This window comes from Zingiber officinale, chromosome 5B (assembly GCF_018446385.1).
Source record: "Zingiber officinale cultivar Zhangliang chromosome 5B, Zo_v1.1, whole genome shotgun sequence".
NCBI classification, from domain to species: Eukaryota; Viridiplantae; Streptophyta; class Magnoliopsida; order Zingiberales; family Zingiberaceae; genus Zingiber; species Zingiber officinale.
Genome location: NC_055995.1, coordinates 7,974,952 through 8,047,040, shown reverse-complemented (window position 1 = coordinate 8,047,040; position 72,089 = coordinate 7,974,952). Strand labels below are relative to the sequence as shown.

General features: G+C 36.4%; 4 protein-coding genes across 10 annotated transcripts; 1 reads left to right on the top strand and 3 right to left on the bottom strand.

The window, feature by feature from the left end:
* Window positions 1-22,201: 22,201 nt before the first annotated feature.
* Window positions 22,202-24,316, top strand: LOC121984067 (ninja-family protein 2-like). 2 transcript variants are annotated; one of them, XM_042536839.1, is made up of 3 exons: window positions 22,202-22,706; window positions 22,782-23,430; window positions 23,730-24,316. In XM_042536839.1, the coding sequence occupies exons 2-3, from the start codon at window positions 22,815-22,817 to the stop codon at window positions 24,143-24,145; spliced, it is 1,032 nt and encodes a 343-aa protein (XP_042392773.1). In that variant the 5' UTR covers window positions 22,202-22,706; window positions 22,782-22,814; the 3' UTR covers window positions 24,146-24,316. The 2 variants fall into 2 exon arrangements, with proteins under 2 accessions (XP_042392773.1, XP_042392772.1); XM_042536838.1 differs by having other exon boundaries at window positions 22,202-23,430.
* A 508-nt stretch (window positions 24,317-24,824) lies between these two features.
* Window positions 24,825-41,532, bottom strand: LOC121984066 (probable inactive purple acid phosphatase 27). 3 transcript variants are annotated; one of them, XM_042536837.1, is made up of 13 exons: window positions 41,378-41,532; window positions 40,799-40,982; window positions 39,341-39,432; window positions 39,047-39,113; window positions 38,812-38,934; window positions 38,325-38,417; window positions 37,330-37,459; window positions 35,346-35,427; window positions 35,071-35,203; window positions 26,694-26,899; window positions 26,492-26,617; window positions 25,617-25,926; window positions 24,825-25,499 (listed from the first exon to the last, which is right to left on the bottom strand). In XM_042536837.1, exons 2-13 carry the CDS (start codon window positions 40,967-40,969, stop codon window positions 25,194-25,196), a joined length of 1,839 nt encoding a protein of 612 aa, XP_042392771.1. In that variant the 5' UTR covers window positions 40,970-40,982; window positions 41,378-41,532; the 3' UTR covers window positions 24,825-25,193. The 3 variants fall into 3 exon arrangements, with proteins under 3 accessions (XP_042392771.1, XP_042392770.1, XP_042392769.1); XM_042536836.1 differs by having other exon boundaries at window positions 41,342-41,499; XM_042536835.1 differs by lacking the exon at window positions 41,378-41,532 and adding an exon at window positions 41,063-41,226.
* Window positions 41,533-41,995: 463 nt separating this feature from the next.
* LOC121984065 (alpha-1,4 glucan phosphorylase L isozyme, chloroplastic/amyloplastic-like) lies at window positions 41,996-48,296 on the bottom strand. 2 transcript variants are annotated; one of them, XM_042536832.1, is made up of 15 exons: window positions 47,950-48,296; window positions 47,546-47,787; window positions 47,359-47,460; window positions 46,973-47,149; window positions 46,566-46,841; window positions 45,610-45,881; window positions 44,868-44,985; window positions 44,360-44,785; window positions 44,074-44,226; window positions 43,678-43,806; window positions 43,353-43,589; window positions 43,125-43,201; window positions 42,662-42,848; window positions 42,382-42,582; window positions 41,996-42,286 (listed from the first exon to the last, which is right to left on the bottom strand). In XM_042536832.1, exons 1-15 carry the CDS (start codon window positions 48,164-48,166, stop codon window positions 42,170-42,172), a joined length of 2,931 nt encoding a protein of 976 aa, XP_042392766.1. In that variant the 5' UTR covers window positions 48,167-48,296; the 3' UTR covers window positions 41,996-42,169. The 2 variants fall into 2 exon arrangements, with proteins under 2 accessions (XP_042392766.1, XP_042392767.1); XM_042536833.1 differs by having other exon boundaries at window positions 47,546-47,784.
* Window positions 48,297-49,631: 1,335 nt separating this feature from the next.
* LOC121984063 (heparanase-like protein 2) lies at window positions 49,632-52,521 on the bottom strand. Of its 3 annotated transcripts, none has more exons than XM_042536830.1 (10): window positions 52,198-52,521; window positions 51,807-52,015; window positions 51,688-51,724; window positions 51,407-51,590; window positions 51,170-51,318; window positions 50,844-51,077; window positions 50,587-50,776; window positions 50,377-50,502; window positions 50,212-50,311; window positions 49,632-50,138 (listed from the first exon to the last, which is right to left on the bottom strand). In XM_042536830.1, exons 2-10 carry the CDS (start codon window positions 52,011-52,013, stop codon window positions 49,752-49,754), a joined length of 1,614 nt encoding a protein of 537 aa, XP_042392764.1. In that variant the 5' UTR covers window positions 52,014-52,015; window positions 52,198-52,521; the 3' UTR covers window positions 49,632-49,751. The 3 variants fall into 3 exon arrangements, with proteins under 3 accessions (XP_042392764.1, XP_042392763.1, XP_042392765.1); XM_042536829.1 differs by having other exon boundaries at window positions 51,807-52,021; window positions 52,248-52,514; XM_042536831.1 differs by having other exon boundaries at window positions 51,807-52,021; window positions 52,198-52,390.
* Between the last annotated feature and the right edge of the window lie 19,568 nt (window positions 52,522-72,089).

Here is a 72,089-nt window from a genome sequence, read left to right as displayed (position 1 = left end):
ACATTTTTGGCTTCTTCTTATTATGAGTGTGTTAGTCTTCCTGTGTTTAAGATGTCGGATGTCCATTAATTAATTGAGTTATTGACAACTCATTTTAATTAATGTCTTAGTCCAAGAGTAGTACCACTCAACCTTATCGTCATGTTGGACTAGGTCCACTTGTAGGGTTTAACATGACAATCCTTATGAGCTCCTCTTGGGGACATTATCAACCTAGATTACTAGGACACAGTTTCCTTCTATAATCACCAACACACACTATAAGTAATATCATTTCCCAACTTATCGGGCATTTTGATTTATCGAGCTAAATCTCACTCTTTGATAAGCCAAAGAAATAAATACTAAATATATGTGCTTGTTATTATATTAGGATTAAGAGCACATACTTCCATAATAACTAAGGTCTAGTTCTTTTATTAAGTCAGTACAAAAATAACTTGCCTTAAATGGTCCTGCTCAGTACACTCAGAGTGTACTAGTGTAATTTTATAATTAAGATAAACTAATATCAAATTACACTACGACTATTCCAATGATTTGTTCTTATCCATCTTAGTCGTGAGCTACTGTTTATAATTTATAAAAAACTGATAACATGATCTTCTGTGTGTCACACCACATACCATATTATCTACAATATAAATTAATTGAACAACTACACTTAGCATATAAATGTAGACATTTTTTACCAATGTGATTCTTTATTTCAAAATAAATGTTTACAAAAGCTTGGCTTTCAGTATACACTCTAACAGTACCTTCTTATCATAGGGTTTCATATAGCTATGGAACCAACCCTAGGTCTAACGGTCAAGTCAAGGATACAAGGGAAGTTATCCCTAGGAGTATCTTTGCAACGACAAAAGTGACTAAGACTTCTAAGAAATCTAACAAAGTCACTAAGAAGGTCACAAGGGAAGCAATCCCTAGAGTTGACCTAGAGAAGATGATCAAGGCTTCTAAGAAGCCTAACAAGGTCATTAGGAAGGTAACTAGGGAAGTTATCCCTAGTGAGTACCTAGTGTTGGTTGATCCTAGGAATATCATACTGATTCCATTGTACAAAAATTTTGTACAAGTGTCGAACCTTTCCTAGCAACCTATTGTGTTCTTTAAAAATTAAATTCGGAATCGCAAACGAAACTTAACATTATTGATTACAAATTTAACTTATCTGTTCTTAGTGGTTTAGACTTGGATCGCAAACGATGCTTAACATTATTGATCCAAATCCGCCTATGTTACAAATTTAATTAAATATTAATTTCAGAAATCGGCTTTCAGGTTAAACATGGCAAGGTACTATGCCTTCTTGGATATGGGAGCAACCACCACTTCCTAGACAAAGTCTTTCAATGATATCTAATATTTAATTTCCTTATATAACCCTAGGTTTAACCAAAAAGAATAATCGAATCACAAATTCAAAAAAAAAAAAAAAACACAAACTTGAATCACAAATTCGAAACCTAGAATTATATGCCTCTTGTGTTTAGTATTTTAAAAAACTATACAAAGAAAACTAGTATGATGCGGAAAACAATTACTAGTTATACCTTTCTTTGTAAGCAATAACCTCTTGATCTTCTACCGTATTCCTCTTTTTATCTCGGATGTCGTGTGGGTGATGATCTACCGAGACGATAACCATGCAAGCTACCTTCTTCTACTTGTGAGTTTCGACCACCATAAGAATTCCAAGAATAGATGAGGTTCGGCCACACCACCAAGCTCCAAGGGATGCTAGAAACAAAACCTCCTTCCTCTCCTTCTCTAAGCAAAATCCGGCCACCAATAAGCTCCTTGAGAGTTGATGTCACCGGCCGCCAATGAAGAATAAAAGGAGGAGAGGAAGAAGATGAGGAGGGTCGGCCACCAACCAAAGAAATAGAAGAGAGGAAAACTAGAACACAAGTTATGAGGTGAGGCACCTCTACCCTCTCTTTTATATTCCTTGGTCTTGGAAAATAAGGAAAGTTTTATAAAAACTTCCTTATTCTCTTTTCCAATGAAAGAAAATTTAAACAATTTCCTTTCCTTAATCAATGTGGTCGGCCACCTCTTATCCTCCAAGTAAGGAAAGTTTAAACATAAAATTAAAACTTCCTAATTTGTTTCTGGAAATTTTTAAAATAAAAATTTCTCTTAAAAAAATTCCCTTCATGGTTGGTCATAAAAGAAAACTTTTATAAATTAAAATCTCTCTATTAAAACATGTGGATGATTTACAAAAAGGAAAGTTTTCTCTAAAATTAAAATCTTCCTCTCAATCTACAAATAAGGAAAGATATCAAATCTTTTCTTAATCTTTTGTAGAAACTATAAAAGGAAAGATTTAATTTTAAAACTCTCTTTTAAATCATGAGGATGGTTAAAAAAGGAAAGTTTTATCAAAAATTAAAATCTTCCTTACAACTACAAATAAGGAAAGATATCAAACCTTTCACTTAATCTTTTGTAGAAAGTTATAAAAGGAAAATTTTAAATTTTAAACTCTCTTTTAAAACCATGGAATCCACATAAGAAAAATTTTAAAAAATAAAATCCTTTTAATTTTATTGTGGTCGGCCCACCTAGCTTGAGTTCAAGCTAGGGTCAACCACACTTCATCCCATCCAAGCCTTTATGTGGTCGGCCCTTGCTTGGGCTCCAAGCATGGCTTGCCCGGCCACCTAAGATGGGTAAGAAGGTGGGTATGGGTGGGTATAACACTTTATAAATAAGAGGCTATGATAAGGACCGAGAGGAGGAATTGGTTTTGGTCTCTCGATGAAATTAAGCTTCCCGTGTTCGCCCCGAACACCCAACTTAATTTCATCAATAATAATTCATACCACTAAAGAATTATTATTGAACTACCGCACCAATCCCAAATTAAATTTTGGGCTCCTTTCTCATTATGAGTGTATTAGTCTCCCTGTGTTTAAGATATAAATTGTCCACTAATTAAATGAGTTACTGACAAATCACTTAATTAATATCTAGCTCCAAGAGTAGTACCACTCAACTTCATTATCATGTCGAACTAAGTCCACCTGCAGGGTTTAACATGACAATCCTTTTGAGCTCCTCTTGGGGACATTGTCAACCTAGATTTCTAGGACACAGTTTCCTTCTATAATCAACAACACACACTATAAGTAATATCATTTCCCAACTTATCGGACCTTTTGATTTATCGAGCTAAATATCACCCTTTGATAAGTCAAAGAAATAAATACTAAATATATATGCTTGTTATTATATTAGGTTAAGAGCACACACTTCCATAATAACTAAGGTCTAGTTCTTTTATTAAGTCAGTATAAAAAGAACTTACCTTAAATGATCATACTCAATACACTCAGAGTATACTAGTGTAATTTTATAGTTAAGATAAACTAATACCAAATTACACTACGACTATTCCAATGGTTTGTTCCTATCTATCTTAGTCGTGAGCAACTGTTTATAATTTATAAAGAACCGATAACATGATCTTCTGTGTGTGACACCACACACCATGTTATCTACAATATAAATTAATTGAACAACTACACTTAGCATATAAATGTAGACATTTGACCAATTTGATTCTTTATTTCAAAATAAAATGTTTACAAAAAGCTAGGCTTTCAGTATACACTCTAAGCATCCAAGGAGCACCAATAGATTTTGGGTTCCAAGAAGTATTTTCTCTACCCCTTAGATGGGTTAGAGAGTGTCAACTCTAATTGGAAGGATAGTTAATCTAACCTTGATGAAGTTGACATTCGAAGAGTATTTTCAAGGTTTTTATTAACCTTTGAAAATGAAATAGATTATTTGTTTACTCTTTGGAAGAGTGAAATGTGCCAAGCTTTAAGGAATTGAATTTAATTTTGATTGGCACAAATAAGAAGAGCACAAGAAATGCCAAGTTGGGATTTTGACATTTTCTTAAGAAATTAAGGGAAAATTTAAGCCTTATTTTAAATTTGTTTACTCTTTGGAAGAGTAAAAAGTACCAAAACTTGAGGAATTGGAATTCAATTTAAATTGGCACAATTGGGAGATGTGTAAGAAATACCAAGTTGGGTTTTGGTATTTTCTTAGAAAGTTAAGGGCAAGTTAGGCCTTAATTTAAAAATGATTACTCTTTGAAAGAGTAAAGTGTGTCAAACTTTGATGAATTATGTGTAATTTTAATTGGCACAACAAATTAAGAGTAAAAGAAATGCCAAGTTTGGGCTTGGGCATTTTCTTATGAAAATATGGGCAATCTAGGATTATTCTTAGGTTTAGTTAAGGATTTAAGGACACTTAGATAGATAATCTAGGTATTTTATTTAAGCTAATTTCCATTCTTTATTTGCCCATCACATGCCATAACATCATTTTTGCATTCATGCCTTATTATGAAAACACAAAAATATTATGTCATGTCATACATACATCATGTAGTTATAGCGAATTTTCTTTTGAAAATCATTTATTTTGATGTATGTCATAGCACATCATGCATTATTTTTAATTCCTTGCAATTAAGGAAAATGACATTTACTAACAAGTAACATCCTAGGTGGATGTTCATAATTTCAAAATGTCTAGATAGATATACATGATCCCTAGTTTAGGGCAAAACCAAACTTTACATCTCACAAAGACCTATATGGTAACTTGTATATGTTTTAGTGCACATTATATACGAGTGAGATGTTAGGATGATGAACAAAACTCAAGATGGTGATTTAGTGCATTCTTTTGAGTTTTAGGTTCATCAAAACATATAGTTATGTATTTTCCAATCATTGGGAAAGCTAATGTACAAATCATGTGCATTAATCCCAAAGAATATGGTTGGATATTGGTTTTAAAAGTGATTTTAAAATGCTTTTAGAAAACCTTGGTGAAGACTATCTTTTGATAGTAATCATCATTGAAAAGTTAGACACAAACTAGAAGAAAACGCTAAAGTTTTTACAAGCTTTCAAGGTTGTGTCAATCTTTGAAAATAGAAAGTATTTTCATAAAAACCTATTTTCCTTGATAGTATATAACCTAAGTAATGTCTATACGAAATTTCACAATTTTTAGAATTTTATAGAATTTTTGGGGAGTTTTTGAAATTCATTGAAATTGCATTTCAGAATTTCAGGCATTCAATCGATCACTCGATCGATTGGAGTGCCTCAATCGATCGGGCAATCGATTGAGAAGGTTGTTCTCGTAAACAGAAACTCAGTGGATCGATCCACACCATTGAATCGTTCCGTTAATGGATTGAAGGGTTGATTTCGGTTGGGAAAGCTAAATTTCAGCATTTTAGACCATTTTGAGTCTAGGTAACCATTCCTAACCCCTCAAAACACATTTGTATACATTTAAGGGGGAGTTTTCATGATGAAAACAAGGATAGATTGGTTAAGGAAGACTAAGTAGAAGTTTAGGTTGAGGTTTGGTTTCATTATTGAATTTTTGAACCTTAAAACTTCTAATTTTGGGTTTCCTAAAGGTTTAAGGATTCCAAGTCATTGTTGGTGCAATGACAGAAGGTTGAAGCATGTCTTTAAGGGGAGTTACTCTTTAAGGACATAGAACTTATTTTTCGAAACCTTTGAAGGTGGTTAAACCTTCGTTTAGAAAAATAATGCTCAAGGTTGAGCATTGAAAAATAATGGAGAGTGGATATCTTCATTAAGGGGTTATAAATGTTCTAGAATGAGCATCATAATGTGGAATAATGCTCCAGGATGAGCATGTAATACAGTGAAGGGTATGAGACCTTCATGTTGAATTGGTTAACGCTCATGGGTGAACGTTGAAGATAATGAAAGGTATGAGACCTTCATTATAGTGTTGTGAACAATGAGTGAAGTTGTGAACCACGGTGAGTAACTCTTTAGGGGGAGAGTTCTTTTTGATGTGTGCCAATAGGGGAAGAATGTGTGGTTTAAGTTAGGCCTTCATTACCTTAAGAGGGAGTTTGCCCTCTAGGAAAGGGGGGAGAATGAAGGGAACCCTCATTCATACATTGGCATGAAGAAAGTTGAGGCTATAGGATTAGCCTAACTTAAAGGTATTGTCAAATATCAAAAAGAGGGAGATTGTTGGTGCAATATTTCCTAGGTCAAGGTTGACCTGGTTGACTAAGCTTGAGATGGCTCAAGCTTGAGTCTTGATATTTGAGTTTCGATGTTTGACAATACATGGAGATTGCAGGTGCAATCGTTCATTTGGGGAGATTGTTGATACAATTCTCCTCTGGTCAAGGTTGACCAGTTAGATGTAAAGAAGAGTCAAGTTCGTCAAAATTGACTGGATACTTGACTGGGAAGTCCTGGTGAGTGAAGCCAGGCAGTGGAAAAATCTTGGTGAGTGACGCCAAGTGAAAGACCTAGTGAGTGAAGCTAGGCAGAAGGAAAATCCAAGTGAGTGAAGCTAAGTGAAAGACCTAGTGAGTGAAGCTAGGAAGAGGAGAAGTCCTGGTGAGTGAAGCCAGGCGGAAGGAAAATCCTGGTGAGTGAAGTCAGGTGAAAGACCTAGTGAGTAAAGCTAGGTAGTATGAAAATCCTAGTGAGTGAAGTTAGGTGAAGGTCCTGGTGAGTGAAGCCAGGCACGTGGAAATTCAGGTGGGTCAAGGTTGACCGGACACCTGATATTGAAAAGTCCAAGTAGGTCAAAGGGTTGATCGGATACTTAGCATGAGGAGAAAAGTTCAAGTGGGTCAAAGGGATTGACCGGACACTTGGTGAGGAAGTCCTAGCAGGTCGAGGGTGACTGGATGCTAGGCATAATGTCCCAACAGGTCATGATTGACCGGATGTTGGTTTTAGAGACCTTGGACTTGATTTGGCGAGTCACAACTAAGTTCAATCGATCAACCGATAGATTGACTCATGCCCAATCGATGGGTTGATCGATTGGGTGAGTCCCGCGACAATTTCTCCTCCCAATCGATCGACTGATCAATTGAGAGACTAGAATCGCACGAGGGTGAGTGAATCGATCAGGTAATCGATTTAAGCGAGTTCCAGAGAGCATAGAGGCACTCTGGATTGATCAACCGATTGATCCAAAGCCTCCCCAATCGATTGAGCAATTCAATTGATTGGGATCCGACCGTTGGCGCTGGATAAAGCTTTTACGAGCATTTTCTTTAGCACTCCACCCGATTCTCTACAGCACTTCACAGCAACTTCTCCGAGCTCTCATCGCCAGTTCTTGAAGGTTCTTGGAGGTAAGTGCTGGTGCACGTCCAAGTCAAGAGGCGATCTACAACAAGAAGAAGAAATTAGGGTTAGAGTTTCTAGTGTAAATCTTATAAGATTTAAATTGTATTTGCTTCCCTTTCTTTCTTCTTGTACTGAGAGTGTTGTAAGGCTTCTCCGCCTTCGGTAGTTACTGTAAAGGAGTGTTTTTATAGTGGAGAGTACTCGTGTGTGTGGATCATTGGATTAGTCACCTCTTCTTGAGGTGGATACCAAGTAAATCCTTGTGTTAGTGTTATATTTTTGTTTCTTGTACATTCCGCTGCATATCATCACCAAGAAGCAAGCTACAAAAGCACGACGAGTTATTCACCCCCCCTCTAGCTACATTTCGACCCTAACAGAGCACTCCTATAAAAGAAGGCCTCCACCAGAGCTTCGAAACAACAACTTTTGCTACGATTGCTCTGTTGCGCACTGCTCCTGCGACGCCGCCGCGAGGCTTTTCCGACAACCTATGATTTAATCTTCTATTTCTGTTGTCGGTATTCTTTTAATAATTCCTGTATTCATTTTTGTAATTATTTTTGCGAGTTATTAGTGATTGCCCAACGAAAGCACTCGACGAGTGCAGGCCTTGGAGTAGGAGTCGACGAAGGCTCCGAACCAAGTAAAATTGGTCGTGTTAGCATTATCTTTATTTTTCTTATTTCTGCTGTATACTTGAATCCATTTTTGAATTCTTAACAATCGCTATTCACCCCCCCCCCCCCCCCCCCTCTAGCAAACTCTATAATCTAACAGGATTTTCTTTTTTGTTGGACTTGCCTTTGTCTAACCTCCAGTTAGGACTTTCCCAGTCAAGTATCCGATCAACCTTGACCTACTTGACTATTCTTCACATTAAACTGATCAAACCTTGACTAGAGGGGAATTGCACAAACAATCTCTCCAATCAAACGATTGCACCTGCAATATCCACATATTGTCAAATATCAAAACTCAAATATCAACACTCAAGCTTGAGCCAACTCAAGCTTAGTTAACTTGGTCAACCTTGACCTAGGGATATTGCACCAACAATTAATCTGGTAGGAAGGAACCTGTTTTGGGTTCCAAAATCATGCTTGGATTAATTTTTTATACATGTCTTACATTTGAATTGATTGAATATTTTTTTCTTGCTTAGAATTTACTAAATAATTTTTTTGCATAATTTTTGTTAAAATTTTGATCTAATTTTTTCTAAAAAATAAGATTTCATTACTCATCTATAAAAAAAAATTAAATTTTTTTACCGTTGTATTATTTTTTTATGAATTTTTTTTAACAAAATTCCTATTTTTTATTGTTTATTTTGCCAAGTTAATTTCTACAAAATTTATCTTTCTGCGACGCATTATCATTTTCTCTATCTATAAAAAATTTTTAGCCGTTTGTGAATTTTCTATGAATTATTTATCTAAATATATATATAAATTCTTAAAAAGTTATTTTTTGAAAATTTATTTTCTCTGCAAAACTACTTGCTATAATACATACTTAGAATTTTTTTTTTTCAAAACTTTTCAAACTTAAAACTATTTTTAAGAATTTTTTTTTTGAAAATTCAACTTATGTAAAAGAAAATTTATTACTGCTTATATTTAATTCAATTTTTCTTGAAAATTTTATTTCAACTTTGGATAGTTAAGCTTAATAGTTACAAAAATTCTTAGAATTTTTTAATAATTAAAAATAATTTAAAATTGTTTTAATAGTTGATAAATTGTAAAAAATCCAGATTTTTTAAATTTATAAGTTCATGATTTTTCTAGATGTTAATCACCTTAGACTTTGATTTAAATTTGTTTTAAACTTATTTTTATGGAATAACACTTTTTTAATGTGATCAAAGGGAGTGAACTAGAGGTTAAGTCTAAGGGGAGGGTACATTAATTTTTGCACATTTTTTTTCTTAAATACAACATATGTACTTGTCATTTGTATTACTATTTATTTTTGGTTTACCCTAACTTAACTTGGGGTTACTTATGTTAAAAAGGGGGAGATTGTAAGTACCTCGTGGTAGTTTTGATATGATCAACCAAGTCAAGTTAAGTTCTGGTATGTTTTGATGTCTTGTGTCTAAGTGTACAAGAACTTAGGAGCACAGGAAGTCGAGCAAAAGACGCAGCTAGCGAGAAGAACGGCACAGGAGAGAGTCGATGGGCTCAGTGTGTCTTAGGGACGAGGCGTTGCGGAAGAGTACACTAGCGGATGAGAAGGAAACGCGCGGCAGTTCCGAGGGACGAGAAGTCAGCGTGGAAGATTGCTCGAGAATGTCAAAAAATGGGTTCGGGTGAGCCCTAGATGGTCGAAATCACCCAAGCGAGCGGAGCTAGAGCGAGAGTCCAGACTAAAAAGTCTACAAGGAAGTTGACTTCAGTCCGGGCACCTGGCCACCTCACCCAGGGGGGGCCATATCGACACCGTCCAGGTTCCCGAAACCCTTCCGGGCGCCCGGACCATAAAGTTTATTGAAGCTCAATGTATTGCGATCCATTATGACCTGGATAAAATTTTATCCACGTCCAGGAGCTTGGAACCCTTCTAGGCGCCCTGATCAAGGCTATAAATACAACCCTGATCCCAGAAGCTATATAGAACACTTGTAATCAATTCTATTTGAGTTTACCTGGACACCTCGATCAAATCGAAGTATTTTAATACTTTTGTCAAGTTGTTTCTCTACTTCATTTCTGAACCCTTTGAACTTTTCAAAGCCTCAGACTTGTATTACAATAAATACACATACCCAAATCGTGAGTGATCATCGATGAAAGCGATGAAGTAGCTATAACCTCCTTATGCATGAGTTGACATTGGTCCAAATACATCGGTATGTACAAGGGCCAATCCATCATACTCTTATTCACCTTTTTCAAATAAAAGGTAACTATGTCATCTTGTCTTTTTAAGCATGAAGCACACGTATCAAATGAATCTAATTCAAATGATTCCAAAATTACATGCTAGTGTAATTTGAATACGTGGTTCATACTTATATGACCAAGGTGACTTTTGTTACGTATAGGAAGCTAATTGATTATCTAATCATTTAGTATTCTTTAGCTCACTTATGTTACTACATATATGTGAGGCGCATTCAATATCCAAGTGTTTAAAGAAATAGTGTGAGATCCAATCTCAAAGATAGGAGATAGGGCATCAGATGTCTTTTTCTCTTCTTCATGGACTCAAGATAATAAATCTTGTCGTTTCTTCTCTAATATCACATCTTACAATAATAGTAATATGGGTCCTTTGGAGTTAGCCAGGTTAGTTTGTTCATTTTCATAGTTGAGCGCAAATTCAAAGAAAACATTCTAACTCTAATAATATAAAAATACACAATTAAGCATGTTTAAGAAAGATGATTTTATTTCGTAAATGTAAACAATTTACATATAAATACAAAATTCACTTACTTATCGAATTCAAGAGCCCTTACTATGAATTCGGGAGATGGTAGGTTTTCTCCAAGTGGGTTGATATCCATTATAGATAAGAACAACCTTGACTTTAGCCAACAAGTCATTCTTAGCTATAGCGGTAGATAATAAGTTTACCGATTGCATATCGCTTATATGCAACTATCACATTATGCTAGCAACTAATTAATATTCACATAAACATTGGGTTGTTAGCACATTAACCAGTATACATCAAATGCATATCACCCAACTTCACCTCTATTCACGTTGATCATGGCTTCGGCACGACAAATTAACGCTTCAAGTTAAAACCAACCCGTTAATCATGAGAATGTATCTCTATAGTTTGAACATATTTAATTTCAAGTTAGCCTTGACTTTAGCCAACAACTCAAACAAGAACTTAAACTCTGATTCTTACCATATTAATGGAAGGTGTAAACTTTAATATTTTGATGTAAGGGATTTAGGTCTCATCATCATCATGCAAATCTACTAAATATATGACATCACACGCATGATATAAATGATGACATGACACATCTTACGCATGACATAAATGATGATATAATACATCACACGCATGACATAACTTGACACATCACACATATGGCAACATCTAATCACATCGCACGCATGACAAAATCTAATCATATTATAATTAATGTATCTACATGACATACAATATGTCATGAATATGGCATACAATATGCCATGAACATGGCATAAATTTACATATGTTATAATTTTATTTTGGAAATAAAAAAATGTTATAAATCTGATTTTAATAAATTAAGATTTATCTAATCAAATTAGGAAATCAATTTTCTAAATTTAATTAACATATCTCATCTAGAATCTTTCTATCAAGATTGTTTAATTATTTTGAAAACAAAATTTCAAATTAATTTCCTAACAATTTAGAAAATAAATAATTAATGTTTCTTAATTTATTATAGAATAATTCAAATATGAATTTTTGAGATTTTCAAATTTTTCCAAATTTGATATTTCCTAACAATTTAGAAAACTTTCCAAAAATAGAATATTTTAATAAATCTAAAAATTCTAGAAAAGATCATTTCTATAATTTAATTCAGAATATCTCAAATTTAGATTTTTAAAGAATTTTAAAATCTTTCCATATTTGGTATTACATAACAAATTAGGATTTTTTTAAAAAAAAATGAAATATTTCTTAAAATTTTAGAAAAATCCAGAAATGATAATTTTAAATTAGCAAAATATTTATAAATTTATTTTTTAAAATTATTTCTAAAACTTTCTAAAAATGAAATTTTGTAACAATTTAGAAAACTTTTTAAAATAAAAAAATCTTAATAATTTCAGAAAATTTTTAAAAATAATTATGTTACTAATTACGAACTGTAAAATAATTTTATGATCATATCGAAGCACGATCAAACTCTGATACTATTGTTAGGTAGCCCGACGAGAGTGCGTGCTAGAACACATTTCGTAAACATGCACAGCGAAAAATAAAAATTCCTAATTATTACATCACACACCACATGCATACAAGGATACAATATGCCAGACGTGATCGCATAATAAAATTTTTAGGGAAAGTAAATTTACGCTAGGTATACCTAATGGATGATGTGTAGAAGATTCCATCGGATGATCCAGAGTGAGAAGGAGATCAACCAAGTGATGCATGAGCCTTGCCTCTACTTCTATCCACACCAAGCTATCTTCGAGATGACTTCAATATGTCCAAGTCATGTCTCCGCTTTGGTACTAGCCGAAGGTGGGAGACCGATCCAAGAGAGGGATCATAGTCCAATTTGTACCCGGCAACAATTACAACCAAATGGTACAAATCAACCGGTAACTACAACCTTTGTAGCCGCTGTTCAGAGGCCAAAACCTCGTTGCCCTCAAGGGACAATAGTTCCGACGCCAGCAAGATTTTGACAGCAACTATTGATGTTCAGAATAGTGCTTCTGGCGGTGGATCAAGGATGTCCGGTGGCATAACATGGATAGCAGCTTACACTGTTGTTTGGCAGTGAATCTCGCTACAGCCAACGATGTAGCTGGTTGCAAGAGTGTCTGGGGTCAACAGGTGACCAACGGAAGGAAACAGATGGTCAGCGTCGATGTTCGTCGGTGACACAATGGTGGTGGTGTACATGCACAACAGTAGTTTACTGTTGTTCACGTTGGACGGTGGATGACTGGCGGGCGTAGGATGTCTAACGGTCATATCTGCTTACCAATAGCAACGAAAGCCCCTGCTACTCATCGGCATGCGGTGGTGGATAGCAAAGAGGCACTGCCTCTTGCTGTTTGGGCAGCGACGACGACTTCAACTGGTGTGGGGCGGCTATTGGCCGGCGGGAGGACCATAGGCTGGAGTCGGATGCTGACCAACGAGGCTGGCCTTATAGGTTCCCAGTTATGTTGGTCATCCATAATTAATCATCAATTATGGAACAATCATGAGTAGCACCTAGTAGTACATCATAATCCTCAATTAATCGAAAAATAATAGGTTGATCTCGGAACCACTTCCAAACCTTTCAGAAGCTACAGTAAGATGTGTCATGTTTCTTTCACTCGTCTTATACTCACTTGATTCAGGACATGCTCTATGTGTCAGTCCCCACTAGGTTGACTACGTCACACCTAGCCCAAGTAATACTTTCTCTTTCTGTGGATTCAAATTACTCTGGCATGTGTCTAAGAATCTCGTACTTTTAACATATGATGCTTTGGCCAAAGACTTTGAGTAATAATCTTAACGAGTATCTATAGGGTATACGCCTCCTCGCAAGGAGTAGTGAATCCTCTGTGGGCTATCCAAACACCTTCGGGCACTTTAACTTATATCCAATTATCTTGGGTCCATATCTCCAAGGAAATACTTGCTTAAGATGTTAAAGTATAAGCCTCCATGACCAAGGTGACTTGTATACCTCAAGTCATAGGAAACTTATATTTGAGCTGCAGTAAGAACTTCATTGACATATCTATATATGTAGAGAACCATATGAAGTCTTATAGCAAGTCACTCTAATGAACTACTTACCATAACTAGCATCCACGTTTAACTCTCGATATCCCAATGTCTTCAGCTAGTGAGAAACAGTTACATGGTTAAACCAAGGAGTATAATCTGTGCTAGTCTATCAGAATCAATGATGTCTGAACTCATCAATTCATCGACTAGGAAATATTCTAATACATTCATAATTACACATGTAAAGATACTCACAAGTTGTGATCTAATACAAGTTCTCTCATGTTATGAATCGTATCGCGGACATTCAGTATGTGAGTTTAAGATCCAATCATAGACATAAAGAATATGCAATCAAATAGTGAATTTATATTTATCAAATAAATAGTAAAATCATAAGGCCTCTTTAAGCTCATATGAAGTTATATGAGGCGAAGTGCCTCTTTAAGCTCGGACGACCTTCATTCGGTCGGGCGTTCATATGAAGTTATATGAGGTGAAGTGCCTCTTTAAGCCCGGATGACCTTCATTCGATTGAGCGTTCATATGAAGTTATATGATGTGAAGTGCCTCTTTAAGCCCGAATGACCTTCATTCGATCAGGCATTTATATGAAGTTATATGAGGTGAAGTGCCTCTTTAAGCCCAGATGACCTTCATTTAGTCGGGTGTTCATATGAAGTTATATGAGGCGAAGTGCCTCTGTAAGCCCAGACGACCTTCATTTGGTCAAGCGTTCATATGAAGTTTCATAAAGCTAAGTGCATTTGACCTGGCCGACACTTGAGTCGGACGGGCATAAAAAGGTTTATGAAACTAAGGGAGCTAAACTCGGTCGATTTTTAGCTGGTCGGTCTTACATGGTAAATTCGTCCAACCTTTGACCATCCAGTTTTCATCCGGTCGAGTTAGACTTAAGCATCCTGCAGTCACAACCAAATGGGGAGTACATCGCTATCCTAACTTTGATTGTCACGTCATCATCTGAGTCCATTCATTACAACCCATATCAGTCATCATCTAATCCATCATCATCCTCATCATCGTCATCATCATCATCATCTGATCCATCATCATCAGTATTCTCATGAATTTCACTTATATCCACATTATCACTACTTTTCTAGGATCTCGTAATATTATAATAATATATTCCTCGATCTGAAATGTGTTCGCAACTTCCTCTTGTTTATATGCAATATCTTCCCAATGTTCCTCAATTTTTTCATGCTTTGATTTTACAAACAACCCTTCAATCAATCTTGTCACGTTTCAAACTAGGATATGAAAAATAGAATACTTGAATCGCTTATTGTGTCAACACAAATGGTTCATATCTCTTATACAATCTCTGATAATTTATTTCAACCAAATTATAACATGGATGCACCTTCATCCCTCTGACAGAGTCAAACCAGTGATACATAAATAAGATACCTCACATTTTTTGGTCAAGGTATTCTACCTCTATAATTTCATCCAGTAAATCATAAAAATTGTTGTTTGCACCTCTATCATTGGATGACTAAATACAAACCACACTATTCATTGTAGTCTTCCCCATTCATATTCTTGAGTATAATAATTATATCTATTTATTAAATATGTTGGCCAAGTGCATAAGAAATCTTTTAGACCCATGACAGATGAATTAACAAATACTGTCAAGGTGAGCTTCATTATCATGAACCTAAAGTCAACTTCGTCAATTGTTAAAAGTATGCATATGTATAAACCAAATTTAGATTGTCTACTTACATAGGATTTGAACCATGGTACAAATTCTTCTTCACATAAGCGATCAAACTCTTGTGTTGACAATTCAGGATATAGGTTTCGGAAAATTATACTATAAAAAAATAAATTATAAAACAAATAATTTACGACATAATAAATAATAAAAAAATAAAAAAAAAATATGTACTAACTCGTAATATGACGATATTTCTAGATAATTTAGTAAAATATATGTCTACGTTGGTCGCCATTCTTGACCAATTAAGTATCTCTCTTTACATGGTCTACTTAGTCGACTAAGGTAGTTAAAATTGAAAATGAGTTCAAATTAGGATCAATAGAACTCTCATCATTTCTTCTTGCTCTTCACCTTTTGCTCTGAACATAAGGTTCAAAATAATATGATACAAAAGTTGTTACTTTCTCCATAATGTATGCATTAACAATAGAAGATTCAACTCATACCTTATTATTATTTTTTATTTTTGCTTCAAATGATAAAGGAATCTGATGATAATAAAACAAATTGTATTAGATATTAATATATAACAAAATTAGTAACTTTTAATGCATTCAGATTGTCAAAGTATCAAAGATGCAAATTTTTCCTTTCAAATGAATACATCCATGGAAAATAGACAGGTCCTCCAACTTAGGCCTCGTACGATAAGTGAGCCAAAAGATATTTCATGGAATCAAAAAATGATGGTAGAAATATTCTTTCCAAATTACATAAAATGATTAGAATGTCTCTCTCTAACATCTCCATATATGAATGTCTTTAAACTATTGAGCAAATATAATGTAGGAAAATATTTAACTCAGTAATGGCACCCCATATAAAATTTAGTTAAAGTTCCTTTAAAGCAATAGAAATGAGCTTTTGCATGATTATATAGCAGTCATGACTTTTCAAATCAATCAATTTACATTCCTTCACATGGACACATCTTTCGAGATTAGAGACATAACCATCTAGAAGTTTCAATGATTTTAACTATGCATAGACAACACGTCTCTAATCCTTATTCAATGTATAAATCGTCATTGGCTTTGGTCCCCTACTACTTTTGTCGACATCAAGAGTGGATCTTTTATAAAGGAGTCACATATCTTTTCTTGCATTCATATTATCTTTGGTTTTTCCATTGATATCCATCGTTGTATTTATCATATTATCAAAAATATTTTTCTTAATATGCATTATATTGAGATTATAATAAATCAAATGACTAAACCAATATGGTATATCCCAAAATATACTCTATTTAGTTCATTTATGTGTGCTTCCATATTCATATGTTGTACCATGTAACTCTTCAATAACAGATGAAAAGTTAAACACTACGAACTAAATATGTTCACCTGTTAATCTCAATGGATGTGTTATTTCAATTCTATTCTTATTTAATTCAACTTTATTCTTTCTAAAATTATGATTTGGTGGTAAAAATTATGTATGACAATCAAAATAACTCGGGTTCTTTTCATGTTTTAATCTAATTGACTTTGATCTCTCCATACATATTAGGCATCCTAAGATCTCAACAATACTCCAATCCGATAGCATACCATAAGTCGGAAAGTCATTTATGGTCCAAATAAAAGCAACTTTCATTACAAACATCTGATTAGTATAAATATCGTATATAGGAAAACCTTCATCCTATAGTTGTTTCATCTCTGTAATCAGTGGTTACATATAAATATCTATTAACTTCTTCGGATTTTGTGAACCAGGCACAACTAATGTTAAAAACATATAGGGTGTTTTCATGCACATCTCAGGTGGAAGATTATACGAAGTTAAGAAAGCAGGCCAACAAGAATAATTTCTTCCTGATTGCAAATGGAGCAAATCCATCAATAGAGACCTAATCTAATATTTCGAGTCTCCTTTGTAAATTCCAGATATGTTCTATCAAAAATTTTCCATGTGTGTGCATCTGATGAATGACACATTAGCCCTTCTTCTGTTTGATGATTTGTATATCAAGTCATGTATTTAACAGTTATCTTAGATGCATAAAGCCTATAATCTAAGAATTAAAGACAAATCAAACAACTGACTGTATGATCTACGTCGCTATTGATTTCTTCTGGTACTCTTATACCTATCTTGATTATAGAATTTACAAACATCTGCATTTTCATTTTCTCCCTAATATAACATATAACCATCTTTGTAAAATTAATTCTTTCCATTGAAAGACCTAATTCTTTCACAAGTTTTTTTATACTATAAAAATTATTATGCAATATGTGATCACATGGCAATGTCTCTCCAATAACTTGAAAAAAATCATTAAAATAATCTTGTGACACATTATGCTCTGCCTTGACATTCAATAGTCTTGCGGTAAGAGATAATTTAGTGAAACTGTCATAACCAACCCATAATGGTTCATCTGCAGCACTCAACACTTTCTAAAATTGAAGATATGTTTCATCAACACCTAGTACTTCTTTCTCCTTCAAGGATGATGTATAAGTAGTAAATATTTGTTCAACTATTGGAGGATAACTAGAACTTGCACTATGCAGTTCGAGAATTAAATATGACCCACTGCATTAATTACAATCCTCTTATATAGATTTAATTGATTATAATAACTCTGATCAGCACTAATTAAGACTTGTATGTTTTATCCATAATCATCATCAGATATGAATGATTCACCATGACATGTCTAATTATAGTAATTCAACGTAAAACTAAATCTACAAAGATGTTCTAAAACTTTTTGCCAGTGTAAAAATTTATAATTGTGACACTTTTTGCACAGACATCTTATCTTATTATCATCTATGTACTCAACTTTACTAGATGCAAAATTTTAAAAATTAGTTCAACCCAGTCATGAACTCATTAGTTAAACTCCAACAGTCAGGTAAATTGTTTTTATACATCCAACTTCTTTCATTCTGTATTTTATCTTTTTCCAATTTATTATAACATTAATAAAAACTACTACACATAAAAATTAGATAGTATACTAATGGTCAATATGCACTTAGCTTACATACAAATGGATAGTAGATATAACAAATAAAATCAATAACATGAGATAGTACACTAATGCTATTGTTATTAAAACGAGTGTAGGTATACCTAACAAAAGCCAGCAAACATGAGTGTCTCTCCAAACATGTCAAATAAAGACCTTGCACAAACAATATTACAATGAGATATTATAATAACAAATACAAATAAGTGCGGCCAGGCAAGGCCTACCAAGGGCAGCTAAGGCTGGTCAAGGGCAGTCGCGGCCAGTGAAGGCCAGCCAAGCCGCTCTAGTTTTGGCCTTGCCTAGCCACTACCGGGTGCGGCTAGCCTTGGCTAGACACCACCAAGGCGAGCCACAGCCGCCCGCGGCTAGGCAAGACCAAAATCGACAGGCTAAGGCCAGTCGCAGCCAGCCATGGTCACCCGCAACCAACCAAGGCCAGTCGCAGCCGCCCATGGCCAGCCAAGGCTAGCTGCCAGTCAAAGACGAGAGAAAAGGATAAGGGAGAGAGAGGGAGCTTACTAGCCGAAGATTGTCGTCGTAGGAGTGGAATCATCGGCAAAGTCACCGTCGTCAAGGGGAAAAAGAATAGGGAAATAGGGGAATCAGATAAGTGTGAATTTTTAGGGGTTTTGGTGATGAAAATTATTCGTTGCCAATTATGCAACAAATCCATGCATTCATCGTAAAATTGAAAAAAATTAAAATAAAAAATAAATATGTACAAAATCGGTTGAGTAACCTAGAGAGCTCGGAATGACATGAAATCAATATCTATGTGTTCATTTAAATCTTCTAATTATATAAATGTTCTCAAACATCAATTTGAATCAATATATTGAGATCAGTAGTTTTTTAACATGAATTAGATTTTTTAAGCATATTCATGTTAAAAAAATCATTGATCTCGATATATTTGGTCAAATTGATGTTTGAGGGCATTTATATAATTAGGAGAAAAAGACGAATACATAAGAACTGATTTCATGTCATTCCAAGCTCTTTACGTCCATCTCCCGATTTTTGTCACATTTATTTTTTTATTTTTAATTTAGTCTACGACAAATCTATGGTTTCGTCACCAATTCTGCGATGAATCCATGAATTCGTCACAGAATTGAAAAAAAAAAAAAAATGTATCAGAAACCAGTTGAGAGATCTAGAGAGATCGAAATGATATAAACCTAGTTGCATATGTTCATTTAGTTCTCCTAGTTATATAAATACCCTCAAATATTAATTTGACCCAATATATTGAGAACAATGATTTTTTAACATCAAAATAACTATAACATATTTAATCAATAACTTTTTTAGTATTTTACAATCTATTTATTTATCTTAGCTATGAAAAAATATATATTATGTCAAATTAATATTTGAGAGCATTTATATTATCAAAAGAATTAGGCTGACGTATAAGAACTAGTTTTGTATCACTCCGAGCTCTTGAGGTCCAGCAACAAGTTTTAGAGACATTTAGAGTCATTTTAATGTTAAAAAATTAGTAACCTCAATATAATATATTGAGTCAAATTAATATTTAAAGACATTTATATAATCAAGAGAACTAGACAAACATATAAGAACTGGTTTCATGTCATTTCGATCTCTCTTGGTCCCTCAACCGATTTTGGACACGTTTATTTTAATTTTGTGTTGAATCCATGGATTAGTCGCAAAATTCATTACAGGATGAATACAAATTAAAATAAAAAATAAATGTGTCTGAAACTTATTGAGAAACTCATAATGACATGAAACCGGTTCATATGCGTTCATTTAGTTCTACTGATTATATAAATGCTCTTAAACATCAATTTTTCTTAATATATTGAAATTAGTTTTTTTTTTTTTTAACAAAATCTAACTTATGTTAACAAAAATACTAATATCAATATATTGGTTCCAATTAATGGTTGAGGGCATTTATAAAATCAGGAGAACTAGATAAACACATAAAAATTTAGTTCATGTCATTCCAAACTCTTTAAATATCTCAACCGATTTTGGGCACATTTAATTTTTATTTTATTTTCTTTTTTTTTCAATTCTCCGATGAATTCATACATTCATCGCTAGTAAATTGAATTATTTTAAAAAAAAATAAATGTGACTAAAATGGATTTTGAACTCATTTATTTTTTAAAATTTTGCAACGAATTCATTGTTGTCACAAAATTGGCTACAACAATGCTTATATTATTGCAAGCTTTTACAACGAATTCTAAATTTGTCATAGAGTTTGCAACGAATATCATTTTCATTGTAAAATTTGTAACAAATATGAAATTTGTCACAAACTTTGTGACGAATATGGAATTCGTCGCAAACTCTACTACGCATATCGAATTTCATTGCTAATTGACAATGACTTTTGCAACAAAATATTATTTATTGCTAATTTACGATATAACTTCTTCGTTGCTAATTTTGTTGCGAAAATATTCTTATTCATCATTATTAATTAACCTCTAATTAAAATTTAGAAAAAAAAAATCTGTCAAATGAAGAGTTTAGTCCAATTCAATTTTTTTATATAGTGATATCTAGAAGATCTTCAATTTGTCTTTTAAGATATAAGATTTAATATCTTCTAATTTCATCCTATAATATGCAGGTAGTTAGTCTGTACATATAGATATAACGCATGTAATATAAATTATCAATTAAATTTATAATTGGTATTGACCATAATTATCAGATGATATAGTAATTATGGTTATTATAATAATATTGAAATAAAAATAATTCTAAATGAAAAGAATGGTATTTTTATTTTATTTTCTATTTTTTTTAATGAAACTAATAATAAAAGATGTTCTTTTATTTTTTATTAAATATTATAAAAATTTTGATCAAATTTTTTATAACATATAGCAATTAATTTTATTCTAAAATGTTGCTCGTGTAATAATTTTATTTAAAATCGTTATACCATATATAAAATTATTATAATATAAAATAATTTGATTAAAATTATATATAATTTTGTACGTTTAATTAATTTGGATTGACGATATTACACATTATAATAATTTTAAATAAATTTTACAATAATATAAAAATGAATTTGATACAATTAAAATAATTTTGATAAATTAAAATAATTTTGATAAATTAAAATAATTTATAATTATTAATATTAAAATGAAAAATAAAAGGAGCATTATTTTAAATAATTTATAATTGGATTAGAGATTTACCGATCTATGGACCGGTCCGAGGCGCCACGGACCGGACGCCTGTCATAGGCCGGCCTGTTACATCGAGATGGAACCCTGAGCGATGCAGAATTGCATGAGAAGTCGAAGCATCTGTAGTCAACGGATTACGTACCAAACGGATCATCGAGAAGATTCTTAACAGGGCACGTGTCCACGAACCATCGGTGAGCAATCAGCCACCACCATCTACGCGTGTCATTTACTCGACACGCGTCCATCCGATGAGTTAACGTCGCCATCGTGGTGGCCTACGAGTTCTGCGCAGTCCCCGAAAAGTCCCCGACAACTACCGCGACACGTCTTTATCAACCATCCTTCTCTCCACGCCACGTGTCCATATCCTCGAGAAAGGACGAGCTACGTGGCGGAGTGTTTCCGGACCGGGGTCAAGTGAGAACGGTCCGTTTCTCTTTCGGTGGGCCCCGTGCGATGTGGCTAATCGTAAGGCGGTAGAGTAGGGAGTCGAAAAAGAGCCGCGCCGAACTGGTACCAGGTGGCGACGGCACGTGGGTCCCCAGGAATTACACGTACGTAGCGCCGCAGGCGAGTCGACACGTAGCGAGAAACGTAACCAGGACGTTTTGCGGATATAGGCGCGGAGGGGACGTCCAAGGGCGGGGAGACCGAGGAGCGGCGGGGACGCGTGTCGGACGGCGAGCGGAGGGAGGAAGGAAAGCTAGATCACGCGCGTCGGGGGGCCACCAGGTGGCGACGCCAACGACCACGGGCGCCACGGCCGCGCCGGCAGCGAGAGGGTCGCGCCTGGTTTCGCGCGGCCTCACGGCGCCCAGGGAAGGACGCGTGGTGCGACGAGAGACGCGTGGAGGGAGTCTCGGTCTTCCCGCAGGGACAGTTTGGGGAATCCGTTTTTCCCGTGACACTCGAAAAGAGCCCCCCCTTCTCCTCCTCTCTCTTCTCCGTCGTCTCTGTCAAATCTCAATTCCTGACGGTCGTCGTCTCCCGATCTCGATGTTGTTCGGACGGACATGGCGCCGGGGAGGACAATGTTGGGTTGTGATTTGAATCTTAACATCGTACAGCGTCATTCTTGGAGAATGTATTCGCGGTCGTAGGCTGGTGGCGATCTCAGGGCTTCTTTGGTAGATTTCTCGTGTTCCTCGCGAGCAAAGATTGAACTTTGAATTGAGACGTTGATTTTATCGAGCAACTCGTAGGCAGCGGGAGGCGGTGGCGGTGGTTGGTTCGTGATGGAGAAAAAGGTATCGGATCGAATGCACTGCTATCCGAGAGATTTCTTGAAGCGGTTCGGGAGCGGCGGCGGCGAGATAGTGGTGGAGGGTAACAAGGGAGAGCTATCGGAGGTGGAGCTCAGCCTCGGTCTGTCCATGGGCGGGTGCTCCGCGCCCAAAGATGGGTGCTTCCTCCGGTCCCCCTCCATCGACTCTCTCTCCTCCTTATTTTCCCACGGGAACGTCTTTCCCGCTGCAGCGGCCGCGGCCGCGGCCGCGGCTCCTCTCGCGAGGACTCTCTCGTTGCCGGCGGACGCCCAGGAGAAGAAGAAGCGGAAGGAGTTGCAAAGCCTCAAGAGGTCGGAGGCGAAGAGGAAGAGGTCGGAAAAGAGCGTTCCGAGTTCCAAGGAAGACCCAAAAGGTGACATTTTGGCGGACGATGATCTGGACGCTAGCCAAATTCCGTCTAACAGAGCCGTTCCCTCTCTTCTGCCGACGCCGCCGGCGAGGAGGGACCGAGCTCGAGTTCGTGATGGATCCAAATGCTTCACGGCACCAGAGACTCAAGCGTCCTTTGAATCTCAGGGAAGTAGCTATTCCGGTGTCTACGACCTCGCTTGCAGAGGGAAGCAAGGTGCGTATTGATCACTAGATAATTAGATTTTGAGAATTTATCATTAGAGTTCGATCAATTCGAGGTTAACAGGTGCTTAAAATATCACCATATCTTCCCAAATTATCGACATGATGGAATGAATACTGTTCTCAAAAGAATTTAGTTTATCATCATCATCTCAAGAAGCCATGAACTTGAATCTGTTTTTTCTTCTTTTTGCTATCGAATAATCTAATCAATTTCTCTATTATCATTCATATTTCTTGATTGCTGTAAAGCTTCATGGCCATTGCTGAGTTTTGTAATTTGTTGGTTAGGATTCAACATATTGGGATCAAACAGTTCGTCGGAGGCTAAGAGTGCATCCCCCGCAATAGCATTCTTCCCCCAGCAAAAGAATCGTGCTCCGGCGATCGATCCTCCTCCGACCACCACGAGTCGTGCTGTCTCCGGCACTGAGAATGAATCGCGGAGGGCCAACCTGTTCGCGAAGGAAGCAGAGAGGGACATGATGAAGGAAATGCCCTGTGTTTCCACCAGAGGAGGGCCTAATTGCCGGAGGATTGAAGGTTTCTTGTACAAGTACAGGAAAGGGGAGGAAGTGAGAATTGTGTGCGTGTGCCATGGCAGGTTCTTCACTCCTGCTGAGTTCGTCAAGCATGCCGGTGGCGGCGAAGTGGCTCATCCACTCAGGCACATTGTGGTGAACCCGGCACCGACATCGATCCTCTGATCGATTGCTTTCATTTTTCTCTACTTTTTAGCAGTGAACTTGATCTTAGCAAGGTGTAGGAGATCTGTTAACTTTTGTTGGCAAGTTGGCATGAGCAAGCTTAAGGATTGCACACTGTTTGATCAGAAATGTTTACATATGTGGAATGATGCATGGTTCTTCAGTCTGATACCTCTAACCTCCAGCACATATGTTGCTTTCAGCAGCAGAACAAGAACTACACTTGAAGATCTGTATCACCTGTTCGTAAGATAAACTTACAGGAGGCTTGATACTCTAGCAAGAACCTAGAAGAACATGTTCAGTTTCTGGCAAGCATAAAGCATTGCATCAAGAAGACTTGGTGTGCATTCAGATTCTAGCCAAGAACCAAGAACCATGTGTTGGATGCTATCAAAGTCGTCGAAGCTGTGGCAACATATCTAAATTTCTAGCATCAAAGAGAACAAAATCAAGAGACTAATCTGAAAAGGAAAGAATGTCTCAAAAAAGTATCAATGCTATCATGAAATTGATAACATGGCTATCCATCTATCAGAGATAAACATGAACTGAAATAATAAATGTATGACCATCAGACCTGAAATAGACATGGCCTAATCTATATAAATATGCACATCTATCTGAAAACCATCCATTTCATTCCAAAATGCCGAGGAACACTGAAATAAACATGGCCTTTTAGTAAAATATTTCACTTATCCATTAAAAAAATAATAATACACATGCAATGGAAACTGTCACATTCTCAATAACTTTATTTTTTCTGTTTCTTTTGACAAGTTGTGATCGATATTATAACATTCTCAATAACTTTATTTTTTCTGTTTCTTTTGACAAGTTGTGATCGATACTATAACATCATTGAAGCATATTTGCTCAAGCCTCCACAAGTCCAGTCATTCAAGAATCACAGTTTTAAGCAGTTTATTGCAGGGTATGGAAACATAGAATTTCTTGTGAACCATTTGCTTTCTCCTTCGTATATACATACGAACACTGTCGAAAGTCTTCAGATTAAGACATCACTGGTTTCAAGCATATTGGCTCAAGTTGCCAAGGTTTGTGTGTAGCAGCTCTCAACGGCGCACGCCAATATGTCACGATAATCCCGTGTTATCGTGAAGTAATCATAGACCATCCCGTCTCTGCTTTTCTTATACTCAAGCAACAGGGTTGTCTTGTTGAAAGCAGTTAATTTCACAAACCCAAAATCATAGTCTTGGAAGAAACTCCATCGAGTCCGAAGAGGGGTAAATTCAGCAAGACCTGAGCCTCCACCTCCAACGACAACATGGGTAGTTGCTACAAAAGACCCGTCATAATGGTGCGAAGCTTCACGTACACATGCATTCTGCATTCAACAAAAGGAGCATGTACTTGATTTTCTGACTTGATGAAATACTAGAAAGTTTTATTGAATGTTTTCTTTCTAAGGAATTTTGCAAGCACTCGAAGAGTCATTACCAACCTGGTAAACTGGGCATGTTCTTTCGTAGTTGTGAACATGACCGTACATGGCAATGTCAACCTTATACTTCTGCCAAAGTTCTTGAAGGCTCTCCCTTCCCATTGGTTCCTCAAAGGTTCCTTCAATGCCATAAAAATATCCAGAAGAATAACCAAGCACCCTATGTGCCAGAAAGATAAGCCACGGTTGTTTTTCTCTATCTGCTGTAGACAGGCAATGCTCAATAAATTTGTATTGTTCGGTGCCCGGTCTCCAGTCCTGCTCAGTATCAGCGATGCAGAAGCGAAACATGCCAAAATCTGTTTTATACCTGCAAGGTTAACAATGTCAACTTAAGAGATGAGACTAACATGTAAAAAGGCGATAACAGAAAAATATCAAGGAGTTAAAAGTCACCATGTCTTACAAACAAAACATCTACAAATAAATAGAATAAATTACAACTTCACATAACTGGCGAATGATGCTAGGCATTGATGACTACACCTTGCTAGAGTTTTAATTAGGCACTTCGAACCAGAAGAAGGCTAATAGGAAAAGATACAAAGTACATTACGAAATACAAAACTACTATTCTGTGAATCCTGAACTGCAAGGAATTTAATAAAGTAAATGCATTGAACAGCATGGATGTGGATGGATGTTTTCAAGCGTATTTATATTACAATTATATAGAGGCAACATTATCATGATGATCAGGAAAAAAAAATAATTTGTCTTATAGAAAAATGCAACAATATAACTATTAAAGCAATAAGAGGCTGGAGGTAATGAGACTAGGAAAGTTGAAGGCAGACATCATACAATTAAGAATCAAGCCATTAAAAGAGTATATTTAATAACCCAACGGAAGTAGATTTTCTCAAGTACTATACCAGAACTTTTGTGTATTCTCAGCTGGAACATAAAACATAGTTTCAGCTAATACCCCACATTCTCCACCAGAGTCCTTGTTGCCATAGAAAGATCCAGTCTCAGGCCAATCCCGCTCATGATTGCCACTGGAAACGAGGAGAATATGAGAAGAATTTATATCAGAAGAAGGAACATACTACTATTTTCATAAATGAAAATAACCTTCCAATCATATAAGGCACAGCAGAAGCAATTGGCTCAACTTGAGCTGTGAATTGATCCCATTGTGACAGATAACCATTTGCATAGCATATGTCACCAATATGAAAAACTATGTCAATATTTTCCAAGTCCCTAGTAATTTGATATGTTGTATTAAGAGAGCCTGGCTGGTAATTGTTATACTCGTTGGAACCATCTGCCTCCGCCTGAAAATTATGCAAACTATCAGAATTGTTGAAAGTTCTGTATCTACAACGGAAATTGCAATGTGTTCTCTTGCCCACCACATGATCTATGGTGAAGAAAAATTTATTCAAAGCAACGCCAACAGTTGAACCAAATATCCCTTGAAAATCATAAATATGATACATTATGAGTTAAGTCAGTTGACTCCTGGGCTGTCAATTACATTACAAAATAAAAAATCTAACGGGATTGGGGTCGGATGTGGTTGCTAACTCACCCAGGCGAGCAAAAAGAGTCCAACCAGATGTGCAATTCAGCAGGGCCTGATCCTAGGGAAAAGATTCCTCTCCAATCTAATGTCGATCATTCATGACAATGATGGCTGTTTTTTATTCCAATCATTGTCGTTGACTGTGGACTACGGCGTGCCTAACCACTTCTAGAAGATGTCATTAACATGTCTTCAACTCATAGCCATGTTCATTTATAGTGGGCCATTCAATATCCAATCCACAGACTCTTTGCTACTTCCACACTACAAATACTCCACATGAAGTAGGAAATAGATTTTAAATCTATTAAACATGAGATAAGAGATAATTTAGGCATCGAATTAGGGCCCTATCAGGCCCCATTGTCACTGTCATCCTTATTTTGTGATAGATATTGATCCAACATAGGAAATTTTCCAACGTGATCTAACTCAGGCAATAGAAAATTGGCACCAACCCCTCACAACAACATCAAACATGCTGTCCAATTATCGAATGTTGCCATTGGGTTCAGAGATATTGTTACAGGCTTCAAATTTGATGCTCATCACCTTGGAGGCATTCACCAACATGACCAACCAAGCTTTAAACTCTTCAAACTGTTGGTGTAACTGATGGCCCAGGTACTATCAGGGTCACCTAATTCACCAGTGCCAGCTCCAACCAAAATCACATTAGTACACCTTGTCAACAACCAGCCTCTAGCAGTGTACCTCTCCCATCTATATGTGATCTACTAAGGTTCTTGCAAAAAGTCCCAACATGTCTCTACTATGAATGCGGGATATTGGTCGAATACTTAAAGATTTTTGGTTTAGTACAGTGCACAAAAACTGTAGAGGCATATTATTATACAAAAGATTGAATTACATGAGAGGATTGGGTTTCTTCTAAAGGCTCAAACCTAATAAAATTGGAAATAAATTTAAAGTATCCAAAGGAAATGAATCTACACTTAAGGATTCAATTAAATCAGGAAATAAATCTAATTACAAAGTATGAACAAACTCAATTAACTTAAACTTCTACTAAACTTACCTAGAATCCTACAACAACCAAGTCTTATCCCACTAGGTGGGGTCAACTATATGGATCCTTTTACGCCATTGAGCTCTATCTCCTATTATATCATCATCCATACTTAAATAAATTTTATCTTGTTTTATTGTTGCTAACCAAGTCTTTTTTGGTCTTCCTCTTCCTCATTTGATATGCGTGTTTGTCATAGTTTCACATCGCCTAACTGGAGCATTTATTGGTCGTCTAAATACATGTCTGTACCATCTTAAACGTGTCTCTCGAAGTTTTCCCTCAATAGATGCAACTCCAACTTTCTTTCTAATGCTCTCATTTCTTATTCTGTCCATTCTCATATGTCCACACATCCACCTTAACATCTTCATCTCTGCAACTCTCATCTTCTGCTCATATGCTCTAGTCATAATCCAACATTCAACTCCATATAACATAGCAGGTCTAACTGTGATTTTATAGAATTTTCCTTTAAGTTTTAGAGTACAGTCACGTAAAACACCCGACGCTCTCCTCCATTTCAACCTATGTAAAACATCTCTCTCAATCCCTCCATCATTTTGCAAAAATAATCCTAAATATCTAAAGCTCTTGGTTCCAAGCAACTCGTCATCTCCTATCTTAATAATTGTCTCAGTATGTAATATTGCTAAACTTAAATTCCATATATTCTGTCTTTATTCTACTAAGTTTAAAACATTTCTCTTCTAGTGTTTCCCGTCAAGATTGTAGTTTAACATTTACTCCTACACGTATTTCATCTACCAAAACAATATCTGTAAACAGCATGCATCACGGTACTGTATCTTGAATGTGTGCATTGACTTCGTCCATAATTAGTATAAAAAGATAGGGATCTAGAGCGGATTCTTGATGTAACCCTATCTTCATTGGAAATACTTCAGTTACTCCGTTTGAAGTCATTACATTCTCGTACATATCCTTAATTCGTTCAATATATGTTACGCTAACACCTCTCTTTTCTATAATTCTCCATATAATTTCTCTTGGGACTCTATCATAAGTTTTTTCTAAGTCAATGAATACTATATGTAGATCTTGTTTTTGCTCCCGATATTTTTCAATTAACTGTCTAACAAGATGTATAACTTCTGTTAGAATAAGTATAGGGGTAGTTTGGTCTTTTGGTTAATTTGCTCTTTTCTATATAAAGGCCTAACTCGTGGTTCCCAAACACACGAGATTTTAGGTTTTGCTTTGTACATGGTATCAGAGCGAGGTTAAAACCCTAAACCTAATTTCCTTATCCCTCCCGAGCCAACCCTAACTTCCTTTCTTTGCGCCGCTGCGTCGCTGCCTCACGACGCAACCTCACGACGGCGCGAGCTTTCCCTCGTCGCGCCTCTCTCGCAGCACCTCTGCGCCGCCGCCTTCTATTCTCTGCGACGCCGCCGCCGCCTTCTGTTCTCTGCGACGCCGCCGCCTTCTGTTCTCACACGAAGCTAGGGCCCGCCCGCGAGCTTTCCCTGCGGCACCTCCTCTTTCTTTCTTCTCTCCGGCCGGAGGCTTCTTCTGCTCTCTCGCGAGTTGCGCTGCGCAGGGAGAAAAACGCGATCTTTTGGCGATCCGCCGCTGGTTCTCCTCCAACCAGTACTCTGCCGCTGGTATAAGTTGGTATCTCTGGGTGTTTGTCTTCATTTTCTTGTTGCTGAATGTTAATGGTTGGCACACATACTTTTGGATATCATTCATCCCTCTGATTCTGCTGCTTGCTATTGGCACTAAACTAGAGCATGTGATTACCCAGTTGGCTCATGAGGTTGCTGAAAAACATTTTGCGATTGAAGGAGATTTAAGTTGTTGGTTGCCCTGTTTTCCAGCTCTCCTACCTGGCTGTCTGCCGTTGTTGGTTCTCCTGGCAAAAGCCTTTCCAAAACAGATCCGTCTGGTTCACAGCTCTATTCATGGCTGCATCTGGCGCCCCAAAGCCAGATACCTCAATCTTTACCAACCATATAACTGCACCTCTTTCTTCCGAACAGTTGGATGGTAAAAATTATATCTTTTGGGCATCTCACATTGAGCTTTGGCTTGTTGGACAGGGTTACGAGACACATCTCACTCAAACTGAAGAAGATGTTCAAGTCGCCGATCGTCCTCTGTGGAAGAAGGTTGACGCTCAGTTATGTTGTATTATCCGAGCCACCATCCATTCATCTCTTAGGAATGTCTTCCGTACTCACAAAACCTGCAAAGCTGTTTGGACACAAGCTCAACAACTCTTTACAAACACCTCTCGACGACTCTATCAAGTTTGTGAAGATCTCATGATCATCCTCCGCGCCCATCAGATTAAGGATTCAATGTCAACTTATCTGGGTTCAGTGTCTAGCCTTCTTTGTGACTTCAATGAACTGCTCCCACCTGCGGTCGATCCTGTTGAAGAGCTTGAAAATCGGAAGAAATTTTTTATGTCTTTGGCTTTATATGGTCTCATTATTCGCATGCCTTCGCAGTCCCACAGAAGCTACCATGGACAATACCTGGGCGACTCTTCTCCGTGTCCCGGCCAAAGTTTTGACGATGCCTTCTTCTGTTCCTGTTGACTCGTCAGCTTTGGTCTCTCGACACAAAGGACCTCCACCTCGCAAGGGTGGCAAAGGACGCCCTTGGTGTGATCATTGCCACCGACCGGGACACACGATTGATAAATGCTGGAGTTTACATGGTCGTCCTCCTCGTGCTGCTCAGATTGTTCAGAGCTCTGTTGCTCCTTCAGCTTCCACTTCACAGTTAACACCTGATTCGACTTCAACACCTTCTTATACTGACTTTCTGAAATGGTTTGAGGATCGACAGACTTCGGGTTCCACTGCTACCATTGCAGACGCTGGTACTTCCTTTGCTGGCATATCTCATTCTTCAGGTCCTTGGGTTCTTGATTCTGGGGCCACCGATCATATCACTAGTAATAAATCCCTTTTTTCCTCTCTCACTACTTCTGGTAATTTACCAATGGTCACCATGGCCAATGGTTCCCAGACTCAATCCCAGGGTATTGGTATTGTTCATCCTTCTTCACCTCTTTCAATTCATAATGTTCTTTATGTTCCCGGCGCTCCTTTTAATCTATTGTCGATAAGTCAACTTACTCGATCTCTTGATTGTGTCATTTCTTTTACTAACACGTCTGTTTCCTTACAGGACCGGAGTACGGGGAGGATGATTGGCTTCGGATGTGAATCTCATGGCCTATATCGGCTTCAACAACCCTCTTTTGTTGGTTCGGCGGCGGCATCTCCACTTCTTATCCATGCTCAGTTGGGACATCCAGGTCTTAATAAGTTGAAACAGTTACATCCTAGTCTTTTTCACTTAGAGTCTTTATCTTGTGCGTCGTGTCAATTAGGCAAGCATGTTCGTAGTTCTTTTTCTCCTCGTATTGAAAGTCGGGCTATGTCTCCTTTTGCTTTGGTTCATTCTGATATTTGGGGTCCGAGTCGTGTTTCCTCTACAATGGGGGCAAGGTATTTTGTTACTTTTATAGACGATTTTTCCCGTTGTACATGGTTATATCTAATGAAGGATCGTTCAGAATTGTTTTCTATTTTTGAATCCTTTTTCTTTGAAATAAAAACTCAATTTGGTACTTCCCTTCGAAGTTTACAAAGTGATAATGCACGCGAGTATTTGTCTACTCAATTTCGTACCTTCTTGACATCTCATGGTGTGCTGCATCGCACGTCTTGCCCTCATACCCCTCAACAGAATGGGGTTGCAGAACGCAAGAATCGTCATCTCCTTGAAACCACTCGGACTCTTCTTCTCCATTCTCATGTCCCTCATCAGTTTTGGGGTGATGCGGTACTTACTGCATGTTATCTCATCAATCGCATGCCTTCATCCACTCTCCAGGGTAAAATACCTCATCAGGTACTTTATCCACACCAGTCCCTTCATCCTCTACCACCTCGGGTCTTTGGTTCTATTTGTTTTGCTCATGCTCTTGATCCCGGCATTGACAAACTCTCTCCCCGATCTCATAAGTGTGTCTTCCTTGGGTACCCACGGTCTCAGAAAGGGTACAAGTGTTATTCCCCTACTCTTCGTCGATACTTCATCTCTGCTGACGTCACATTCTTTGAGTCGGTTTCCTTTTTTGGTCCTTCCGCTTCACAGGTTTCTCCCTCTCCACCTGCACTAGTGACTATCTTTTACCCTCCGGAGGCGCCTCTATCACTGCCGGCCTCGTCTCCTCCTTTGCAGGTTTATCAGCGTCGTCCTCGTTCTGCTTTGTCGTCGACCAACACTGACACTGCTGTGGGCACATCTTTGGAGCCAAGTCCTTCGTCGTTTCCTCCGGTCCCATCTCCTGACTCTGATGTTCCTATTGCACTTCGAAAGGGTATGCGTTCCACTCGTAATCCTTCTCCTCACTATGTTTCTTTAAGCTATCATCGTCTTTCCCCATCCTATTATTATTGTCTGTCTTCCCTGTCGTCTGTTTCTCTTCCAAAGACTGTAGGTGATGTCTTTGCTCATCCAGGATGGAAACAGGCTATGCTTGATGAAATGAGTGCCTTACAGAGCAGTGGGACTTGGGATCTCGTTCCTCTACCTCCTGGGAAGTCAGTGGTTGGTTGTCGATGGGTGTTTACGGTAAAAATTGGTGTAGACGGCACGGTTGATCGGCTTAAGGCTCGTCTTGTCGCTAAAGGCTATACTCATGTATTTGTATTGGATTATGGAGACACCTTTTCTCTTGTTGCCAAGATGTCTTCTGTGCGTCTTTTTCTGTCTATTGCTGCAATTCGCCATTGGCCTCTTCATCAATTGGACATCAAGAATGCATTCTTACATGGTGACCTGCTCGAGGAAGTCTACATGGAGCAACCTCCGTGTTTTGTTGCTCAGGGGGAGTCTTCTGGTCTTGTATGTCGCTTGCGGAAATCTTTATATGGTCTCAAGCAGTCACCCAGAGCATGGTTCAGTAGATTTAGTACCGTAATTCAGCAGTTTGGCATGACTCGAAGCGAGGCTGATCATTCTGTTTTTTATCGCCACTCGTCTACTGGTTGCATCTATGTAGTAGTTTATGTTGATGATATTGTCATCACAGGTAATGATCATCTTGGAATTTCACAAGTAAAACAACATCTTTTCAAACATTTTCAGACAAAGGATCTTGGCAAACTCAAATATTTTCTAAGGATAGAAGTGGCACAGTCTAAAGATGAGATCATTATATCTCAAAGGAAGTATGCAATGGATATTTTGGAAGAAACAGAAATGTTAAACTCAAAGATAGTTGACAATCCCATGGATCCTAATGTCAAGCTCCTACCAAATCAGGGGGAGCCTTTTTCAGATCCTGAACGGTATAGGCGATTGGTAGGGAAACTAAGCTACCTTACTGTCACTCGTCCAGATATCTCATTTGCAGTGAGTGTAGTAAGTCAGTTTCTTAGCTCTCCATGCAAAGAACACTGGGATGCAGTGACTCGCATTGTTCGATATATCAGGGGTGCACCAGGAAAGGGTCTTCTATATGAAGACAAAGGACATACTCAAGTTGTGGGATATTCTGATGCAGATTGGGCAGGATCTCCCTCTGATAGAAGATCCACTTCTAGATTTTGTATATTTGTCGGAGGTAACCTTGTTTCTTGGAAAAGCAAAAAACAGAATGTTGTGGCAAGATCCAGTGCAGAGGCAGAATATCGAGCTATGGCTATTGCTAGTCAAGAACTTATATGGTTAAAACAGTTGCTTCAGGAATTAAGGTTTGGAGAGGTTACACAAATGTCACTCATATGTGACAACCAGGCCGCTATGCATATTGCCTCAAATCCAGTCTTCCATGAGAGAACAAAGCATATTGAAGTTGGCTGTCACTTTGTCAGAAAGAAAGTCATATCTGGAGAAATATCTACTAGCTTTGTCAACTCAAATAATCAACTAGCAGATATATTCACTAAATCACTTAGAGGTCCTCGGATTGACTACATATGTAACAAGCTTGGTGTATATGATCTATATTCTCAAGCTTGAGGGGGAGTGTTAGAATAAGTATAGGGGTAGTTTGGTCTTTTGGTTAATTTGCTCTTTTCTATATAAAGGCCTAACTCGTGGTTCCCAAACACACGAGATTTTAGGTTTTGCTTTGTACAACTTCTATTATCGAACTTCAAGCCATGAACCCAAATTGATTTTCGGTTACCATGGTCTCCTTAATCTTTTTTCTATTATTTTTTCCCAAAGTTTCATGGTATGACTCATTAGTTTAATACCCCTATAGTTTGCACAATTTTGTATCTCTCCCTTGTTCTTATATAAGGGAACTAAAGTACTTATCCTGTATTGATCAAGCATTTTTTTTTCATTTTCAATATCATGTTAAAAAATTTTATAAGTCATTCATTACCTTATTTCCCTAAACACTTCCATACCTCTATTGGAATATCATCCGCTCCAACGACTTTTCCATTTGCATCCCATTTAAAGCTTGTTCTACTTGAAGTTTGAATTCTATTATAAAAATTTAAATTTCTATGTTCATTTGACCTACTTAAATTACCTAAGTTAAATTGGCTACCAAAACTTCATTAAAAAGTTGATGAAAATACATCTTCCACCACTCTTTTATTTTTCCATTATTTATTAGTACCCTATTACATCTATCTTAAATAAATTATAAATATCTCTTTCCCTTCTTTTGTATCCAATTTTTGTTTTAATACTAAAAAAATAAGATAATTTCTAACTTAGAATTTTCCTTCAAACACTTCTAAAGAGGAGAACCTACAAAAATAAACTGGTACAATCTTAAAATTTTAAAAATCAAATTCCTAGTTTGCATTACTTGTACAAAATTTAAATTAATCTCTCACCTCTGAGTCCATGTACCAAACTAAATAAGACTTTACCTTTCCCATGTCACCAAAAATAACCACACGCTGAAGAGAAGTTTGTCCAGGGTAGGGAGATGCCTTGAAGGTGTATGATTGGCTCCAAATATAAGTTCCATTGAACAGTCGATGCCCAAGCTTGTAGGCATACCTGCAATGATTTTTTTGGCCAATATGTTATTTCAGAAAGCAATAGATGCCACAACCACCCAAGCCAGTGGCATTAACTGGCATAAAGAAACACTAAAAACATGCACTACAGAATAATCTAATGTGAAATTAGGAGAGAGTACACTAAATTAGGCCACAGATCTTTCAGAGAACTTGTGTGGATAAAACCAGGATCACGCCATCCCACTGTTCTTGCAGGTGAACCTGCACAAATTGTTGTGTAAAATCGATCAAACAACTATATGATTTGACCACTAAAAGTTCAAAAACATTATCAGATGCAACTACAAGAACAATTGAGAAATGACAATGGAAGGCAATGCTTGTAGTCATTTTGAGAAGCTTAAGACAATCATAAGCATTATGAATAAAAGGAAAGAAAAGAGGTGCAAGTGTAAACTGGAAAGATAATGAAATATTATAAAAAATCATAATTCAATTAGATCAAAAGCTGAGAAAGGTAGTGTGAGACCGGTAAAGAAAATACCAAAACTGTGACAAATAATTGAGCTTGATCCAAAGAGGATCTTATATGGTGCTGCCAAAGGAATGTAAACATTATCCTCTGGATATGGTTGCCAAATATACAATATGTTGTCAGTGTCCAGTATGTCAGTATGGTATGAACCAACAGAAAATCAGAGGATTGATGATTAAACTAAATTTCATGTCAATAATAGGGATATTTTACTATTTTAATGAACTTATGTTAGTAAATCTCAATGGCATAGGAGAGGAGGATCCACATAACACACACACAAGGATAGGTAGCTCATGCCCGTGAAAGAAAAAGAAGCAGTTTCATAAATGAATTTCTATGTTCTATGAATATGGAGAGCTTACACGAATAGGAACAATAGACTATAACCAAAATCAATTTAGAAGGCAAAGTAATTACAATGGTGACACGTATATTTTTTTCCAAATTAGTAACATGTAGACAAATTGAATATGATAACATTTAAACCATCATTATTCCTAAAAATAGAATAGTGACTCATATAAGATTTAAAATCTCGTGTCATGTCCAGCGACAAGCAAAATGTACCCATTCAGCTAAATCACAAAAACTTAATATTAGCGGAGGTATTTTCACCCATGCCTACCATGTGGTTTGTGGCAATAAGTATCTTGTTACACTTTAGCAATCAGTTAATCATGTTAAGATGAAATCAACTAGTGGTTGTTATTTTTTATAATTTTTTGTTTTTTAAAATTCTAATTCAATTGATTATTGAATTGCAATGAGTATCTTGGTACACACTTTAGCAAGCATCTAACTGTGTTGAGATGAATTCAACTAGTGTTATTTTTTCATAATTTATTTATTTTTTAAATTCTATCAATTGATTATTGAATTGCTATAATCTAATTTTTAAAAGTAAACAAGATAAGTTGAACAAAATTAGCAAGTAAAATTTATGTGAATTCATCTCAACATTCATTGAGGTAAAACACTTGAACAAAATTCTTCTTTGTTTCAACTAATCAATATTGTCTTATTTTTAGAAGTAAAAAAAATCAACACAACATTTTACTACAAAATTTTAATTTAATTGATTATCAAATTGCTAAGTCTTACTTTTAAGTGGAAGATATCAAAGGAGTAAAGCTTACTAAGATTCATCTCAACACACATTTCAATGTGTATCAAGTGTTGGCATAATATAATGCTAACACTGTATAGTTCGTTCTGACTTGGGATCAAAACCCCAACAAAAAGATATTTTAAATATTCTATCAGCTATAAAAGCTTAAACTCACATGTGAAATACATTATCTTAAATACAATAAAACAGTCATTGTAAAGAACATGTGTCAAAAATAAGACTCTATAGGTTTTTTATTCTAAGTGTAGAGCCCAGCAATTGTGAGTTTCTATCCTCTTTCTTGATCACCATGAAAGTGGCCGTAAGTTGTTGCGCTAGTAGCAAATCAAATAATTGATCATTTTCAAATTTCCTAAAATTTGGCATTTGAAACAACAGTACTAGGGGAAAAAAACTTAATTTTCTTTTAGGATAATATAAACATAAGGCATTGACAATCCAACTATCAAGTTGTTACAGATACAAGGAAAAAAGGATAACAGGACGGAAAAAATACCACACATGCTGTTCCTAGTGAAAGTTAAAGTCCCTGCTGGTGACCGTCTTTGGGTTCCTCCTAGTTCACCCCATTCAACAAATGGGACTGCCTCTTCAGAACTATAACCACTTGTCCAAGTGACTACCATCTGATTTCAAGTTCACCAAGTCAGATTCTAAAACATCTTGGCAAAACCTAGTTCAAATCATAAACCAACATTTTTTTGAGGGAAATTTATAATCAAACATAACAAGCCAGAATAACCATAAAAATAGTGAATATTATTTTCTACATTTCTTTCTATAATTGTGGAAAAAATGTCCTTTTTCCCCAGTCTTGTTTTTTTAACAACCTATACAATCGTGCTTCCATTTACAAGCACTCGATTTACAGCACCAACCATTCCACCAAATAGCTACTAAATAATTGCATCTCACATGCTTAGTTGTCTGGATGTAGAACCATACCAATATGCCATCTATTCACAAGATTCTCCTTAATAGACTACATGAGTTTGGCCAAGAGATGAAAATCATGCACCACAACTACTTCGGCTCATACATACTTAAAATCAATTAACAGATTTCTAGAATAAGGGACTTGAATATCTTGAGCAAAAGTGGCTGCTGAGCGATACCTGTTGATTGGAAACTTTCCAAAATTTTATCACCTCAAAACAGGAGGAAGATGAGTAACATGTTTACTTCTCTCTTGATCTGAGACTCGACATTGTTATGTTTATGCATTTAACGCATTACTATTAAAAACATAACTCAAGCACAGCTCTCAAGAATGACCTAAATTCTTAGGTAAAGATAAAATATTTTATAAAAAAAATGCATATCAATTTGCATGCATCTGTTTTCAGAACACTGTTACTGTACCAAATTTTACCATGCCCTTTTACTAAAAACAACAAGATTCTGTAATTGGAGCCTCAGAAATGTAGTACAAAATTCCAGGTCTTTGTAACTTCTCAAGAAAGCAAATGAATAGACGAATAGACTACTTACTTCATTCCAAGATTTCCCTTGAGCTATCCGAGGAAATACAGGAGCTTTTGGATTTGCAAAACTGATGATGTTAGAGACAGCAATAAGCTTTGGCTGTCAAACCCAAAAGAGCTACCAATTAAATACAGATTTTCTTATTTAAATAAAACAAAAATGATTTTCCTCATACAACTAGGTTTTCTGATAAACTATTTTTTCCACCACGTAACTAAATTTCCATAGGCTATGTATTAGACTATTAGTTATTTAGAGATTGGTCATATTGCAAATATCTTTGTCCATACTCCATAGTATTTTAATGCAACTTAAATTACAAAAAGAGTAATCATGCTTAGATAACAATTTTGATCTTGTCCAAGCCAACAACAAATTGAGGGTTATGAAAGCAAACAAGGAACCTAAATTCAGGGGTGGGGGTTGGGTTTATCCAGATAGTTCTAAGAGCAAATATTTTAACTACAACCTAAATGTCCATCTGATGACATACATTTGAAAGACCACCAGAGAATAACGCAAAAGAGAACTCCGCCCTTTGATTGATCAATTGAAGCTTCAGATATCCCATTCCAGTTCTGATGTAATCATCATTTTTATAATTTGCAAACTGATACTGCAAAATAGTGTATATCTTCTACAGTTAGAGAAACTGAAACAACATAAAAAAAAACTACGAATGCTTAAAAATCCAGTAGCAGCCAGAATATAACAGCTATACAACTGACCTTGATGGGAGCGGTGCATAACAGCGGTTCATATTCCTTACCAGTATCTGGTTGGCATTCTGCGGCACTGAAAATTAAAGTTGACACCAAGAGTTGTTAAACCGTTACACCTTTAGAAGTTCAATTAATTTAATTTCCTTGCCAAATAAAAATTACAGATTACAGCTATGAAAAGCATCCCCTTGCAACCATTATTATTTAAGACTTATATTAAACCTCTGACATTAGAAAAGCTCTTCATACTCCTTTTAAACTTCAAAGTTTATAATCAAGATGTAAAGAAAATGTTTTTACCTGAAATTTGCTGGAGAAAATACCCCTATCCAGTCATCATTTGATGGATCTGGGTGTGTGTATTTGACAGTAACCCACTCAATTGATTGACCCTGTAACATCATAAAGATGTCAGTTTTTCAAACAAAGAATGGTCTACAGTTTTTCAAAAACTGAAACAAGACTAATTATTTCCTTGCTTCAAAAATAATATGGTCTACAGTTTTTCAAACAAGAGGAATAGCGACTTGTTGGTCATTAGTTGAATGTGCAAATGCTTATTTCATGGTACTGGCAATTCATCAAAGTAATTTTCTTCTGTGCATTAGGTTTAAATAGTGAAAACATTGCCAACATCTTTGAAGGAATTTTGTGAGAACTTGCATCAAATGCACTAAACCATTATTGGTATTGAAAGGGGATCAGACAGGTTGAATCTGATCTAGTTAAGACAGCTACATATTTGAGTTCTCAACTTTATCTGGTATATATACACAACGATACACAAATACTTCCAGCATAGAATTTGCTACTAATCCAGTAACTCATGAACATATTGTGTGTGGTACATATATGTACGTATGTATATGTGTGTGTGTGTGTGTGTATACACATTTATTCACAATGATATATGTGCCGTCAGTCTTGATGCTAATCTAGAACACATGAGCAAGACTGTGTAATTGCACCTCTACATGAAGATTATTTAGCTGTAAATATTCAACAAGTTATTTGTTGGTCTTTTCTTGAACAAACTCTCCATCTGAAAGTTAAACCGGTACAATCTTTGATTAAATACCAGTTATCAGAATTCACTCTCATCATTGAACCATTTCAATATGACTTAATTCTACCTACTCTAGGTGGTGGTGGTTGGCATGAGAAGCTTCCACTTGATCTCGATGGAGAGGCTTTCTCGTCGGTTCAAATGTAGTTCCTTCTCATCACTGTGCTCAAATTGCCCCCCGGGCAATGTGTTAATAACGTCCATGGATTTTTCATTGGCACAACAGGCTATAATTAGAGTTGTTGCAAGTCTGTCGACGAGGTCCTGTACAGTATTTAATGTGATGCAATACATCACGTTAAAAGCAAGGTGAGATATGTCATTTAGCGTGCCATATGGTTGGCGATCATGTCCCATGAAGGGTGGCTGCTAGTTGTGGGTTTCATCAGCTATAGGCCTCATCACGCATGAGCTTCCTTGGTGAGTTGGTGTTTTGGGTTTTACTTTGTGGGAGAAGTTTCGAAGACATCAGTCAAAGCAAAGGGGAAGTCAGGGCCTGGATAATTTAACCAGACCCGTCAACTATAATATGTGTTCTTTCTATAACACATCCTAGTAGAAGATCATTCTTGCAATGATAAGACCCTGTGTTACAATATTTGTTTCTTGTCGAAAACATTTGCACAACTGTAATACCACACAAATCAAATACAAATGCCGCAGTAAACTCAGAAGTTCTTTAGAAGGCACACCTCAGTCCCGAGAACCAAAGGAGAGGCGCTGATACGAGCTGAGAAATTCAAAGCCAATGTAGTCTTATGAATGGCAATTTTTGAAAGGGGCTGCTCCTCAATATCCGCCAAAGTGCAAAAACAGAATAAGGCCCATATAATTCCCCAAAAATTAAATCCATACGAATTCATCGTTTCCAAGATCCTGTAACCATTCACTATCATGATAAGAGTTGAGGAAAATAACCAAACAAAGAAAAAAAATAGTGATTAACAAAGTATTACGAAACAAAATTTCCCATTTCGAACTTCAACGTGCGAAATCCACCTGAAAATTTAATTAAAAAAATCGTATCTTTCCTATGAAACAGTCTAAACCATTACCAAACATAAAAGTTTGTAAGAAAAAAAAATTATTCAGAAAAGAGTAGGCAAAATCCATCAAATTACAGCAAAAAATCACACAAACAATAAGGAAACGAAAATACGAAAAATAAAGTATTAGGGCCAGAAAAAGGAAAAATAACAAGTCGGCGACTCCCCGATCGGGCTAGAGGAGGAGACCTCGAGAGATCAAGCCCGCGGACTCGTCCCGCTTACCCTCCCAAGGCTTGCTGTAGTCGATTTTGTCACGGGACAGCAACCTACAACGGGGAATTCATCCTTCCTCGCGTAGTGGCGAAGAATATCTCGGAATCGGAAATTTTATAATGGACCCCCAAAATTTCTGATATCCCTATAAAACATTTTCATCAAATACCGGAAAAGGCATCTTGATATTTATTGAATATAGTATACATTTCCTATCCAATAATAATTAGTGGTCCATCAATTCAATATTTATAGTAATGATCCATCAATTCAATCATCTTTTCATTAAAAAAATTTATCAATTAATTCACAAATTCGATCTTTAAATATCTTTAAAAAAAGTACAAGCTATATTTGTACGAAATTTACATCATTACCCTTGTCATTTAAGTAAAAGAGTTCGATAAGTTTAAATGTCTCGTGCTCAAACCAAATTAGCATCACACTTCTAGTGGTTCCTTGTGTTCATTTATACTTTTATAGTTCAAAATGTTTGACTCCAAAATTTTAGATTTGTATTAAATTTGTTGCATTTTTAATAGTCCCTCAGTATGTTTATATATTTTTTTTTGTTTGAAATTTTAAACCCACTTAAACTATTAAATGTTTATATTCCAGAAACACGAAAAAAAAAAAAGGGAAATGCATTGAGAAATAAACAATAGTGTGTTTCCTAAACATTTTCTTGTGAGGATATGTGACGCCTCCTTCCCAAGCAATGATACAAACATGAACATGCAAGCTGGAAAAGGCTAACGCGTCGACTTATTTCAAAGAACTGTAGTTGATTCAGCTTCTCTTTCAAGGCAAGAGAACAGGTTTGATGTCCCAGATGTCCTTTGCGTACTCGTGAATCGTCCGGTCACTGCTAAACTTGAAGGAGCCGGCTGTGTTCAAGATTGACATTTTTGTCCATCTCTGTAAGTAAAAGAAACAGCTTAGAACAATTAGCATAGCAGACATTATTTGAAGTTGACTACATACTGAGAGCTGTTAGAATGATGATTGATTACCTTTTGATCACGGAATGCTTCGTCAACTTTCTCTTGGCATTCGAGGTAACTTGGAAAGTCCTTGCCGACAAGAAAATAATCTGCACGACCAAATCCTTCATTCCCTTCCAAGGATTCCATAAGCTCGCTGTAGTTACAGGATCCAAATATACCGCTCCGGACAAATTTCTTTACCTCCTCAAATCGTGGGTCCGGTATAAACTATAAGCAGGATGGAGCAAATATGCTTATTCAATTAGTTAAACTATTGAATCTTTTCCAATGAAGAAAATACAATTACCTTTCCCTCCGCTCTTTCTTTCCTCAAACCAGCGATTTGGTGAGCGCGAGCGCCAAAGAGGAAGAAGTTATCTTCTCCGACTTCTTCCCTTATCTCAACGTTGGCTCCATCCAAAGTTCCAATTAGGATGCAGCCATTCATTGCAAACTTCATGTTGCTGGTTCCACTTGCTTCCATGCCAGCAGTGCTATGACATTGACAAAATTGAATAATAAATGCCATGTTTGAGACCACAAAGGTTAACAAGAAAATTCTCATCTTTAATTCAGTGCTGCTCATAATTACTCACCAACACAATTACACAAATCACATCATGAAAGTGTTGTTTATAATAGGGGAATTGGTGGTAAGAGTAGAAAGACAATTGATCACAGCATGAAGCTCATTTACCAAATATTGCAAACAAATCACTAAGTCAACCGGAGCATGGGAATATTTAATGTTGAATGGCTGTTAGAGCTACCTGATATGTTGGGATAACTCGCTGGCTGGTATGAGCATCTCAGCAACGCTGACATTGTAGTCGGGAACAAAGACAACCTGGAAACAAAAGGTAAAATTGTTGCTGGCACAAAACATACCTTAAGGGTATATTTTCTTCAGAGTATAAAACTAATAGCAAAGGGGAACTGTGATTAGGATTCAACCATGACTTTTGGCAAAACATACCTTCAGTGTAAGATTAACATACCTTCAGTAAATCTCCAATATCTGAATCATGATTTATTGTGAACCCAACATCTGTGATGAACTTAACTATTCTCTTGGCTTGAACATATGTAGAAAAAGCTTTCCCGCCAAATATACAGACCCTAGGTACAAAACTGGATAATCTCTCTTTTGCACTCATTTCTTTCATTTTCTTATAGCGGTAGACAATTCCTAGGATATTCAATAGCTGACGCTTATATTCATGAATCCGCTTCACCTGATGAGAAATAAATCAAGCCTTGTAATCTCAGCATTCAAAAAAAAAAAAACTTGCAATTATTGATAATTTTTTATATATGTACAACCTGAATATCAAACATAGAATCTGGGCTGACCATATATCCTGTTTTTTCTTTTATAAATGAAGCAACTTTAGTTTTGTTGTTTCTTTTAACAGCTCTCCATTCCAAATGGAGGTCCTCATTATCAGCAAACTGTTAAGATTTGGTAAAAAGTTAAAAAGTTAATGCACATATGCATATGTTATTCTATAAAAAGGGATGAACGAACCAAAATAGTATAGATAAAGACTAGTTAACTTCTTCAGTTATCACAGATTCAAAATAGTTAATTGATGGCTTGTTCATTACAAAAATTTGGTAAAAACATTAAAATGCATGTCTAGGTAATAATAAAGTCACTGAAGACTAACAGATGCTCGATAGAACCAAAGCCAAAGGAGCAGTCAGACTCTTAGTTACCTTCCTAAGTTCTGCTAGCTTCTCAGTGTTCAGAACCCATTCATCTGTACCAAGCCACTTAGTTAATACACCACTCAATTCAGGATTGCAAAAACGTATCCAGCGACGAGGAGTTACACCATTTGTCTTATTCTGAAATTTTTCTGGCCATAACTGCGACATGATAATACATTAGATTGACTACACCATTTATCTTATTCGTACATCATCTGTACCATGTGACATTAAATTGAACTACATTGAATTAGCTGATTTTGCAACACGTAAGAATTGAAGTAACATTTACCTCATAGAAGCTGTTGAACACTTCCTTTTTAACTATGTCACTGTGTATTTCAGCAACTCCATTCACTGCATGGCCGCCGACAACACAGAGATTTGCCATGCGAACCATCTTAGGTAACTGTAGATTAGATTTCAAAAATGTTAGTTCTCCATCTTCAGGATCTTCTTCCTCTGCTTCAGCTTTTTCAGACAAATCTTCTTCCAGAACACTGGAATTTTTCACTAGAAGATTTTGTACAGATTGAAGGGGAGCTTCTGTCAAGATCTTTTTAAGGCTCCCTTTTATGGTCTCTTTCTTTGGTTTGTGGAACAATTTCTGAACTGGATCTGGAAAGTCAACATTGTCCAAAATTCTCATATCTTTGAGTTTCTTCTCCAAAAGTTCAAGATCCTCTTTTCCATTTTCCGAAATGATGTTCTTAAGCAACTGTTTGTATCAATAAACAAACAAGTAAATGGTGATTATCTAATGTTAAATCATACATCAAATTATAAGCAAAACCATGTACCTCATCATCTATCTTTTCTATGATCTCCACATGTCGTGGAAGTAACTTCTGCATCAACTCCAAACTCCACTTCTCTAAAGCTTCAGGAAGAACTGTATGGTTTGTATATGCGACAGTTCTAGAAAATGCAAGTACAAATTAGAATCTAACAGAGAGGGTGCAGCAAGCAAGCAACAATTAGATCACATTCTAGCGGAAGTGAGAAATATCAGTGATTAACTTTAGCATCTGAAATAAATAAATAAATAATGTAAGAATTTATCTACCAGGAAATTTGCATTTATAAAACATAAAACTTTAAGTAACATAAGAGAGGAAGAACTATGGCTTACACTAAAAAGTTATTTCAAAGGAACACAATAAAGGAGTTCATAAATGACTTTTGCCTTCCTTTTAGCATGTAAGACCAAGTTACTACAAGCAAGGTTTGAAATTCCAGTCCATACAGAGCAAGCACAACATTAAAACCAAACTACGTTGGCTAAATGAATGGATTGGTACCACTTGGTCCCAACCAGTTAGGTATCAAACAATTTTGAACAAATCTTACCCCGCACCTTTAGAATTTAAGGAATATCTGATATTCAATCCAAACTAAAAAACAATCAAGCTCAGAACTTTTGGTTTGGCCTAATCTTTATTAATAAAAAAGGCCTGGCTCAATTCTTCCTGAAAATTTCTAGAAGTGGAGAAATAAAAAGAATCATGATCTTCAGAACTACAAGAAAACCTAGGCAAATACCTCTGAGTGATTTTCCAAGCCTGATCCCAGTTTAAACCTTTCACATCAATCAGTATCCTCATTAATTCTGGGATGCACAGAGTAGGGTGAGTATCATTCATTTGTACTGCAACCTTGTTAGGAAATTCTTCCCAATTAATGGAACTTCCAGAGCGCTTCTCAAAGCGCACGATAATATCCTGAAGAGAGGCCGAACAAAGTGTATATTGTTGTTTTAACCGCAGAATTTTTCCCTCTAGAGAATCATCTCCAGGATATAATATATAGCATATCTGCATCAGGAAGAGTATTGACCAGTGGATACTCGTTTAATATACTAGGCATTGTTTAAAAGTATCAACTGAGCAAGAACTGAAGCATTTAAAAGTATCAATTAAAATAAGGATAGGAACATAAGAAAGATTTGAATAACACATCCTTACAATATCAAGAATCGTTATCTTCAAAAATTATGCATCAGAGGCCTGTGCACTAACAGAAAGGCATCTTGATAAATACCTCTTAAATGTAATCTTTAGCGTGTAGAACCCTCTAAACATAACATAGGCACCTATGCTTTTGTGAATCACCACGTAATTAACAATAAACACATACTGATACTCTGAAATGTGTTGCAGCTATACGAGAACATGCATATTTGTAGTTAGAGATTGATCCTCTATACATCATGTTCCTTCACGATTAAAATGTTGTAATAACTAAAATGAACTAAGATAAGCTGGAGAAACAATAACAATCAAGGGCATAGAAGCTTTTTAGGGAGGTAATCAAATAGCCATAAAAATAAATATCATGAATAAATGGTTCAAGAAAAGTTCGCCTTCATGATTTAAAAAAAAAATGCATCCAAGAACTAGTTGAATATTATCCTAAACTTTGTGATTATGCGTTTAAAATTGCTACTTTTATAAAAGTAACAATTTAGAGTTCTGTTAATGATACGATGAAGCAGAAACCTTTTCAGCATCTGAATGTGCCTTGGATGCTTTGGCATGTTCTCCAGAATTAAAAGCTCCCAAATCAAAATTTTTGGATGGCACTCTTGTTGACCAGAGACGCAAGTTAATTGTGGTTGTAGTTTTGTATCCAGGAATTGGTACATCATGGGCAATAACTTCAATATTCTCCCCACCAATCCAATGCTTCTTTCCATCTGAACCAATGACCACCTTGCCGTAAAATTTTATACGATACAAGACATCATTTCGAACAATTTCCCAGGGATTTCCCATCTGTAGCACAAATATTTTATCAGTGGAAATCCATGAAGATTTGTATGAAATTGTAGAATGAAATCAAATGACAACCATAATGAACAGGAACAAAAAATCAGATGACTTAAAACCAAGGTTAGGAGACACGCCTCAAGCCAATTTTCTGCAACTTCCTCCTGTCCATCTTTTGTGACATTCTGTTTGAATAAACCATATCTGTAACGAAGCCCATATCCCCAAGCAGGATAATTCAAAGTTGCCAAGGAATCCAAAAAGCACGAAGCTAGACGTCCTAGACCTCCATTCCCAAGTGCAGCATCTGGTTCCTGCATAAGATTATTGCACGGAGCTAAGAAGTCGTGAAGGTATAATGAAGTAGAAAGAAGAGAGACATAATCAACATTTATTAGCCCAAATAATTACAAAAATAATAATATTAGCCAGTGTGAACTCAATGAGAAAATACGGGCCTTATATGAGATCAAATCACTTTAGGACCACGGAGACAAAAGAAGAGCAGAAAAAATTGTCTGACCTTCTCCGCAACATTCTCAAGAGTGTGTCCTAGTTGCCTCAATGCTTCTGCATATTGGCCGGTTAGCTCCAAATTACCAATTGCATTTAACAGTGCTCTTCCCTAAAGTTCTCAATAAGGAATAAAAAGAATTAGTAAGGAAATATAAGTTGAACTTAAAACAATACTACCTGTGAAATCATTGAACCTGAAGAAACTCCATTGAAAGATAGTAAGCCTGTTTCACATTCATCTTTTCATAGTATTCATAAGTCGCATTCCAATTTATTATTAGTGCATCACGAACACTTTGAGCAGTAGCAAAGTAAGCCTTTGGAAGATCGGAACTCTCCCGAGAGAATGAGGGAGTGAAATCAGCATGGTACTTTATATTTGATGCTATAGTTGAGGCATCATTTGCAATAGATTTCTTGAAACTTGGGGTACCTACTAGATCATTTTAACAGTTAATAAAACTCACATACAAATCACGAAATCAAAGAAAATGTCGTAGTATTAGAACCAAAACAAAGGGGGGAAAAGGAAAAGCTAATCGGAACTAGGACAATAAAAATTAAGCCAGAAAGACCGAAGCCAGGACAATTCCTTTACCGCCAGCATTGACGGAACGCTTGACCTCCCGGTCGCTGGCGACGCTCCTGACGGAGATGGATCTGCCGAGACGGCGGCTGCGGCACCTGCTACCGATCCCGCCGAAAAAGACGGCCGGGACGACGACGCCGGCCGAGGAAAGAAAAAACGGCGATCTCGGAGTGGATCCGACTCGGGAGAAGGAAGCGGATCGAGGAAAGATCGGCGAAGACGCCATCGCGCCAGCCCAGAAGGCGGATCGTGACTCGATAAAAGAAGGGAAGAGCGAGATGGGAGGGAGAGAGAGAGAGGGGTCAAAATATCTCCATTCTTTCGGCTTCGTTTGCTCTCGATCTCTGTGAGCTTTGTTTTGTAGCGGAGTGGCAGTTTCGGTGGCTTATATAGTTGAGGCGAGGAATTCAAATTTCCGTAATCCACCTTACTTTTTACCTGATTTGCACATAAAAGAAGCTTTCCACCGCACGTTTTAACTTCTTTATTAATTACCTGCCTCGGCAGGAAGCATGATCCTGTGAGGGAGTACGGAGGGGCCACGTGGACCGATAATCCTCAAATTAAAATATGAAAGGAAGAAAAAGAATGAAAGAGCGTCTAAATTAAATAAATCAAAAGAACATCATATAAAAAAAAAACTACGTCAAATTATTTTCTCCAGCAACTACGATTATTTAATTTAATAAAAATTGATTACATTCCCTCGAAACGTCTCTCATGATCTATTATTAAGTTGGAAATTACACTCGCCCAGACGTCAATTCATTCAAAAGTCAACACAAGAAAATAAATCACGAATTATTACTATTCCTCAAAATAATGAATGACACATTAAGAAGATATTTATCTCTTCGTAATTCATCTCCGAATTTTATAAATGGAAGTAAAGTACATAATCAATTTATAATTAACCGCTAAGTTGATTAAGAGTGGGAGGGATTAACTATGATTAATTATTACAATATAAAAAAATTACAGAATAGTTATTTTAATGTATAATTATTAGATAACTGTTGCAACGTAAAACACTAATAGCTACTGTAAAACACTTAATATAATATTGTAATGGCTACTTAGTAGTAGCAGCTACTAGATATTTTATACAATTGTTTTCAAATGATTTAAATTCATTTTTAATGATTTTGATAAAGTCATTAATTAAATTAAATTGGTAAAATGTATTTTAATATAATAGTGTTCAGAGTTTATAATTTAGGATTTAAAATTTTAATGAAATATTTGATTTTTTATATTATAACAGCTGTCGAGTAACTTCTATATTTTGTAATATCTATCAAATAATTTTTACACATGATGATTAAATCTTAAATTTTAAATTCTAAATACTGAAATAATTGATTGTTCACATTATAGTAATTACTATGCAATTTTTACATGCTCTAGCAACTAACAAATAACTTCTACACGTTGTGATTAATCGAGTAATTTTTACACGTTATATCTAAATCCTAAATCTTAAACTCTCAAAACCAAAAATAGTTGATTTTTCACACTATAACAACTTATAAGTAACTTTTATATATTGTAACAATTGTCGAGCAACTTCTACAAATTGTAACTAAATTCTAAATCTTAAAAATATTAAACCCTAAATTTTAAACTATAAAATTTAGAGCACTCTTTTAATTTTTATCCTTAAAATATTATATTAAAAAAAAACAGCTATCTGTTTTTTTATAACATTGCACTTTTATATTATCCATGTCAACAACTTACATAACAACTCCTTTGATCCACAACCAAATCTTTGCAATCTCAAATTAAAAAAAAAAAATTGGCCAAACTCATCAACTACAAGCTTGAGCTTCGAAGTTGGGAAAGACCACAAATGCTATAGACAAGGGATCAATCTCCACAGGGGAGTTGGCTGGGACATTCACAGGATCCAACTCAGGAATCTCTCCTTCAAGAAGCTCCAACGGATTGCCATTCAGCAGCATGGTTTGGCTCAAACGGTTTCCGCCTTTCCCAGTTAAATGGTACTCCTCTCTCTGCACTGATTCATCTGATGCTTTCCTCCCGATCCAGGAGACTGCTTCCTTCAGACTCTGGATGAAGGCACTGTCCAACTGAACGCCTCCTCCCTCGGCAAGAATGAGGTTGAGATCATTTTGGATGCTCACACTGAACTTGGTGGATGTGCTAAGGTTGATCAGGAGCAGAGTTATGCCTGCCTGTGTGTATGTGTGACATGAAGAACAGCATCAATATACAAAATAGAAGAAAACTATCAACTGATGTCCATACCTTTCCTTTCGCGCAATGGGCATAGGCTCGCAAATACGATGAGCTACTCATATTGATGGATAGAACTCCCTTCCCCATCAGCCGGTGCCACAGCAATGCACTGTGACAATAATTGGGAGGATTAGTACTCATTCTTTACTAGAGTAGGGCTCCTGGATGTCTTGCCTGTAGTAATCAGGATTCGGGATGAAAGTGTTTGTGTCAAGAAGGCCGTAGTTTCCGCCGATTAAGGTTTGCCTACAATAAACCTTGGTGTTGTACTTTGATGCCATACCAAGTTGATCCAAGTACCTGAGTTATGTTGAACAAGTTTTAGTCTGAAATTCAGACAATTGAGATCAAAAAACATCAATGCAAAAGCCAAGTTAATATTACCAAAAGCTATTGAGAAATTTGTTTGATACACGACGACTTCCGCTGTTGTATGCACCCCCTGCTTCACCAACCCAAGCAGTCGACCATGGCCCATGACTTTCTATTGTCTGTTGGAGGTTTTGGAATGTACTAGTTATCTGACTCAAGTATCCAGGGTTTAGTATTCTACTTTCGATACGGGAGTCGTCACCTGTGTTTTTTGGCCTAATTCATTGCAGATACAGATTTGTGAATGTAAACATCACTTGAACACATACCTCCACCTAGATTGTATATATGGTGTGTCAAGGCATCGATGACTCCTGAACCTGAATCCTGAAGAAGCTGAGCATACCATTGCTGATCGAAGAATCCTCCAGGAGCAACAAGGATCGGCCGCGTATACGAATCTCGATACAATTCCTCCAGGAGGGCTTTAAGTGCAATCACATCTTGTGCATATTGTTGAGCACTGACCCTTGCTCCAACACCTCGACCACTCAATTCATTACCTAATGCAACCACACATGTTGTACTCCTGATTCAGTAGATGAATCTTCATTGTCGAGGGATATATAAAGAGTAAAGAGGAGGCATGGCATACCGAATTCCCATGAATCGACCTGATATCCTTTTGCAATCGTGTACTCGATGAAATCACGAGAATTTGTGGAGTTCCAGTCGCCTACCCACATTCCACTGCTGAGACGCTGCCTCCCATTCAGTGCGTTCAAACCAAATGTGACGATTGCACTTCAAGGATTAATCACGACACTTTATACTCTTTTTGTTTGTTTAATCAGAAGAGAAATCAGCATGGATTGGAGATGCTGAAACTTACCCTCCCTTCTCAAATAGAAGATTTAGCTCATCCCACCTCGCCAGGGTCAAACACCCTTGAGAAAAGCCAAACAAGCCGCCGCTCGTCTTGGAAAAAGGAAGACATGAAGACTCCAAACTGGGAACTCCGTACATCACTTGGTCTTGCAGTGATCCTCCGATGCGTATCCGCAAAGGATCGAAAGCTGTTTTTTTTAATGGTTTTAATTAAACAGACGAGCACAATTACTTGGCAGATTAATCAACTTGGAGAAAAGGAAACAGCAGGAAGAAAGCTCTTGCCTTGGATGGCTTTAGCTAGGAGTGGGTGAGTCAAGTTCTGAAGAGGGAGAAAGCTCATTGGTTAGCAGAAAACTTGTTGTAGCTAATCAGATCAGTCGGTTGGAAAGCAAATTGTGTACCAGATTGAGAACTGAGGCTTGTCCCCATGGGCACTGATTGTAGTTGCATTTCTCAGGAGGCCACCAATCGAGAGTCGCGCACACAAAACTGTCGTCGATCTCAGCTGCCAAAGCAGATCCTCTGACTGTGAGCGTGACATCTGGGGATTCTTCAGCTAAACTTCCGGCGATGAGGAAGAGGGCAGACAGAAGAAACTGAAGAATCATGCCTGCAACTTCAAAGCTCACTGCGTCAATTGATCATCCACAGCCAGAAAGGAAACACAGCAGAAAATGTTTTTTTTTTTGTGTGTTCTTTGATGAAATTACGATTTCGCAACGGACTGTGAACAAAAGGGGGAAAAAAAATAATTTTGATGACTGTAAACTTCCAAAATCGAGAAAAAAAGACCTGCAATTGGCGTGAGATTCAATTTATCTTTGGAAGAAAAAAAGACAAACTTTTTCTCTCTGGGAGGGGAGGAGGAGGAGGAAGAGGCGCCGCCTTGGCTGCGAGAAGGAATTCCTCTACATCACAAGCCTCATCCGAAATCAAGCAGTGGGGATCGGAGTCCGTGCGGTTGTTGGCTGGATTTGCGTCAACCGGGAATAGATTCGTCCAATTTAGTCGTACTCCGGTGGGCATCGGTTCAGCTTCGTTGTCATATTCTTCGTGGTCCCGTTTGGCATTTGGAGAACATCACAAGGTAGGTATGCTCACTCCGCTCGTAATTTAGTTGGTTTGGAATCCAGTCTTAAAAGAAAAGAAAGAAAAGGAAAAGAAAAGAAAAGAAAGTAATAAAGGATTAAATTATTGCTGAAGAGATATCTAGTCGCCCAAAATATATATGATTCCCTGAGCATCATCGTCTGTGCAATGGTCTGACAAAAGCCTCGCGCAATGAATAGAGGATAAAAGCTTGCCATGTGAGCGCTAGGCTACAACAGTTAAACTAGAAATGGTAAACAAACTGTGATAAAATAATCTTTACAAGAAAAACGCATTGCTATCTCCATCGCTCTCTCCGAATTAAAATGACCCTTTCCTAATCGAGTCGATGAGTTGGCTATATAATTATTTTTTTTTAACTTTACACTTTTATCTTGCACAGTTTTAGACGCCCAGATATCTACTTGGGCACTCGGATGTCCGTCCGAGCACTTCAACTTAAAAAGGTGAATCGAGGTACCCAGATGATATCTGAGCGTCTGAACATATAAGAGGTATCTAAAGTATGTATATAATGGCGGATCTAGAAATTCAAATATGAAGAGATGATCACGATAAACAAGAGACGGTATCCTTCATCTTCACCGATGAAACTCCATAATATTAAGGATTCCACCGCCGACAAGGGAGGGTGACCGTCGATGCCACCCCCCACCGGATCCGCTCCTGAATGTACAGGTAAAAATATAGAGGGTATATAAATATATATATATAGGATATTGATCTCCCGCACAGTCACACATGTGACTGTGCGCGTCGTGCAGGAGATCAATTAATAGCTTTGTTTTTTTTTTAATATTTTAAATTTAAAAAAATCGATTAAAAAATTAACATTTTCTTATATAAATTTCTAATACATTAATGTATCCCCTTAACATATTACAATACTCAATAAATACTTTAATTAATTTTATTTTAATTTTTTTTAAACCAAACACTATAACCTAATTGGGAAGCATGAACCCTAGAAGAAAATCTAAAAAAAATAGTTTTGATACTATAACCCAAAACCTGAACCCTAGAGGTAAAATCTAAAAAAAAAAAATAGCTTTGATACTATAACTCAAAGCCTGAACCCTAAATAGCTTTGATACTATAACTTAAAGCCTGAATCCTAGAGGTAACATCTAAAAAAAATATCTTTGATACTATAACTCAAAGTCTGAACCCTAGAAATAAAATTTTTAAAAAATATTTAAATTATTTTTTTAATTCAAAATTAAAAAAAAAACTAAAACTAGTGATATCCTGCGCGCGCACAGTCGCGCACTGTTCGGGGGCGCAGGATATCAAATATATATATATATATATATATATATATATATAAAAGAGTTGATAGGCTCCTGACTTTTGTTATGCGACTATGCACGATTTTCATTGTAATAGTGCTACGTCAAAATTTTTTTATTCTTCTATTGTAATAGTGCTCCATCAAAATTTTAAAAACCCTAAACTATTTTTCTACTATAGTAGCGCCTACTACAATGTGTCTTCTACCACATTGTAGTAGCTACAATAGTTTAGACAAACCATGTTGTCGCATGACATCGAACATGATAGCAATTATCTTGTGAGTTAACGAGAAAGGAGAATTGAGGAGAAGACAAAAAGATAATCTGAACAAAACAAGGAGGAAAATCTGCCTGTTGCTAAAAAATAATAAAATTTTATTATTAATTGAGAGATGAATACTCATACAACTAAACAAAAGTTTATATATACTCTAAATCCTAAGATAAAGAAAGGAAATAAATCAAAATATATAAACTTCAATTTCAATCTTGTAGAAAAAACAAAGAGATCTTTTCAGAAAAAAATCTCTAGGTAGAAATTAAAATTAATAAAATAAGACACTATTTTAGACTAATTATGACCCATAATTACTTAAAATACTAAAAATATCATAAATACTATAAAAATAAAATTACTAAAATATTTAGAGACTCGGATGAGGGCCTAAATGGTAAAATTTGGGCTAAAAAATTGACGATTACAAGTACTCCTATAAAAATTATAGATTTTAAATTCTGCATGCATGGCGACAAACATGACTTGATTTTGAGTTCCGAATTAAAAGTTATGACCGTTTGAAGTTCATGGGATCATGTTGGGTCGATCTTGCATTAGTTTCTCTAGATTGAAAAGAACTCATCCTCGAATTTATAATAACCTCACAACATCCATCGAATAAGGAATCAAGTGTTTCACATTGAAGGCATCAGACGTCTTCAGATGACTAGGAAGGTGCAACATGTAGGCATTGTCGCTGATCTTTTGCAATATCTCACATAATCCAATCTTTCGATCCTTCAATTTATTGTACTCGCCAATAGGGAAACAATCATGAGTTAAAATAACCCAGACAAAATCTTTGACCTCAAAAAGTATCCCACGACGATAATTGTCATCCCGAGTTTTGTACTTGATATTACTATCCAGAATTGTCAATTTCACCTGCTCATGAATGTTCCGAAGATATTCTACCATATCATCTGCTTAGGGTTAAATTGTCCCACACGTTGAACAGGAGCTAAGTCTAGAACCCCTAATGGGTTCCGCCCATAGACAATCTTGAAAAAAAATTCAAACCTGTGATCCTGTTTCTCGATAAATTATAGGTGAACTCTACTTGAGGTAGTGCGAAGTCCTATTGATTTGACTTAGTTCCTGTGAGACATCTCAAAAGATTGCCTAGACTTTGAATCACCACCTCGATTTGTACATCTATCTAAGGGTGGTAGGCACTACAAAGTTAAACTATGTGCCCAATTTTCTCCATAAGCTCTTCTAGAAATTATTGATAAATTTGGTATCTCAATTTGAAGTCATAGATTGAAGAACATCATGTAGATACATGATCTCCTTGAAGTAAAGACGGGCAATCCGAATAGCATCCATAATCTTCCTACAAGCTACGAAATGTGTCATCTTTGAGAATCCGTCAACTACAACAAGAACTGAATCTGAGGTTCGTTGTGTATAAGGTAATCCTAATACAAAATCAATGCTAACATCGAACCAAGAAGCTTCAGGGACAAGGGAGTTTACAATCCTGCATTGGTGAACACTCCCTTAGATCTCTGGCATATAGAACACCCGTCTATAAAGTGAGTGATATCGTTGGTTAATTTTGGCTAATAAAAATCAACAGAGATGAGAATCAACATCTTATCACGTCCGAAATGCCCCTCATTATGATGCTCGCTTATGATATGCCACCGTAGAGAGCAGTCTAAAACACACAACTACAACCCACGAAATAAATAGTCATTATATATAAAAAAATCATGTAGGTGTCTATCATGTATGTAAGGCCCAAAATCCACAAATTCATTCATGAGGAAACTTAACTAATTAATATGAAAATTAATGTGTTTTAAACTCTTGAATGATTGATTTATGTGCAATGTTAGTTCTAATATTTTGTTTTAGTATAGAGTGAGTGGTATGCTAAATACATAACTTTTCTAGCTTCATGAGCTAGGTTTTGGGTCATAAGTTTATTATAGGTTAAAGTTAAGTATAAAACGTTAATAAACCTTTTGGTTTTTCTCCTCTCCCACTCTCCTGAACCCAAGGGCGAGAGCACCGTCACCCCTCCCTCCCCTAGGATTTCGAAATCCGTATCCAAAATAAGAGGAGTTGTGCTTTGTTCATTCTCCTAAAGGCTAGATCATATTTCTGAAGTCCCTAATATTAGTCTACCATTAAGAAAGGACAAGTATTATCCAGTTTTTTTTGAAAGCATCATCCAAGTAAAATTAAATATTTATATATATACATGTGTGCTTACGATGTTCTTTTGAGAAGATCTTGAAAATTTTGAAGAAAATGTTGTATGATGATTGGTCTATGTGAAACATAAGCTATGATGTCAACACCCTAAAAAGTGAGTATAGATAAAGGATGGTTTAATTAGATGGGTAAATGGATGTGTTTTGGATTAAAAGTTTATGGTAATGCATTTAGTTGAGTTGGGAGAAAATGAATATAGTGGGATATGAATATGTGTGCGTCTTTGGGTTTAGGTATTAACATCAAGGCACTAAGTTTTAGGTGCCTTTACACTTACCCCTTCGAAGCTCAATGATGCGGCACTTACCCCCACGCTATAGAAGCGTTGTGGTGCTGACTTGTAAGTGCGATGACGTTGAAGCCCTTCCTCTCAAGTTTAAAATTATTATTTTATTATATCAGAAGTCATATATTCCATTCTTAACTCATCTATTATTGTTTCAAAAACCAAGTAAGCATTTAGAGTCATACCCCCCCACCCCCCCTCCCCCCCTCAAATCTTTTATTTCATCAACAATTAAATACCGAGTATTTAAAACTGGATAGGGCATTGAGAACATGGGAAATGACTTACGTGGATCGCTAGTTATAGGTACTGTATAATGTCCTACGTATTTTCTTTAACAAAAGCTATATTAAGTATTCATTATGAATGTTTTATGAAGCATGATATGCATGATGAAAGGAAGAAGCATGAAAATGTTATTCTGATGTTTATGTGTACCATGTGATGACGGTACGAGATTGGTGCCTCGGGATGAGCTCCGAGAAGGGTCTTTCCAAAAATAAATGATGGTGCAACACATTAGTTTTAACGAGTGTGAGTTGTACTATATGTCATTTGCTTGTTGCATAACTAATTACATGATCGTGTATCCAATGAATGTGCTCTAATGATGATTACCACACTCGCACCATACTCATCACCCAAAAGTCAAGTATGCTATGTTTATATGATGTTCATTCCTATGCAAGTTTTATGATTTTACTATATACTTGTTATTTTATGAATATGCTTGTTGAGTTATTAGATTCACTAAACTTGGATGTTGTAGGTGAGGAAGATGCAATTGTTGAATCGATAGAGGGCTATGAGGTGAAGTAGTCGAGGAGGCGAGATGAAATGCATGACACACTGTCCAAGGACCCTAAGCAGCTTGTCGTGGAATTATATTTTTTTATGTCATAAATTCATCATTGGTCTAGGTTTAACACAATAATTGGAGGTTATATATTTTGTTAAAACGTGATAGCAAGGTTTTGGATATTGCATTTATTATTATACTTTTTTTATTTACGATTACATACGAATGTTGAGTTTAAACCTTATACAAGTTATTTCATATTATGATACGAGCATGCTTAATAAATATCTTCATAAAGTCTTCTTTAAACATTCTGCATTTATTGCATGATATGTCATTAATAAGACATCTGGAAATTATAATGTATCTTCTGGAATATCCTGCCAAATGATGGTCAGCTACATACATATATAAAAAAACCTCAAAGCCTACAATACTAGTACTCATGGTAGTGAGTAATGAAGAACGATGATTCAAGACATCTACGACACTATTCAGACTTCCAACTTGGTGTCTTAGGGTAAAGGTGAACTCTTGTAAGTAAGCTAACCACTTGGTATGTCACCTGCTTAGCTTGACGTGATGTACTTAATGATCAGTAAACAAGATGAATTCCTTCTATACTAGGTAGTGACGCCAATGCTTTAAGGATTGAACAATGACATAGAACTCTAATTCGTAGGTAGAATAATTCTTTTTGGATTCAGACAGCTTCTCACTGATGAAATCAACTAGACACCCTGACTGATTCAGAACACCTCCTATACTAATGTTAGATGCATCACATTTAATCTTGAATACTTAGTCAAAATCAGGAATTATCAAAACTAGTGCTTCTATCATCTTCTGCTTGACCAGTTGGAAACTAGTATATGCTTCTTTAGACCACTTGAAATCTCATCCCTTGAGACACTCAATGATGGGAGCAATCAGAGTGCTAAATTTTTTAATAAACTAATGGTAGAAAGAAGCTAAGTCATGGAAACTTCTAACGTCATGCTCATGCAAGGTTCTTGGCCGAGGCCACTCAAAGACTGCGTCTATCTTCGCTTGATCTACGTGCACATCATCAGTAAACACAATAAAGCCAAGGAAGATGACTGATATAGTAAAGAAAGAACACTTCTTTTTGTTAACAAATAAGTACTCTATTTTTAATTTTTCAAAAATAGCATGGAGATGATCGAAGTGTGATGTCCATGTCTGACTATAGATGAGAATGTCATCAAAATAAACCACCACAAACTTTCCCATGAAAGGTCATAGGATCTGATGCATAAACCTCACGAATGTGTTGGGGGCATGGGACAATCCAAAAGGCATGACTATCCACTCATAAATCTCATGTTGTATCTTAAGTGTTGTCTTCTATTCATCTTCCAACCTTATTTTGGTCTGGTGGTATCGACTTTTAAATCAAATTTTTAGAACACTCTAGAACTAGATAGTTGATCTAACATGTCATCCAAGCGAAGGATTTAAAATATGTATTTCATTGTAATCTTGTTGATGACTCGGCTGTCAGTACACATACGCAATGTGTCATCCTTCTTCGGTACTAATAGACAAGAACAACACAGGAGCTCATTGTCTCACGGATGTGACCCTTTTCCAGCTATTCTATCACATGGTGTTGTAATTCCTCAGCTTTCTTAGGACTGAGGCGATACACTGGTTGATTAGGCAAAATCGACCCTGGAATAATATCAATCTGATGTTGGATATCTCGCATAGGTGGTATCCCAGAAGGAAAGTCCTTTGACATCAGTTCATTAAAATCTGTAAATAGCTATTGTACATTTATACTTCAGTTGATAACTTTGTGTTGGTGGCTTGAACATCGCTCTAGCATGGCAACAAAGCATAGACAACGTTGTCATACTCCATCTCATCTAAAAACCTAGATATGGAAAGCAGATTATAGTAGTTTTAGCTGCCGGATTTGAAGTGGTTTCTTCTCGTCGTGGCGGCAACACAATCTTCTATCCCTTGATGTAAAGAGTATATGTATTCTTATGTCTATCGTAGATGACGCTGTGATCATCATACCAAGGTCGCCCTAATAGTACATAACATTCATCTATGGTCATCATATCACACCAAGCACAATTATAATATTTGCTACAATTAAAAATGATAAGAGATGTCACCTATCTACCATTATCGTACGGTCTTTATTTAGCCAAGACAACTTATATGGCTCAGGGTGATGGTCTGTCTTCAGTTATAATTTTTGGACAGCCTCCTCGGATGCTACATTCTTACAACTATCGCTATCGATAATCATCTTATAGACTTTATCGGCGATGGTGCAGGTACTATGAAAAATATTAGTTCTCAATCATTATCCCCTAGTTCACCTTTGGGAGTCGACAAACTCTTGCACAAGACCAAAGTCTCATGGCCATCACTGTATAGCATATCGTCCACTACATACACTAGCTCGCCAATGACTGTTAGATCTTCTATCAAGTCTTCCTCGATCAATAAATTTTTACCCTTTAGATTAGTAAGAGCAAGTTTCTTGCTTTGGTTCGCCATCCTATGTCCCTGTTCATCACATTGATAACATCTGTAGGAGCCTTAGAGTAAACCTGTGGTGGTTGCTGTCGTGGCTACTACTGTGATTACTGTTGTGAAGGATGAGAATTTTAAGGGTGAACTGGCCGATTATTATTTTGGTCACTTCACCTCATTGGTTTCTAATTCTGTTATTTTTAGGCTACCAGTGCACGCTAGTAGGTCTCTGAAACAGGCAAGAACGAATAAAAACTAAGGGCATCTTGTAAGTCAGGCACAACCCCCCTAAGTGCAATGTCACCTTCTACTCTTCCATCTCAAATAAGTCCTTTCAAGAAATCAACTCAAAGAAACCTTCTGTATATTCATCGACCGATTTCGTGCCCTGTCTCAATGAGTGAAGTCACTAGAATAGAGTTTGAGTGTAGTCAAAAGAAAGGAAGTGTTCCCTCATCTTCTTCTTCATCTTCTCCCAGTCAGTAATTTGGAATTTTCTATTTGTCTCGTGAGTGCCACATCTGTTTCTAGCACGTCGATGCTCACCCCTTAAGTCTAATGGAAATTAACTTTACTTTCATCCAATCTAAAACTTGCTTATTGTAGAAGATCCGCTCTACTTCGTTGATCTAATCAACGACGCCTTTTGCTTGCAATGTACCAGAATATTTGGGTAGTTCAACCCGAAAATCGAGGACTCCATAGGGCTCCTCCCGACTACGATGCTCCTGGTATATATCTTGTTGGTGATAAGGGTTCTTGATGGAAGACTCAGATCCACGATCTGAGATCCCATGATCTTAGTGTTTGTGCGGTTAGCACTAACGGTCTAACTCAGGTTTTGATGAATGACAAATCAGGTTAAGTTAGGTTCGTCGTTATCTAACACTCTGATCGAGTGTGCAGGATAAGTCCAGACAGGTCGACGGGCTGACCGGATGTCTGGCACGAAGTCCAAGCGGGTCGACGGGCTGACCGGACGCTTGGCGAGAAGTCCAACTAGGTCGACGGGCTGACCGGATAGCTGGCGAGAAGTCCAAGCGGGTCGAATGGCTGACCGGACGCTTGGCGAGAAGTCCAGCTAGGTCGACGGGCTGACCGGATAGCTGGCGAGAAGTCCAGACGGGTCGAAGGGCTGACCGGACGTTTGGCAAGTGAGTAAAGGTAAGTCACTGGAAGGGAGTGACTGTGAGAACGCGTTCCCGGGAAGGGTGTTAGAGTGTATACTAAAAGCCTAGCTTTTGGTATAAATATTTATCTAGAAATAAGAATCACATTGGTCAAAAGTCTACATTTATGATAAATGTAGTTGCTCAATTAATTTATATTGTAGATAACATGGTGTGTGGTGTCACACACAGAAGATCATGTTATTGCTTCCTTATAAATTATAAACAGTAGCTCACGACCAAGATGGAAAGGAACAAACCATTGGAAGGTCGTAGTGTAATTAGGTATTAGTATATCTTAACTATATAATTACACTAGTACACTTAGAGTGTATTGAGTAGGACCATTTGAGGTCGTTCCTTTTATACTGACTTTATAAAGGAACAAAGACCTCAGTTATTATGGAAGTGTGTGCTCTTAATCCTAATATAATAACAAGCACATATATTTGATATTTATTTCTTTAATTTATCAATGGGTGAGATTTAGTTCGATGAATCAATAAGCCCGATAAGTTGGGAAATGATATCACTTATAGTGTGTGTTGTTGATTATAGAAGGAAACTGTGTCCTAGTAATCTAGGTTGAGAATGTCCCCAAGAGGAGCTCATAAGGATTGTCATGTTAAACCTTGCAGGTGGACTTAGTCCGACATGATGATGAAGTTGAGTGGTACTACTCTTGGAGCTAGATATTAATTAAGTGAGTTGTCAGTAACTTACTTAATTAGTGGACATTTGTTATCTTAAACACAGGGAGACTAACACACTCATGATAAGAAGGAGCCCAAAATGTAATTTGGGATTGGCGCGGTAGTTCAATAATAGTTCTCTAGTGGAATGAATTATTATTGATAAAATTAAGTTGTGTGTTCGGGGCGAGCACGGGATGCTTAATTTTATCGGGAGACCAAAACCAATTCCTCCTCTCGGTCCCTATCGTAGCCTCTAGTATATAGAGATTTATACCCACCGCATACCCACCTTCTTACCCATCCAATGGGGCCGGCCAAGCTAGCTTGGAACCCAAGCTAGGGCCGGCCAAGACCAAGTGGATGAGTTAAGTTGGTGGCCGGCCAAAGCTTGGGTCCCAAGCTTAGGTGGCCGGCCACTAGAATATTAAAAAGGATTATTATTAAAATTATTTCTTATGTGGATATCATGTTTTTAAAAGAGAGTTTAAAAATTAAAAATTTCCTTTTATAGCTTTCTACAAAAGATTAAGAGAAGAGATTAATCTCTTTCCTTATTTGTAGTTTAAAAGGATGGTTTTAATTTTTGGTAAAAACTTTTCTTATTTGTAAATCATCTATATGTTTAAAAGAGAGTTTAAAATTTGAAATCTTTCCTTATTTGTTGATTAAAGGAGGATTTTAAATTTTAAGAAAACTTTCTTTTTTAAACATGTTCATGATTTAAAAGAAAGTTTAAAAATTAAATATTCTCTTTTATAAGTTTCTACAAGAGATTAAGAAAAGATTTGATATCTTTCCTTATTTGTAGATTAAAAGAGATTTTAATTTTTAGAGATAACTTTCTTTTATCCACATGTTTAAAAGAAAGATTTTAATTTATTAAATTTCCTTTTATAAACCAATTATGAAGGATAAAATTATTGAGAAATTTTATAAAATTCGGAAGCAAATAAGGAAGTTTTAATTGGTGTTTAAAATTTTATTTGCTTGGAGTTTTTTTTGTGGTCGACCATTATAAAATTGAGAAAGGAAATTATTTTTAATTAAATAAATTTTCCTTTTCAATGGCAAAAGAATTAAGGAAGTTTTATTAAAATTTCCTTATTTGCCAAGATCAAGGATTATAAAAGAGGGGTAGAGGAGGCTTCATGGCTAACGAATCTATTCTATTTTTCTCCCTCTTTTCTTCTTCTTGTGGCCGGCCCTTTTTCTCCTTTCTTCTCTTTTGGTGGCCGAACCATACATCTCTTGGAGCTCTTGTTGGTGGCCGGACCTAGGAAGGAGAAGAAGAAGAGGAGGAAGCCTCATCTTGAAGATCCCTTGGAGTATTGGTGGTGATCAAGTTCTTCTTCCTTGGAGGTGGTTCTTCTTGTGGCCGAACCTTGCTTGGAGAAGAAGAAGGTGCGTGGTGGTTCTCGTCTCGGAAGATCGTCGCCCACACGACGTCCGGGATAAGAAGAGGAATACGGTAGAAGATCAAGAGGTCTTTCTAAAAGGTATAACTAGTAATTTTTCTTTCCGCATCATACTAGTTATTTTTGGAAATAATACCAAATACAAGAGGCTTACGTTCTAGTGTTTGAATATTTTTTCAAGTTGTGTTCTTTGTTTTCTTCTTTTCCTTGTGATTTGATTGTTCTTTTGGTTAACCTAAAGTTATTTTAGGAAATTAAATATTAGCTTTCTATAAAAGGTTTTGTCTAGTCGGTGGTGGTTGCTCCCATATCCAAGAAGGCCATGTGCCTCGCCACGTCAGTACTGGGAACCAATTATGGAAATTAATATTTAATGGAATTAATAACTTAAGGAGACTTGGGTCGAACGTGTTAAGTTCCGCAGGAGATCCAAGTCAAAACCTAAAAGAACAAATAGATTAAGTTTTGGATCAAACGTGTTAAGTTCCGCAGGCGATCCAAAATTTAATTTAAAAGAACACATGGTAGCTAGGAAAAGGTTCAGACCTTTGTACAAAATTTTTGTACAGTGGAACCTCTAGGTTTTCCGAGTAGCAACCAACAATTGGTATCAGAGCTAGGGTTTTGCCTCTGTGTATTTGGTATTAGTTTAATTATGCACATGTCATACATAATTTAGGCAGGTTAATAGTAGGATGTGCTAACTTTGTGGATGCAGGATCCAACTATTATGGCTTATAGTTATTATGTGTGTGATTGGACCCTTGGACATGTCAAGGGCATTTTATTGTGTGTGCATGATTGTATTATAAAATACAGCAGGAGCTGTATTTAGTTTTATTAGGATTTTTTTTTGTTCTAGATACATGTACATTCCTTTTATGGCATATTGGATCAAAATGTAAAATTCTATTTATGTCACGGATCTAATCTTGCAAAGCGTGGAACCTTCCGAGGACCAGAGGCGCTAGGAGCAAGATGGATGCGACAGCTAGACCCGGTAGCGGTGGCCAAATATGACAGCAGCTTGGGATGACAACACACGGAGGACAACTAGAGATAAAAGCCATAATAGTTGAAAATTAGATTTTCTATTTATTGCTTTTATATTGTGCTGTGTGTGCATGTTGGTTTACATATTTAGTAGGCTAGCATAGTTAAAATTCCTCATTTATAAATAACTAAGTGGGAGAGGGATTTTTAAGTAAATCCCATGGTCTCCATTACTGGTTTGTAAGTGATGCAAACAAGCTTGCGCGTTGGCTCTGAGTGCCTTCCTCCATAACGGATGAGCTTGTTTGTGGATCACTAGAACAGACTTCCATTTTTGGATGACTATAGGAAGTTAATTAAGAGCGTGTGATCTTCCCCAACGGAAGGGGCATAATCTTATTAATGGACTTAGTGTCAAGTAATGGTATACACTTAGACACATCTAATAATATCCTCCCCATCGGAGTCACTGCTATTATTTGTGTGACCAAATGAAACCAACTATTAATTTGTCATAAAACTAGGTTGACAAGATAATAAAATTAAAGGGTTAAAACCCTCTTACAAATGATTGATTTTGTATACGTCCACACTAACGTGGCATACAAAATTAACGGTGTTTGAGATAATTTTATTTGTCATAAAGATACGTTGACAAGATAGTTAATGGGTAAAACCCTCCTTTTACAAATGTTGAATTTGTATACGTCCACACTAACGTGGCATGCAAAATTCACGGTGTTTGAGGTGTTGGTAAATTTAAATAATATTGTTTGAGGAATCAATGTTATTTTAAATTCAAAGAGTTGTGACCAAATATTTGATCAAAGACAGATCAACTATTAATTTTATTCGTCATAAAGTAAAGTTGACGAGATAATAAAATTAATGAATAAAATCTCCTCTTCGATTTTGTATACACAAAATTCATGGAGATTTTAAGGAGTTGATCTTGACCAAATATTTTGTGATTCTTAGGATGTTTGTCAATCCTAGTAGTCATACTATAGAAAAAGACTTAGTAGTCCCAATTGTAATGATTGGAAATAGGACTTGGACATTAAGGTAGACTTCTTAGAACTAAGAATAATTTAGGTGTATTTAATTCATTAGTTGAAACATGTCTAGTGGTGTTATCTACCGGAACACGGAGTGTAGATACAAGATGCCATTAATCATGTCTGCAATTCATTGCAGGGTTCCAGGAAACCCGACAACTAAATGAAAGGTAAATCACCGTCCACATGGGCACTCCTGTAAAAGTGGTTGTTGCAATGGGAGATGTTTATCCTTTGATAAGAATAAAATATGGATTTTAAGTAATTGTCTTTACGTACCAAGTTTAGAAAGAACCCGATTGTTTCTAAACTATTATAGATATTATGTCTATTTTGATAACAAAGTTGTTATCAAGAAAAATAGGGAAGTTATCTATTCTGGTATGGTAGTTGACAATTTATAATCCAATAACTCCCACGATGCAACAAATGGAAATTAGTAACACATCTTCTAATTTTAAGAGAAAGTAACCTTCGGAAATGAACCAATTATATCTTTGACATCTAAAAGCTAGGTTATACTTGAGTAGGATTCATTGGTAGCTGATGAACTTTTGGGTTCATTAGTAGTGGAAATCTTTCCAACCTGCGAGTCTTACTTGGAAGGAAAATAACCAAGGAGCTTTTAAGTCTAAGGGGTATGGAACCAAAGATATATAGGAATTGGTTCATTCTGATTTGTGTGATCCTATGAGCATCCAGGCAAGAGGTTGTTTCAAATATTTTATCTATTTTATAGATAACTATTTGAGATACGGATATATTTACTTGATGTGCCGCAAGACTAAGTACTTTGATTAGTTCAAAGTGTACAAGGCTGATGCGGAGAAACGTCAAAGTAAAAGTATTAAGACACTACGGTGAGATCGTAGTGGCAAGTACCACTTGGGAGAATTTAGGAGTCACTTATCAAAAGTAGGGATTCAATCCCAACTAACTACACCTGGTACACCCCTACAGAATGGTGTAGAAAAAGGAAGGTATAAGGCTCTTATGGAATAATTAGATCGATGATGAGTTATTACCAAATTTGTTTTAAGGATATACACTAGAAACAGAAGTGAACATAATACCTTCTAAAGTCAGAACTCTCTACTCCCATAGAATTGCAGAATGGGCATAAGCCTAGTATATTCGGATTTGGGTGGTCTAGCATATGAGAGACACTGATAAGTTGGGCAGGAGTTCACTTGTTTGTGAGTTATTCTAGAGAAACAAAAGTAGGTTTATAGTCTTAAAAATCAGAAGGTCATTATCAATGACCGATTTTTAGAAAAATGACTATGTGCCCAAAAGAAAATTTGTTCTTAAGGAAATAATAGAAGACATGTCTAATCTAGTACCAACTGTACAAGATGAGATACCACAAGGAAACTGCAACACGTATCACAAATGATACACAATTGCAGAAAGTGCCTTGTCGTAGTGGGAGGGTTGATAAGCAACCTAAAAGGATTCATGTTTTGGGAGAGTTTTTTGACTTGATCCCTGGAGGACATGAACCTGATCTCCGGACATATGACGAAGCACTCCAAGATAAAAATGCAACATCTTGGCAAAGAGTAATGAATAACAGAATTAGAATATATGTATTCTAATAAAATCTGGAAGCTTGTAGAAACACCAAATGGTGTAAAAGCCTTTGGGTGTAAAAAGGTCTATAATAGGAAAAGAGGGATAGACAGGAAGGTAGAAACTTTCAAAAGCAAGGCTTGATGAAAAAGGAAACTTTTCACTGGTAGCCATGTTTAAGTCTATCCAGATTCTTTTATCTATTTGGCAAGTGGATGTCAAGACAGCATTCCTTAATGGAAGTCTTGAAGATAGCATCCACATAAAGCAAACCAGAAGGGTTCATTACAAAGGGCTAAGAGCATCTTGTGTGAAAGCTCAATCAGTCTATGGACTGAGGCAAAGCTTCAAGGTCTTGGAACATCCAGTTTATCAAAGTAATCCAGACCTTTGGATTTATTGAGTAAACGGATAAGTCTTGTGTATACAAATGGTGTGATGGAAACGTGGTGGTGATTCTTGTACTATACGTAGATAACAATTTTGGTAGTTGGAAACAATATCAAAATGTTGTCAGAAGTAAGGGTATGGTTGTCCAAATAATTCAATATAAAGGACTTGGGAGAATATATATATTTTTGTGATCAAAGTAATAAGGGATCGCAAGAAAATATATATATAGATATATCCCAAGTTTAATACATCAAAAAATCCTTGCTCGTTTTAGCATGCAAGACTCCTAGAAAGGTTTCTTACCTTTTAAGCATGGAGTGTCTTTATCTAAAGGGATGTCTTCGATGACATCAAAGGAGATTGAGGACATGTAGGCAGTTCTTTATGCTTCGGCAGTTAGACAACCTAATGTATGCTATGCACGAGATCAGAAATCTATTTTGCCAAGGGCATAGTTAGTAGATATCAAAGTAACCCTAGACAAGGACATTGGACTGCAATAAAGCATATAAGTACCTTAGAGGCACTAGAGATTATATGCTAGTTTACAAGGCAGTTATTTTGGTCCCTATGGGTTGCATGGATTTTGACTTCCAATCGGACAGGGACAATATTAAGTCAACCTCGGGGTTTTGTGTTTACTTTAGGAGGTAAAGTTATAACTATGGAAGAGTGATAGGCATAGGTGTTTATCTGGACTCCACCATAGAAGCTTAGTATATGGCAAGCCTCTAAGGTAGCCATAAAAGCTGAATGACTCAATAACCTCAAGATAGATTTAGATATGATTTCTGGTTTGTCCAAAGATTATTACAATTTGTTGTAATAATGTTGGTGCAGTAACAAACTCGAAGAAACCATAAGTCTATGAGGCAAGTAAACACAATAGAGCGCAAGTACCACCCAATACGAGAAATCGTATAAACGAGGAGAAGTTGTTGCCGCCTAGATTGCATCAGATGATAACCTAAGGTCCTTAAGGCAAGAGCTTTTGAGAGGCATGGGAATCAGATGTATGGCAGCAGATATGGCAGCTTAGTCTTTTAGTATAAGTGGGAGATTGTTAGAGTGTATACTAAAAGCCTAGCTTTTGGTATAAATATTTATCTAGAAATAAGAATCACATTGGTCAAAAGTCTACATTTATGATAAATGTAGTTGCTCAATTAATTTATATTGTAGATAACATGGTGTGTGGTGTCACACACAGAAGATCATGTTATTGGTTCCTTATAAATTATAAACAGTAGCTCACGACCAAGATGGAAAGGAACAAACCATTGGAAGGTCGTAGTGTAATTAGGTATTAGTATATCTTAACTATATAATTACACTAGTACACTTAGAGTGTATTGAGTAGGACCATTTGAGGTCGTTCCTTTTATACTGACTTTATAAAGGAACAAAGACCTCAGTTATTATGGAAGTGTGTGCTCTTAATCCTAATATAATAACAAGCACATATATTTGATATTTATTTCTTTAATTTATCAATGGGTGAGATTTAGTTCGATGAATCAATAAGCCCGATAAGTTGGGAAATGATATCACTTATAGTGTGTGTTGTTGATTATAGAAGGAAACTGTGTCCTAGTAATCTAGGTTGAGAATGTCCCCAAGAGGAGCTCATAAGGATTGTCATGTTAAACCCTGCAGGTGGACTTAGTCCGACATGATAATGAAGTTGAGTGGTACTACTCTTGGAGCTAGATATTAATTAAGTGAGTTGTCAGTAACTTACTTAATTAATGGACATTTGTTATCTTAAACACAGGGAGACTAACACACTCATAATAAGAAGGAGCCCAAAATGTAATTTGGGATTGGTGCGGTAGTTCAATAATAGTTCTCTAGTGGAATGAATTATTATTGATAAAATTAAGTTGTGTGTTCGGGGCGAACACGGGATGCTTAATTTTATCGGAGACCAAAACCAATTCCTCCTCTCGGTCCCTATCGTAGCCTCTAGTATATAGAGATTTATACCCACCGCATACCCACCTTCTTACCCATCCAATGGGGCCGGCCAAGCTAGCTTGGAACCCAAGCTAGGGCCGGCCAAGACCAAGTGGATGAGTTAAGTTGGTGGCCGGCCAAAGCTTGGGTCCCAAGCTTAGGTGGCCGGCCACTAGAATATTAAAAAGGATTTTTATTAAAATTATTTCTTATGTGGATATCATGTTTTTAAAAGAGAGTTTAAAAATTAAAAATTTCCTTTTATAGCTTTCTACAAAAGATTAAGAGAAGAGATTAATCTCTTTCCTTATTTGTAGTTTAAAAGGATGGTTTTAATTTTTGGTAAAAACTTTTCTTATTTGTAAATCATCTATATGTTTAAAAGAGAGTTTAAAATTTGAAATCTTTCCTTATTTGTTGATTAAAGGAGGATTTTAAATTTTAAGAAAACTTTCTTTTTTAAACATGTTCATGATTTAAAAGAAAGTTTAAAAATTAAATATTCTCTTTTATAAGTTTCTACAAGAGATTAAGAAAAGATTTGATATCTTTCCTTATTTGTAGATTAAAAGAGATTTTAATTTTTAGAGATAACTTTCTTTTTATCCACATGTTTAAAAGAAAGATTTTAATTTATTAAATTTCCTTTTTATAAACCAATTATGAAGGGATAAAAATTATTGAGAAATTTTATAAAATTCCGGAAGCAAATAAGGAAGTTTTAATTGGTGTTTAAAATTTTATTTGCTTGGAGTTTTTTATTGTGGCCGGCCATTATAAAATTGAGAAAGGAAATTATTTTTAATTAAATAAATTTTCCTTTTCAATGGCAAAAGAATTAAGGAAGTTTTTATTAAAATTTCCTTATTTGCCAAGATCAAGGATTATAAAAGAGGGGGTAGAGGAGGCTTCATGGCTAACGAATCTATTCTATTTTTCTCTCCCTCTTTTCTTCTTCTTGTGGCCGGCCCTAGCTTTTCTCCTTTCTTCTCTTTTGGTGGCCGAACCATACATCTCTTGGAGCTCTTGTTGGTGGCCGGACCTAGGAAGGAGAAGAAGAAGAGGAGGAAGCCTCATCTTGAAGATCCCTTGGAGTATTGGTGGTGATCAAGTTCTTCTTCCTTGGAGGTGGTTCTTCTTGTGGCCGAACCTTGCTTGGAGAAGAAGAAGGTGCGTGGTGGTTCTCGTCTCGGAAGATCGTCGCCCACACGACGTCCGGGATAAGAAGAGGAATACGGTAGAAGATCAAGAGGTTTTTCTAAAAGGTATAACTAGTAATTTTTCTTTCCGCATCATACTAGTTATTTTTGGAAATAATACCAAATACAAGAGGCTTACGTTCTAGTGTTTCGAATATGGTTTTTCGAAGTTGTGTTCTTTTGTTTCTTTCTTTTCCTTGTGATTTGATTGTTCTTTTTGGTTAACCTAAAGTTATTTTAGGAAATTAAATATTAGCTTTCTATTAAAGGTTTTGTCTAGTCGGTGGTGGTTGTTCCCATATCCAAGAAGGCCATGTGCCTCGCCACGTCAGTACTGGGAACCTTTTATGGAAATTAATATTTAATGGAATTAATAACTTAAGGAGACTTGGGTCGAACGTGTTAAGTTCCGCAGGAGATCCAAGTCAAAACCTAAAAGAACAAATAGATTAAGTTTTGGATCAAACGTGTTAAGTTCCGCAGGCGATCCAAAATTTAATTTAAAAGAACACATGGTAGCTAGGAAAAGGTTCAGACCTTTGTACAAAATTTTTGTACAGTGGAACCTATAGGTTTTCCGAGTAGCAACCAACAAAGGGAACATTAGGCGTCGATCCAGCTTAGATCCATTTCGGATATCTAAGTCGAGATCGTGATTAGATTCCGGTCTCGGAAAGACGGAATCTAAGTCATAATCTTCTTTGATTAAAGTATAAACTGTGCTAACATCTTATTTTGCAGGATATACATATTGTTTGTCTCTGTAACGACCCAATTTTCCTCATTAGGAGTTCTAAAAGTTCTTAAAAATATTTAGAAAAATTCTAGAGATTTTTATAAATTTTTAGAGTATTTTTATGTAATTTTTGGAGTTCGTTTGATATTTTTACCAAAAGAAACAAGTTGCAAAAAATAAAGAAAATTAGCCGAGATTCGAACCTGCAACCTCCGGCCGAACCAAGCCTTAAGTAAATCCGGCTGACCAAGTGGTCAAGCAGGCGATTTTGTTTAGAAAAGGTAGAAAAATTTATTTAAGATAGTTAACAGAATATTGGATTATAAAAGGGATAAGTTGATGTTGGATTTGTCTGTTTAGAAAAGGTAGCGAATTTATTTAAGATAGTTAACAAAATATTGGATTATAAAAGGGATAAGTTGATGTTGGATTTGTCTGTTTAGAAAAGGTAGCAAATTTATTTAAGATAGTTAACAGAAATATTAAGTTATAAAAAGGGAGAACTTAGGGATTATTTTCCAAAACCTAAACCTCTCCTCTCCTTTTCTCTCCCGACGGCACAGCGTCTCCTGTTTGGGTGAAGGAAAAAGGGGGGGGGATCTAGGGTTCCTCTCCGGCGGCCGACCAAGGGAGATTTCCGGGAGATCTTCACATGGTTGTGATCCTCTCGTCAAGGGGAAACCGTGAGCACGAAGGAGGGGTCGAAGCTTGCAATTCCCGCAAACCCTAGAAGTTTTCTTTTCGATTGTAAGCCCAAGAACGCAAAGGTAAGTGCTTCTCACCTGCAGTAGGAGTAGTTTCAGACCTTTGTTCTTCTTGAATTCGAAGCATGAGAAGCGCTTATAGTGCAGATTTTAATTAAGCCTATAGTGCAGATTTTAATTAAGCTTATAGTGCAAATTTTTAATTAAGCTTATAGTGCAGATTTTTATTTAAGCTTATAGTGCAGATTTTTAATTAAGCCTATAGTGCAGATTTTAATTAAGCTTAT

Coding starts and splice junctions, on each gene's coding strand:
- LOC121984065 (XM_042536832.1), bottom strand. CDS start 48,166: ATGGCGTCTTCGCCGATCTTTCCTCGATCCGCTTCCTTCTCCCGAGTC. Junction 43,807..44,073: donor AGCTAGCAGAACTTAGGAAG/GTAACTAAGAGT, acceptor AAATCTTAACAG/TTTGCTGATAATGAGGACCT. Junction 43,590..43,677: donor ATTCTATGTTTGATATTCAG/GTTGTACATATA, acceptor ATTTCTCATCAG/GTGAAGCGGATTCATGAATA.
- LOC121984063 (XM_042536829.1), bottom strand. CDS start 52,431: ATGCCCACCGGAGTACGACTAAATTGGACGAATCTATTCCCGGTTGAC. Junction 51,078..51,169: donor GGTCGATTCATGGGAATTCG/GTATGCCATGCC, acceptor TGGTTGCATTAG/GTAATGAATTGAGTGGTCGA. Junction 50,503..50,586: donor AAATTTCTCAATAGCTTTTG/GTAATATTAACT, acceptor AACATAACTCAG/GTACTTGGATCAACTTGGTA.
- LOC121984066 (XM_042536835.1), bottom strand. Junction 26,900..35,070: donor TTTTTGGTGACATGGGAAAG/GTAAAGTCTTAT, acceptor CATAATTTTCAG/GCGGAGGCAGATGGTTCCAA. Junction 25,500..25,616: donor GAACATGCCCAGTTTACCAG/GTTGGTAATGAC, acceptor TGTTGAATGCAG/AATGCATGTGTACGTGAAGC.
- LOC121984067 (XM_042536839.1), top strand. CDS start 22,815: ATGGAGAAAAAGGTATCGGATCGAATGCACTGCTATCCGAGAGATTTC. Junction 23,431..23,729: donor CGCTTGCAGAGGGAAGCAAG/GTGCGTATTGAT, acceptor TTTGTTGGTTAG/GATTCAACATATTGGGATCA.